This window comes from Ailuropoda melanoleuca, chromosome 15 (genome assembly GCF_002007445.2).
Source record: "Ailuropoda melanoleuca isolate Jingjing chromosome 15, ASM200744v2, whole genome shotgun sequence".
Taxonomy (NCBI): Eukaryota; Metazoa; Chordata; class Mammalia; order Carnivora; family Ursidae; genus Ailuropoda; species Ailuropoda melanoleuca.
Genome location: NC_048232.1, coordinates 23,144,618 through 23,216,706, shown reverse-complemented (window position 1 = coordinate 23,216,706; position 72,089 = coordinate 23,144,618). Strand labels below are relative to the sequence as shown.

The 72,089-nt window shown below is 40.8% G+C and overlaps 1 protein-coding gene across 1 annotated transcript; it reads left to right on the top strand.

The window, feature by feature from the left end:
* Nucleotides 1-35,414: 35,414 nt before the first annotated feature.
* LOC117796470 lies at nucleotides 35,415-61,476 on the top strand. The gene is made up of 6 exons (XM_034644368.1): nucleotides 35,415-35,566; nucleotides 40,697-40,785; nucleotides 42,346-42,456; nucleotides 59,733-59,896; nucleotides 60,917-60,982; nucleotides 61,258-61,476. Exons 1-6 carry the CDS (start codon nucleotides 35,415-35,417, stop codon nucleotides 61,318-61,320), a joined length of 645 nt encoding a protein of 214 aa, XP_034500259.1. The 3' UTR covers nucleotides 61,321-61,476.
* The last annotated feature ends 10,613 nt before the right edge of the window (nucleotides 61,477-72,089 follow it).

The following is a 72,089-nucleotide window of genomic DNA, read 5'->3' as shown; positions in this document are numbered from 1 at the left end:
ACTCGAGCAGGCAGGGGTTCTGAGGCAGTTTACCCCATGACTCCAGCCATCTCCTGGGTAGGAGAAAGATGAGGTCTGTCTCTCCGACAATCTGACTGCCTCTGAAAAGGGCAAGGTATGGTATCTAAACTCGAACCACTGTCATCTTTCCAGGGCTGGCTCAGATGTCCCTTTTGGGTGACCGGTAGCCCACAGCCCTTTCTATGGGAATCTCTCTTAGAGTTCTTCCCCCTCTATAGCTGTGTTGCAACGCCTTATGCACAAGCCATAGTGGGTGAGCTCCCTCAGAGCAGGCTCTGTGGGGTCGTCTGGCTAAGGCCCCCTCCTCCAAGCTACGGCCTTTGTTCTCTCCGAACACAGAGTAGAGGAGACCTATGCCTTCATGTCAGACCAAGTCCTCCCAAACCCTGGCTCTAAGCTGAAACTGGCATCGGTAATACATACCCTAGCTTCTTGACTTCCCTTTGTATATTGTATCAGCAAACGTCACTCAAGCAACAGTAGTGATGACATGTGTCAACCCAGGAAATCAGAATTTCCTGCTAGATTTCTCCCTGCAGAAAGAGAGTTTCCTTTCCTCCTTCCTTCCTCCTATCGTTAAATATTTTAGTGTTTACCGAGTGCTAAGTACACTCTAGTAATGAATAGGACATGAATCTGAATACAATGTGATATGTGAATATGATAAAGTCCTTATCTTCATGAATCTTACATCTTAGTGTAAATCACAAATACATCTTGAAGCTCTCAAAGTGACTTGGCCACCTTCTTCCCCCCTGGGTGATGTCGGCTGAGATCCTGACGAGTGGGGAGCAGAGCTGGCTTTCATCTTCCTTTGGAAAGGCCAGGGCACCAAGGCTCCCTCCAACACTCCTGCCTCCTGTTCAGGCTCGTGTCCCGTGTTCCTCATGACATCAGGGAACTGGGGACAAGCAAACAGCCTCTCACAGAAAGATAGAGGCACCTGGATCGTTTACTTTGTTTTACAAAACAATTTCTTTCGTTTCCTCTTTTCATTTTCCTAGTAACTCTTAGAACAACATGTTCAATTGCCATCTCTATTTGGAGAAGTCCCTGTCAATCTGATGGGTGACCAAAACAGACTTTTTCAGGTCGTAAGGAAACCATAGACTTGATGCCACAAGATACTGGCTGATTTGTCATCTGATTTATCCCTTTACTGCTATCATGAGGAACATTCCCTTTATGAACAGATGCCCAGGAAATTAGTTACATCCAATATAGAAATAAGGGCCTGTAGCACCATGCAGGATGAGTGATATGGAGGGGATTTTAAAAGTGTTTCTTTATATAAATTTCTACTCTATTAGCAGAAATGTAAATTATTGCATATGTAATGGCTTACAAAGGGGCTTTTACTAGGAGTAACATGTTTCTATTTTGGTGAGCTAAAGGAACAACAGATATTTTAAAACTGGCATCATGAAAACCCGTGGAAGAGAAACGTGGCAAAATAAAGGCAGAATGATTACATGTCATTAGAGGAAAAGAAAATGAGTTCCTGCAAAGGCATATTTGATTTTCTGTTTGAGAAATAAATTCTCCCTATTAAGAGGGCATTTTTTGAGATGTTTGGAAATGTACTTCAAGGGCACACATTTCTCCTTCCTGGTGACAGCATGCACTTTATCACGATGTTATACGATAAGGCTCTGGGGAAAGAACTGGTTTTCGGTGCCCCATTTGGACTTAATTGATCAGGCATAGACAAGGAGCCAGTGTTATAAACCAAGGCGCTCACCATGAGGACGTCACTCATCGTATTTTTTTCTTACTGTTTTTGCACGCCGTTTCCCTATCTCCTTTTTGGGGGAAATTATTGAGTTTCAGTGTGTGCATGTTTCTTTTTGTTTCAGGTCTCACAACAGATTTCCTAAGGTCACCAAATCAGAAGGCGTTCCCTCCAAGGAATCAAGTGAAGCCGATTCAAACCTGCCGTGTCTGTGCCGTCCAAACACAGCGCGTGTCCTTCGGTGCCCACCAACTCCGTCTGTCGGATTGGGGGAGCGGCCCGGGCCCCACACATCCCTTCCCTCAGAGCCGGTGTGCTGCCACACGAGGAGAGATGTCAAGCCACATCCTCAATTGTAGACTAAATGAGAGGTTTTATACAGTTGGAGTCAACGTGACAATAATTTGTCTGTACTTTAGGTATGCTCAATAATTGACGTGTGGGTTTTGTCCCCGGTGCCAGGGGAATGAAGTCAGTCATCTCTCGTACTGAAGCATTCCCAAGTGAGAAACGATAGCCCTTGGCAGTCCCGCTCACTCTACATTTCTCAAGGATCCTTTTCTAGTTCTCCTTCTCTTACTCCAGAGGTCCTTTGTGGACCACCGACCTCATCTCTTCCCACTAGATAAGCCCCTGACACCAAGGAGGGCTCTACATGCGTGTTTCTTTGCACAACTCAAAGAACACATTCCTTCGGGGAGCCAGCCCTCCAGCACGTGGTCTTGTCCATTACCGCAACAACTCCCGTGGTCCAGACTGCCTATCATTGGTGCTCATGAGGCAGCAGGACATGGGGAAGGATGTCAGAGCCCACCAGCCCTGGGGCCAGAGCTCAGACTCACCACCCTGTGGCTTTAGGTCTTCGGTCAAATTGTTTAACGTCTGAGCCTTACTTTCCTCAAGTGTAAGAAAAGAAGGTTTAATACCTTCTGGGTAGTTGGGAAAACTGGAGAAATGATCTCTAACTTTCCTATTGTGTGTCATCCTTACATCATGCTACTCTCTTGCTTGCCTCTGAAGCCTCCTTCAGCTTAAACATGTGGCTCCTTTCCCTCAGTCTTTGCACCTGCTGATCCTTCTTCCAGGAACACCATTCCTTTCAGCTGTCAGAGCACTGGCGGCTTCTTATTCTTCAGGCCTCATCTTAAATGTTACCTCCAGGGGGAGCAGGGTGGCTTAGTTGGTTAAGCATCTATCTTCGGCTCAGGTCATGATCCTGGAGTCCCAGATTGAGCCCCACATTAGGCTCCCTGTTTGGCAGGGAGTCTGCTTCTCCCTCTGCCTCTCTCCCCACTCATTCTCTCTCTCTCCCTCAAATAAAAAAATAAAATCTTTTTTTTTTAAATGCCACCTCCACAGTGAGACCTCCCTGGGCACACCTACGTGTGTGGGTCTATGCCCTGCCCTCTCAACAGGCTCCCCCCACCGACCCCACTTAGTTATTCTCTCTCAGTGCATCCTGCTATTTCCTTTGCAGCATTCACCATATATGCAATATCACTGTTAGGTTACTTGCTTATTTTTATTATTACTCTAGACAGCCAGCAATCTGCCACCTCTGGTTTGTTCACTAGTAAATGCTCAGCATGACACAGGGTTTGGCCCGTATAGATGCAGACTCAGTCTTACATATTTACCCTCATTTTAAGAAAAAGAAATAAAAACCAAGGTAAGTGGAAGTGACTCGGCCAATGGTACTGCTATCTGAAAGGAATCTAGGGCTGGAGCCCAGGTCAGCCTGCCTCCAAGCTTCCAGCACTTTCTTTCCTTTCCACCAGCCATTCTTGGTTGGTCAGAGAGACGGGGCCCTAACCATAGAGGGAGCATTACTCTGTGAGGTTTGAGAAAGCATGGTGGGTCCTAACAAAGCACTTTTATATTTACAAAATGGAAAAATATGGTTTTCATGTGCACAGTGCAGAATACAAAGCTCTACATTGTCTTGGCTGGGTGGGAGAGGTGAACAATACAGCTGATAAAAACCACCGCACCACCCTTGAGCATGTCTCAGTCATGCCACCCGTGCTTGGGGAAGAACTGGAAGTCTCCTTTGACTTCTCCTTTTCCTTCATCCCCATCCTCTGTCAATAACCAGGTTCTGTCTGTTTATCTCCATAATATGTCTCCATACCCACTGTAATTATTAGCCTGGTGTAGGCAACCATCATTCTTGCTGTCGCTTTTCCCCCTCAACCCCTCAAGCCCTGCCTGAACTGTGTTTGCCAGACAGGAGCTTGCTTATTTATTTATTTATTTATTTATTTATTTATTTTAAAAAGATTGTATTTATTTATTAAAGAGAAAAAGAGAACACGAGCGCTCGCCGAGCAAGGGGGTGGGCAGAGGGACAAGCAGACTCCCGACTGAGCTCAGAGCCTGATGCCCACAGCTGGATCCCAGGACCCTGAGATCATGACCTGAGCCAAAGGCAGGTGCTTAACTGACTGAGCCACCCAAGTGCCCCAGATAGGAACACGCCACTCTCTCCTTGCACTTCTGCAAACACTCTGTGAATACATATGGCATTGTACACAAGCATAGGAAAGGGCTGGTTTCTTTTTATTTTTTTTAAAGATTTTATTTATTTATGTGACAGAGAGACAGCCAGCGAGAGAGAGAACACAGCAGGAGAGCGGGAGAGGAAGAAGCAGGCTCCCAGCGGAGGAGCCCGATGTGGGACTCGATCCCCGATCGCCGGGATCATGCCCTAAGCCGAAGGCAGACGCTTAACGACTGCGCTACCCAGGCGCCCCAAGGGCTGGTTTCTACATATGCTTGCCCACGTGGGTGTTACTGTTCCATATCAAATTTGATAATTTGATGGGCAAACGGGGACCCTGCCTATGGCCTGTCAGAATTGTGTTTCTCAAAGCATCGGAAAGATCATTAACACCAAAATTCCAATCCATCACAGACGAATGCTTTTATAAGATAGAATAGATCATGAATTAACAGAAAAGGAATTTTAAAAATTGAAAACATATCATTAGAATAACTTTCTTTTTTTTTTTTTGCTATTAGACGAATAGACATAAAGTTGCTTTAGAGTTTCTAAATTCTTATGTTGAATTTCTGATCTTACCTCATAAGGGGCTGTGCACTGAGTGGCACTGACTTAGAAGCAAGGAGGGCAGACCAACACAAATTAACAGGAGGGAGATGTTGGAAGCTTTGTGGGCTCAGCTCTGTTCAACCAGCGATGGGATAGCCTTTGTGGAATCTGCAAGAGTCCCACTGTTCCGGTAGAAGAGGTCAGGAGCCGATAGTTTTACCACTCAGCAGCTGCTTTGTGGATTTATATTAATATTTTAATCTATCTTCTTACCTACAGTTTTTTTTCATTATGTTCAATTAGCCAACATATAGTTTCTTTTAGCACAACGTAAAGGACCTGACATCAAACCACTAGTTTAATCCATTGGAGAGATGCCCTGGGTTTCTGGATAGGAGCTCATACTGCTAAATTGTATCACTCTGGAAATATTATTCAAGCTTTCATGCTACTAGTGTCTCTGGCAGAAAGTGTTCTGAAGAAATAATATATGCATGCATATGCTTAGTTGTATGCTAAAAATAGCAATGGTTCTCTGACCAAAACACATTTTTTTAAAATCGTGTGTTGCCTTAGGTCCTGAACATATGCCCAGGAAAGCTGACATAAGCAACAGTTGCTAAGCTGAGATTTGGCCAATAAAAACAAAGGCTGAAGTGGGGGTGAAATGAGGTGAAGAATATTTGTTAGAAAGAGAGCAGAAAGCACATTTAGGGGTAAACACAAAGGCAGCTGGGATGATGAAGATTTACAGATGGCCAGGAGATGAATGGCCAATAATTTTTCCTGGGATAAGCCTGGATTACTCGAGGCTATGTGCATTATAAAATATGAAGAACCAAATAAATAAATAAATAAATAAATAAAGCCAAAGGGCAACTCACGTGGATCATTAATCATTGATAAAGAAGAAAGACAAGACCTATTTGAAGGCTCAGAATAATGACTTTGAAGATTTTTATCACAAAAGCCTGGGTAGACTGTAAATCCGAGTCAGAATAAGAGCACGGGAGTCACTGGGGTCTATGTGACAAGATTTGAGCACTGTGCCCACAATCCCACTCCCAGGGAACACAGACTGAGGCCCAGGAAGGGAAATCAAGGGAAGTGTAGTTTGTACGTTTGTCAAGTTCAGAAGAAGTTGAATTAATTCAGAACATCAGAGTGCCGAGGGTTCAACAAACCATAATCATGGATGGTTAGGCTTTCTCAGTGACTTTTTCTTCTCGTGGGAATATAGCCTTGAAATTGCATAACCTGTGTTAAAAATGCTAGAACAGCTTGGTGAGCCTGAAAGGGTGCTGGCCTTGGTTTTAGGAGACCCGAGACCTTGACACCTGCCACCTGATCTTGAGCAAGTCACCAAACCTCCTCTTCTCTCAATCTCCACATCTGAAACAGAGGAACACAAGTGGTCTTTCGGTGTCTGACTCATCAAGTTGCTAAGGGTGAGATCAGATCATGCACGAGGGGTGGGAAAGAACAAAATGACCGAGATGTGTAAGATCTGAGAAGTGCAAGGTGCACTCAACTATGGGTTAACTTGGACTCGATCTGTTAGAGATGATAGACTTAATAAATGTAAAGCATGATTTATTTTTTTTTTTTACTTATTCCAGATAGTTGTTAAGGTAACTGTGTGGGTTCTATTCATTAAGTTCAGATTAACTTCTTACGGGATAGAATTTTCTTTCCATGGGGTAAAACTGAAGAACGATGCTCTACAATATAGTGCATTTTCATTATGTTGTGGTGGTTGTTGATGCAATTTTATTATCCTTACCTTTCTCCTCCTCATCAAATATTTCTAATGGAAGTTGACTAGAATCAAATGGCTTTTCTCTGCCATTTATTCTGGGGTGTTCTCAGCTCAGTCCCTTGCTGCTCAGGGCAGAAAAGCAACCCAATGCTAGTGTAGCTCTGTGGCTTCTGTGGACCTGGAGGTCTGGATGGGGGAGAGAGAGAGGGTCGGCATCAGACTGTGGGTCCCAGAACTCCAGTCTTATCCCTTGCTGCTCTCTTCCAACTCAGGCTGACACTTAAAGGAACAGTACGAATAAGCCCAGGCACTTGGATCATGTGTCAGGGTCCCGTTTGCTGGCAAGAAGCCAGTCTAATTTCTCCAGAGCCTGCCTATATGTAAATATCCACGGCCAGCGACACAGGTGCAGCTGCTAACCTCAAATGCTTTAATTGTAGGAGCCCTATTTCCATTAATACACTTGCCTTTGTTCCTATCGCTCCATTAATGGCATACAAATTAACACAATTTATTACACGGGAAATCCTGTAATGGTGTCCAGTGCATTTTAGCGCTAAGGATCGTTCCTGATACATTGTCCACATTCTAGAAAGAAAGAATAGCCTCCGGAGAGCATTTCTCATTTCCCGAAGAAACATTTGACCTGATTTGAAATGGATTTATATTGCTTTTCAGTATTTAAGAGGAAGTGTGTGTGGGGGGGGAATCAAGTTTAAGTGACTGAATTCCAAGCAGTTTCTGGTGAAAAGGCTAAGCTTTAAACTGGATCTCTACATTATCATCGTAGGAGATCAGCGGACTCAAAGATACCAATTGAGCTTAATCTCTGGGCTCTGAAGATAAACTGCCAGGGACCGTGTAGCCTTTTGACATTTCTATTTGAAGCCTGTGAGCTTGATGTGCTGGAGGAAGGGCGTTGAGGGTCCTTAAGATATCCAAAAGAAATGGAAACTAAATGTATTGCGTTGCAAACAAATCGGTTTTTCATTCATTGCAATATGGTCATTAAGAGGTATAGTCACCCACTTAAAACTTTGAATAAGCAGAGATAAGAGCTGCAGAACATAGTTTTGTGGGAGGGTGGTTGTTTTGTTTTGTTTTTGTTCTTTCTTTGTTTCTTCTTCTTTTTTTTTTTTTTAGAGAGAGGAGGCAAGAGCGATGGAGAACAGGGGGCGGGGGTGGGGTAGAGGGAGAGAGAGAATCCTAAGCAGGTCCACACCCAGCTGTTGGCCCGATGCAGGGCTCAATCTCACAACCCTAAGATCATGACCCGAGCCGAAATCAAGAGTTGGATGCTTAACTGACCGAGCCACTCAGGCGTCCTGCACAGTTTTTGTTTTAAGTTTAGTATTTCCATTGTTTAATTTCTTTTACTATTAAAAACAAGACTCAACACAAGACCAATGTTCAATTGGAAAGTATACAGTAACAGTGCCTGTCCTTAGAAAGCCCTCGGCAAAGGCTCAATGTTACTACTACCATTACTACCACATTTACGACCGCTCTTACTAGTTCTCCCTTTACTTGTCTGCATACATTCTTCCAGAAAAAAATTATACGGATATCCCAAACTCCTAAGTCTCCATTCTGAGCAATGCTATGGAGAATCTCTTGAAGACAGAATTTCCACTTCCAGGGCCATGGATTTAGTTATGGACTATTCACAAAAATTGTGGAATTTGGAAAAAGTTGAGGCACTTCTGAAATTCTTTAAAGTATTCCTCCTGTGCGGTCACTTTTAAAGAAGCATTTAAAATTAATGGGTAACAAAATTCTACCCCCACTCCAGGTGAGAGTGAGAGGCAGACACAATGGCCAAAAAGCGGTGGGTAATACCCACATGATTCTTGAATGGACCACACATGTTGCGCCTCTATCTTAGAGGGACTGGCTTCCCTGACCAAATCTTTACCCAGTTTCTTGTTACTACTATTCGGGAGATGCAATTTCTTTAGTTTCCTTCATATTCTTCTTTCCTTATATGCTGAACATAAGAGGCAACACAATTAGAAATGTGATGAGCTCCAATGTCAGAACATGATGTGAGGCCAAGATTTGAGCATCCTTCCTGAGCTAAGTGCACAAGCAGGGCTGATCATTTCATTTGGGTAGTTCATCAGTTTGATTTAGAGTGAGTAGAAGGCTACCTGTGGCCCAATATTTGAAAGTGTATTTTTTTATACTACTTTTATATTTTCTGTTGAGATGCAGGGCCACGAGACAATTTTTTTAAAAAACCAGTATACATTTCATGGAATTGACAAGATGAAAATGGCATCATTATGGATGAATTCATAATTGAATAGGTTTACTTGTCATTCCAGATTATAATTTGCTCAAATTAAGCTCTTTGACTTCAGAACATGGACATACACAAAAGCCCTCAAAATGTTAACTCAGGATCCTGGCAATGGGAAATACACCATACCATTTTTTAAAAATGTCTCTTCGTGGGGCGCCTGGGTGGCACAGCGGTTAAGCGTCTGCCTTCGGCTCAGGGCGTGATCCCGGTGTTGTGGGATCGAGCCCCACATCAGGCTCCTCCGCTATGAGCCTGCTTCTTCCTCTCCCACTCCCTCTGCTTGTGTTCCCTCTCTCGCTGGCTGTCTCTATCTCTGTCAAATAAATAAATAAAATCTTTAAAAAAAAAAATGTCTCTTCTTATACCAGCTGGTGGGGAAGCACTGGACCAAACTTGTCTCCACACTGTGCGGACAGGGTAATGGTCAACAGAGCAGTTTGGCTTTAGTCTCACGCATGAGAGGCTTCACAGTTTGGGTATTCTTCTGTTGCTCGGCGGTGGCCAGGGAAGCAAGAGAAATCTCGTCATGACTTTGGATCTACATGGAAATCCATCAGTCCCTGGCACTAACTCAATCTATGAATGGGGATGAATCCATTCGTGGAGGGTTTTGGAACATCTGATCCTCCTCTTGACACTTTGAAACTCAGGACATGTGTAAAAGGATGAGCGATGTGAACCCAGAAGCTAAAATGATGAATGTGAATAGTAACCTAGTCGCGACTTAGAATAGGTCAGTTGTTCTGATGACTTACCACATTTGTTCAAATCTCAATTTGCAATGGAGAGCTTTTATATTATATGACTTATCAAATTATTTCTCATTTATCAATAAACGTTTATAAGTCCTCATGCCCTTGATTCTAGACAAAGCTCTGTGAAGATAAATTACAACAAGTGTAATCCTTGATTTTTAGTAATTAGTAGTTGGTAAGTGACATTGGCCATCTACAACAAATCAAAGTTTAGTTTTTAATGCAAAGACAAAGCCTGCTTTTTTGATCACATAATTCTATGCATAGTGTATAACAACTCAGTAGGATTTGATCATTTGAACCATTTACTTCTTCATTGATTTGAAATTGCACCTTCAACCATTTCATGACTTCTTACTCAGTTAAAGTAATTTTTTTCCAAGACAAAGCTCAGATTTTTTTTTTTAAATTTCTGGAGATGAAGAAAAGTAGAGACTTTCAACTCCAAATTTGTTGATCAAATATTTAGTGTGGTATGAACCAGTGTAATCAGAGACAATATAAATCAATGTTCGGAATCAAATGGCTCCCTTTCTGGAGGCTCAGTAACTATGATGCCTTCCCCGACTCTTGCTCCCCCTGCTCTGAGATTACCAGGGCTGAGGCATGGTGGAGACACCTTCTTTCTTTTTCTCACCAGCTGGGCTACCGAAGACTTAAGAAACAGTCACTCTTGTCCCCAACCTTTGCTCTATTTAGCCATTTTAAAAAGCTCTCCTTTCCCCCCACAACTTTAGATATTTTCCTTGTGGTAGGAAAACCTAAACTATTTAAGCACCAAAGCACAAACACCATGCCTTCCCCCCAAACTTGATCCCCCTCTGTCCTCATCCTGTTAATGATGTCACCCATCATACGTAATCTGTTTATTATACTTTCCTTCTGCCGCATCTGATGAGTCCCCAAGTCTTTTGAATTCTGCCTATCTCTTGCATCCATTGTCATCTCTTCATTCTTGCTGAGTTAACTCTCATGCAGGCCTTCACTGCATTTATAATTTCCTGGATTGTATGGTCTTTGGAAGCACACATCATATTTTGTGTCTCTTTATATTCCCTAGCGGTAGGACAGTTATCTGCTCAGAGGGACCGTCAAGGTATTTATTAGGGGATTTTTACTTTGCATCATGAAACCACTGTTCAAAAATGGTTCTCTCTCGAATCCATAAAATTGGCAGACCACTGGCAAGACTTATCCAAAAATAAAGAGAAAGGACCGAAATTATTAAAATTATGAGTGAAAAGGGAGAGGTCACGACCAACAACATTGAAATTGGAAGGTATTAGAAATTTTTATCAACAGCTATATGCCAAAAAACTAAGCAATCTGGAAGAGATGGAGGCCTTCCTGGAAACCTATAAACTACCAAGACTGAAACAGGAAGAAATAGATTTCTTAAATAGGCCAATTAACTATGAAGAAATTGAGTCAGTGATAAACAACCTTCCAAATAATAAAACTCCAGGCCCAGACGGTTTTCCTGGGGAATTCTACCAAACATTCAAAGAAGAAATAATACCTATTCTCCTAAAGCTATTTCAAAAAATAGAAACAGAAGGAAAGCTACCAAACTCATTCTATGAGGCTAATATTACCTTGATCCCCAAACCAGGCAAAGACCCCCTCAAAAAGGAGAATTACAGACCGATTTCTCTAATGAATATGGATGCCAAAATCCTCAACAAGATCCTTGCTAATAGAATCCAACAGTACATTAAAAGGATTATCCATCATGACCAAGTGGGATTCATACCTGGGATGCAAGCATGGTTCAACACTCGCAAATCAATCAATGTGATACATCATATCAACAAGAAAAGACTCAAGAACCATATGATCCTCTCAATTGATGCAGAAAAAGCATTTGACAAAATACAGCATCCTTTCCTGATTAAAACCCTTCAGAGTGTAGGAATAGAGGGTACATTTCTCAATCTCATAAAAGCCATCTATGAAAAGCCTACTGCAAGCATTATTCTCAATGGGGAAAAGCTGGAAGCCTTTCCCTTAAGATCAGGAACACGACAAGGATGCCCACTCTCGCCACTATTATTCAACATAGTACTAGAAGTCCTTGCAACAGCAATCAGAAGACAAAAAGGGATCAAAGGTATCCAAATCGGCAAAGAAGAAGTCAAACTGTCTCTCTTTGCAGATGACATGATACTCTATATGGAAAACCCAAAGGAATCCACTCCCAAACTATTAGAAGTTATAGAACAATTCAGTAAGGTGGCAGGATACAAAATCAATGCCCAGAAATCAGTTGCATTTCTATACACGAATAACGAGACTGAAGAAAGAGAAATTAGGGAATCCATCCCATTTACAATAACACCAAAAACCATGCGTTACCTTGGAATTAACTTAACCAGAGACGTAAAGGACCTATATGCTAGAAACTATAGATCACTTTTGAAAGATATTGAGGAAGACATAAAAAGATGGAAAAATATTCCATGCTCATGGATTGGAAGAATTAACATAGTTAAAATGTCCATACTACCCAGAGCAATCTACACTTTCAATGCTATCCCGATCAAAATACCGAGGACATTTTTCAAAGAACTGGAACAAATAGTCCTTAAATTTGTATGGAACCAGAAAAGGCCCCGAATCTCCAAGGAACTGTTGAAAAGGAAAAACAAAGCTGGGGGCATCACAATGCCGGATTTCGAGCTGTACTACAAAGCTGTGATCACAAAGACAGCATGGTACTGGCACAAAAACAGACACATCGACCAATGGAACAGAATAGAGAACCCAGAAATGGACCCTCGGCTCTTTGGGCAACTAATCTTTGATAAAGCAGGAAAAAACATCCGGTGGAAAAAAGACAGTCTCTTCAATAAATGGTGCTGGGAAAATTGGACAGCTACATGCAAAAGAATGAAACTTGACCACTCTCTCACACCATACACAAAAATAAACTCCAAATGGATGAAAGACCTCAATGTGAGACAGGAATCCATCAAAATTCTAGAGGAGAACATAGGCAACAACTTCTATGACATCGGCCAGAGCAACCTTTTTCACGACACATCTCCAAAGGCAAGAGAAATAAAAGATAAAATGAACTTATGGGACTTTATCAGGATAAAGAGCTTCTGCACAGCCAAGGAAACAGTCAAAAAAACTAAGAGACAGCCCACGGAATGGGAGAATATATTTGCAAAGGACACCACAGATAAAGGACTGGTATCCAAGATCTACAAAGAACTTCTCAAACTCAATACACGAGAAACAAATAAACAAATCATAAAATGGGCAGAAGATATGAACAGACACTTTTCCAATGAAGACATACAAATGGCTAACAGACACATGAAAAAATGTTCAAAATCATTAGCCATCAGGGAAATTCAAATCAAAACCACACTGAGATACCACCTTACGCCAGTTAGAATGGCAAAGATAGACAAGGCAAGAAACAACAATTGTTGGAGAGGATGTGGAGAAAGGGGATCCCTCCTACATTGTTGGTGGGAATGCAAGTTGGTACAGCCACTCTGGAAAACAGTGTGGAGGTCCCTTAAAAAGTTAAAAATTGAACTACCCTATGACCCAGCCATTGCACTACTGGGTGTTTACCCCAAAGATACAGACGTAGTAAAGAGAAGGGCCATATGCACCCCAATGTTCATAGCTGCATTGTCCACAATAGCCAAATCATGGAAGGAGCCGAGATGCCCTTCAACAGATGACTGGATTAAGAAGCTGTGGTCCATATATACAATGGAATATTACTCAGCTATCAGAAAGAACGAATTCTCAACATTTGCTGCAACATGGACGGCACTGGAGGAGATAATGCTAAGTGAAATAAGTCAAGCAGAGAAAGACAATTATCATATGATTTCTCTCATCTATGGAACATAAGAACTAGGATGATCGGTAGGGGAAGAAAGGGATAAAGAAAAGGGGGGTAATCAGAAGGGGGAATGAAACATGAGAGACTATGGACTATGAGAAACAAACTGAAGACTTCAGAGGGGGGGGGGTGGGGGAATGGGATAGACTGGTGATGGGTAGTAAGGAGGGCACGTATTGCATGGTGCACTGGGTGTTATACGCAACTAATGAAGCATTCGAACTTTACATCGGAATCCGGGGATGTACTGTATGGTGATTAACATAATATAATAAAAAAAATCATTAAAAAAATGGTCCTCTCTCAAATTCAAATGTCCTTATGTGTCTTTTAAATTATCTGTTTAAAATTCCTGAATTCATTTTTTCAGTTTGCCAGGAAATAGATACACACATATTACAAAGAACTGGTTTATGAGTTATTTGGTTATAAATTTCACATTATTCATGAAATTTGATTTATTTCTCTATTTAGTCATTGCTTTCACAATTTACATCAACCTGCTGTCGAAATATTATTGTTACTTTTCCTGTATCTTTAACTGATATTGAATGCATGTACTAGCTATATTAAGACAGCTGCATTTTAGAAAAAAAGGAGCTGTTATTTTAAGCCAGTGAAACAGAGTGGCACATTTGGGTCTTGGTTAATACTGTCCTTAAATTTATTCCTCAGCTGTTCATAGGCCACACGCTAGCAGCAGTCAAGCATAACAGTGCCAGATGTATGTACTTTTCAATCTGAAATGAGGGCATAAATGCTTTGTGCAAGCCCTTCGGCTAGTGCATGCAGCACGTCTGTAGGGAAGTCAGCATCCCGGATTTGTGCCCGGGCGAACTCCTTTTGTGCATATGTGGGGAAGTCACAGCTGACCAGTTACCACGAAGGACTGCTCTTACTTTGAGGGTATTCTCTTTGGTTCCATAAAGATCCTTGAACATTTCAAACTGCTCCTTGAGACTGTTTTCATATTTTACTCATTTACACCGCTCATGTAAGTCAAACTACAGTCCTCATTGGTATGGACACACTAGATGCTTGCTATAGCCGGAAGAGCTTTGACAGAAATGGGGGAACAGATTTCACATAATAGAAATGGCTAAACTTGAAAATTAGAGGATATAAATAAAATAAAACCAAGTGATCTTTAAGCTCTCTTCTACAAATGTGGATATTAGTTTGCAGACATCAACAAGATTCTTTTCGTATGTGTGTAAAATTTTCATTCTATTATAATAGACCTCACACACATACATGCGTGCGTGCACACACACACACACACACACACACACAGACGCAAAATGCGTGAGCACGCACACTCATATGGTCCATGAGCCTTCAAGGCCAGCTTTTAACGAGATAATCAGTTTCTATTGAAAGGGGTCCAAAGTTAAATAGCCGTATAATGGTTTATGCTGCATGGTGAACAGTATTACTTGGAAAGGAGGGGAGGTTTGGTGCAATGTTCGTAGATACGATAATATCTGAATGTTTCTTCCATATTTGTTTGATTTCTTTTTAAACTCTTTTAGAAGCTCATGAGTTTAAAAATTCTCACACGTGTGTTGTTTTTTTTTTTTTTCAAGTTCTTGGTCCATTGCATTGTGTTTCTCAGATCAGTTCTTTAAATTTATGGAAACTTACTTAGTGGTCTATTCACGAGCAATTTTAGCAGGTAGGCACTCCAAATATTACATGTAAGGTTTTATATAGGTTCATTGGTTCAAGCTTGCTCATTATATGCTCAAATATTCTATATATTTACTAAATTGTAGATTGCTTAATCTATCATTACTGAAAGAGAGGTGTTAATCTCTATTATGTGAATTTTTCTTTTTTACTTTACAGACGTTGAATCTATGTTAATAAGTGTACACATCTTTAGAACTGTTAATTTTCTTGGTGAATGTAAGCATTTGTCATTATTAGTGATTCTCCTTATTGCTACAGTTTTTTTGCCCTAAAGTCTATTATATGTGATTAAAAGGCAACTCCAGATTTTTTGTTAGTGTTTTCGAGTTATCTTTTTTCTCCAACTTTGCCTTTTGTTTTAGAGATATCTCTTATAGTTTATAATTAAATCATTTTTATCCAGTCTGACATTTGCTTTTTAATAGCAGAATTTGATCAATGTGCATTAATTGTATTTATTGATACATTTAGTCCTATTTCTTCCATTTTACTTTGTGTTTTTGATTTCTTCTGATTTTCTGTTTACTTCTTTTTCTTTTGGTCTTGACATCTGCCCCCTCTGCTTTTTTTCTGTTTTTTATTTAATAAATATTTTTGACATTTATCATTATGTAAATTTAAGGCATACAACGTGTTTGATACATCTACATGTTGTAATATGATTGCCACGGTGCCACCTTTATCACATTATATGATTATCCTTTCTTTTTAGTGGTCAGAATAATTAAGTTATACTCCCTTAGCAAGTTTGATGATTAAAGGAGTATATTATTGTCTATATTCATTACACTGTGCATTAGATCTCCAGGACTTATTTATAACATGTTGCAAGCTTGTGCCGGGAATGGCCAGCAATACCTGTACCCACGGATAAATGATTACCCAAAACTTTGCCACGAAAGAGAGAAGAGAGCAAGGGGCTCAACGCTCAGAGGCGAAGACCCTTCTTTACTCCCGCTTTTATTGGTCCTTCAGGATAATCCCAAATCCTTATCACTGTTTCTCAAGCACATGATGTTGACAAGGGGTTTTACTGAAAACTGGGAGGATCTGTTTACAGGAAAGATACAATATGCTAATTTGGGCGTGTTCTACGAGAACATAGCCTAAGGGACAATGCCTACATCTCTTAGATCACAGGGCAGATATTGGGGCTAGGAAAGCTTCGGGGAAGGCAACTCCCCGCTGTGTTCCAACTGCGGAGTGGTGGAGTGGTCAGGCAGGCCTTGGCATTCCAAAGGCCTACGGTCTTCTCCAAAACCTTCCTTGACCTCACCTTCCCTGCCCTCAGCAGCCTCTGTGTTACACTTTAGCAAGCCAGGTATTACGGCTGATTTCATGCTCTACATTAACCCCAGCAAGTTTGTACCCCTAAACTTCTATCTTACCCTCCTCCACATAGTTTATCCCCTGGTAAACACTTACTTTACTCTCTGTTTTATTAACAGTTTGGCTTTTTTAGTTTCCACATTTAAAGGGTATCATAATAGCCCTTGTCTTTTTCTGACTTACCTCTCTTAGCAGAATGTGCCCACTCTGCTTTTTAAAAAATTGATTTCATTGTTATTTTTCTCACTCCAGTTTTTTCCTTTATCAGGTTGGAAATTATGAAACCCCTTTCTCCTTTGCTAATGGTTACCCGGGAAATTTTAACATGTACCCTAACTCTAAAAGTAATCTGTGTCTTTTCCTTAACTTTCTCCAAGCCATACGAAGACTTTATAATGCTCTAACATCTATGAGCCCACTTCCCACTTCTATACTATTGCTTTTAAGTATTTCAGTTTTACCTTACAAAACACATTGCCATCATTATTGTCTTTGAGTCAGTATTTATCCACTTGGGGGGCCGCTGGGGTGGCTCAGTTGGTTAAGCGTCTGCCTTTGGCTCAGGTCATGATCCTGGGGTCCCGGAATCTAGTCCTGCATCGGGCTCCCTGCTCAGCAGGAGTCTGCCACTTCCTCTCCCTCTGACCCTTCCCTCTGCTCGTGGTTTTGCTCTCTTTCTCAAATGAATAAATAAAAAATCATAAAAAATTTTTATCCGCTTGTTCACCATTTTCTTTTTTCTTGTTGTTGCTGACTTTCATCCCAGGATGATTCCTTTTCTTCCTGAAGTACAATCATGAAGTTTCCTGAAGTCACATACTATTACTGCTCAAGCCAGGAGCAAAACAACTTCCTTCCTCCTACCTTCCAATCTTCTCCTAGCACTTTCTTTTGGTGGAACCCAATCATTAACCAAGTGGCAAGAGAATCTGGGAAATGCGGTTTTCAGGATTACAGCTCCAGGCCAGCAAGAAGAGAGCTCAGTAAGGCAGGGATAGAAGTCAGTACTACCAGACATCGACTGGCTTAAGGATTGTGAATATCATGTGAAAACTGAATTATGTGAGACTTCACCTGTTCTCTCTATCAAGTAACTGTAAGACAGGCTAGTTTCCTTCCTGACTTTCTTGAGGAGCATTACCCCCCACCCCTGCACACAATTCATGTTTTCTTATTGATGGTCCTTTAGTACCCTAGATTTATTTTGTAAATTGCATTGTCAGCGGCCTTTACTTTTGTTCCCCTGTGTGTCCATTCAGCTATCAAAAGTGAAGTTGTGGATCACTGGGTCTAGATGTGACACTGCTCACTGTGTTCATCACAGTGTTAGATCAGGTTAGGCTGCAGCAACAGAGGATTCTTAAATTCCGCTGACTTTAAAGTTGAGCTTATTTCTCGCTCACAGTACGCACTAACAGTACCGGCGGGGGACTCTGCTGAGGGATGTTGCGGGTTGGAGACCCCACGCTCCACTGCACCTATGGTCTATTGCAGAGCAAAGGATCGTGGTGAATCAGCCCTGCTCCTTAAAGGCTTTCATCCTGAATCGACACAGATTGCTTTGGCTCAAATTTCCTTAGCCAAAGAAAGTCACAGATCTACACCTAACCTCGCAGGGGAGGAAAAGGACAATCCTACCACATGCTGGGAAGAGGGAAACTAAAATATCATTGAACAGCACGAATGATACCATATTTACATTAACTTTTAAAAAACTTCTAGGTGTCCGTATGACATGTTTGTTTGGCCACCCTGTATGTGAGTTTGGAGCTCACAAGAAATGTCTATGCTTAAGACAAAGATTTAGGAGTTTATAGTAACGGATGAGATCCCACACTGTGCGGTAGAGCAGCCATGAACCCTGTGTGGCTATTGAACACTTGAAATAAGAATAGTCTAAACTGAGATGTGCTCTAAGTGTAAAATATATACCGGAGTTTGAAAGCTTACTATGAAAGAACGAACGTAAAATACCGTGGTAATTTTTAGATTAGCCAAATACTGAAATGATAACACTTTGGATATATTGGTTATAAAAATATGTTATGAAAATTAATTTCACTGAATCTTTCTGCTTCTTTTTAATATGGCTACTGGAAAATTTAAAATCGCATATGCAACTTGCATTGTATTTGGATGAAACAGTACAGTTAAGAATGAAATAGAGATGAGGTCTAAGACTCCTTTAGAAACAAAGGAGCAAGCTTTCTGGAATAACTAAAGAACTGGAAGGAAAGTAAAAGAGTCTTCTCATCCAAGGCAGGGAAGTGAATGCTTCCAAGAAGAGCAATCAGTACGGCGAACTGCTAGTTTATCGGCTTTGGTGTAATTTCCCCCTCAGAGCTGCAGGATCTGTCTTGTTGTGCATCGCCTGAAACTATTCTAGGGTGTCCAGAATATTCTACTGACAACCTATTGACCTATTTTTCTTTCTCTTTTTTTTTTTTTTTTTTTTTTTAAGATTTATCTCTTAGAGAGAGAGAGTGCAAGCACAGTGGGTAGGGAGGGGCAGAGGAAGAAGAAGGGAGAGCATCTCAAGCAAACTCCTCATTGAGCACAGAGCCTGACACAGGTCTCAATTTCAGAACCTTGTGACCACGACCTGAACCAAAACCAACAGTCAGATGCTCGACCAACTGGGCCACTCAGACATCCCCCCATATTGACCGATTTTTCATGCATAGAAAATAGAGAAATGTCATGAATTATTAAAAGATTAAAAAATTGCATTGCTTTGCTTTACGCATCATAGATTGTAATGATTAGAACTCTTTTTAGTTAATGTTTCCTGTGTAGGATCAAGATCCTAGATGTGGAAACCAAATTAAACTTACAAACCAAGAAACATTTTTAGGTAGTATTCATCTTTGTGATTATCCTTAAGGATAATTAGACGTAAAAGAATAACACAGTGTTTTATGGACAGTTGTAATTTGTACCATTTTCTATGAGCTTAAACAACTATGTGGAAAGTAATTTGGCTAACTTTGGACAATTTTTTTCAGTTATCATTAATTAATTAATCAATCCATATATGTATTGCAAGTATTGTGGCTATAAACATTTTAAATGAACTAATTAGCAATATTTTACTACCCCTAATCAAATCATGATAAAGCATTGGGTTTTCTGCAGGCAGGTCACTGTTGGGTGACTAAAGCCGGTTTCTAGGCCCCTGGTCACTCCCCCTGCTGAAGCAATGGTGTGGTGGCAGAAATTGTTCTTAGTGATCTAATAACGCAAGTGCTCTTCCTGGGGATTTGTATTTTTACACTGCAGCTGTGATGTATTTTGTATTTCATATTGTGTGTGCATGTTCTGCCCCAGCATCTCCATGCTTCAAAACAACATAGTCATTAATGGTCCAGGGTAATCCTTCCAATGTCATCAGTTCCTCCCCACAATGGGACAGTGAGAAGATCTTCCTTTGAGGAGTAATTGAGTGAAAGGACCAGAGCTGGAGGAGCCATCGGCACAGTGCACTCTGGTACCGGAATGAAGACAGAATCAGTAAGTCAGGACCATGTGGAGGCACAGTTGCAAGTGGGGAGTCTCCATGAGACAACGTGGGGAGAATTCTCTCCCCTAGGTTTACGTAGATCAGTATGTCAAAGTTAAAAAAAAAAAATCAAAATAATGAGCAGTTCCAACCCTTTTGAATTTTCAAACTTCTCACCAAGGCAGGTCAAATACAGTAGCAACGATTTAGATCTTTCCAGGAATTGGAGGTAGAGACGTTGGCATTCCCCCTGACAGCCTCACGTGAGACCCCGGAAGTCTCTGCTGCTGCTCTACTTGCAACTTCTCAGTCTCAAAGACACAGGAAGAACCAGGATCTTCTTCCAGCTCCTTCTCAGTCTTCCACACACTGCCTTTTGGAAGCAATTGGTTCAGGGACAGAGATGCCCCAGGACTACTGGTGGCAGCAATGGCAGCCATGGCAATAGGAAGACTCACTGGGTAACTTGGGAGTCCTGGTGTCCCATGTCCATAAGCATCTTGACAAGAGTCTCAGATGAAATACAATACCTTTTCTGTCCAGAATTTTCCTCCATTGCTCTTCCCAGCTGGATAAAATGGACAGAAACCACGAACACTTATTTTTGTTCTTTTCCAGGAAGGGAATGAAAGTGAATTCTTTGGGCAGAGGAAGTGTAACTCAGCAGTCTTAATTGGTGCAGTATCTTCAGGTCCAGTCCTTTCATGGTACTCTGAGCCCCTGCATCTACAACCAGCCCTATAAAGCCCATTCCAGAGTACGTTTCTGATTCTGGCAGAACTCATTTGAAGTTGATATCACATCAATTTAGCAGCTATGTGCAGCACCTTCCCCCTGGAAATCTACCCCAGGCCATTTGCAGCCTCTGACTCTTCTTGGCAGACAGGACAGTTCTTATTTTGTGACTCAGAGAGTACAAGAAGGGCATGTCTAGATTTAACTATCTTAGTTCAGGCTGCTGTAATAAAGTATCCTGGACTGAGAGGCTTATATATATCAGAAATTTATTGTTCACTGTTCTGGAGGCTGGAAGTCCAAGATCAGGGTGCTGGTGAGGACCTCTTCCAGGTTGCAGACTGCCCAGCTTCTCAAGTGTCCTCATATGGCAGAAAGAGATGAGAGTGCTCTTTCAGGTCTCTCTTATAAGGGCACTAATCCCATTAATGAGTATTCTACCCTTATGATCTAATTAACGGTAAAGTCTCCACCTCTTAAACTGATTACATTGGGGGTTAGGATTTTAACATATGAATTGTAGGAGAACACAAATATTCACTCCATTGCATCAACTTATCTCTGTATTGCTATAGCCCTTCAATGTCCTCTCATTTCATGGAACCAGGTGGCCACTCAAGTGAGCACAATGGAACATCCACTCACCAGCTCCAGTTACTTTCGGTCCTGAAAGGGGGTCCTCCCGATGGATGTTAACACGTCTTCCTTTAACGCAGCCCTCAAATTCCCATAGTGAGCTTCATAGAGCTGTTCCTCACATAGGCGTCCTTTAATAGGCCAGTGTTTCACTGCTCTTCTGCTAACCATATGGACAGGCCATTGACCATGAGTTGATTAAAAACCCAAACATGGAGAAAACATCATACAAGTCACCCCTCTGAGCTTATTTCTGACTTCATTGATCAGAGTGGCAGCCTTCCAAACAGGATGCTGTCTGATCACCCTGGAACTGCTATCCATAAACCAAGCAGCATTTTTTTTTTTTTTTTTTTTGGTNAAGAGCTGTTTATAGGGCACTGTCTAAGTGGTAATAAAATCCAGCAGCTCCTGAAGTACTACGGGAAAAGATTTTACCTGCCTGTAATGTCAAATAAGCATAAAATAGTATATTAATGCACAAATCACTCCTATTTTACTATAGAACTAGTCTAGGCCCTGCCCTTACCACTAGAACATTCTCTGATATTACCCAAGACATGAGTCTTTCACGTTTCAAGATTATCTTATGTCCTTCAGTCAGGGAAGTAGTTACAACCTAATGTCTGACAGCGAGCACTCATTACTACCTAGCATGATATATATTTTACTTATCCATCTTGCATGTGTTAATCTCTTTCCCACCCCAGGCCAGAACGGAAGCTATGCAAGGGGAGGGATTCTTGTGTGTGTTCCTTACTGCTTTATCCCCACTGCCTACAATGATGCCTCGCACATAACAGGCCTGCAGAGCCATCCGTTAAATGAATGGATTTATAAGGACACAGATCAACATAGCGTAATACTTCACACAGAAAGAAAGCTCGGGTATAAATAATATATGATAAATGTGATGTCATAACTCAATGTATCACGAAATACTGTTGAGACCATTACATTAGTAAGTTATTTAGTCAGGAAGTTAGATTAGATACTTTCTTTTCATCTTATAATTTAAAAAAAGTCTAGGTGTATTCAAGAGAAGAATATAAAATGAAATAATATCAGGCTCAAACTCTATTTTAGCTATTGGTGTATGAAAAAATTTCTAAGCCAAAAGTGATTAGAGAAATCACAAAGGACAAACTTTTTGAAACTAATAATATAAAATGTTAAATCATTTACATCAAAATTCTTAAAAACTAAAGGGTTAATGTCAAATAAGAATAAAATAGTTGCCATAACTATGACAGACTAAGGATTAATATCCTTACTAGGAAGTGTCCTACAGTTAGAACAACAAGTCAAACAGAAAAAAGTAAAGAGTTATGGCCAAATAATTCACAAAGGAAAAAGATGTAAAAATAATGGATAAAATTGCAAAGAGGGGCTCCTGGGTGGCTCAGTCATGAAGCGGTTTACTCTTGATTTCACCTCAGGTCATGATCTCAGGGTCCTGGGATCGAGCCCTGCCTCCCTCCAGCTCCACCCCCCGCCCCAGCATTTAGCAGGAAGTCTGCTAGTCCCTTTGCCCCTCCCCCTGCTTTCTCTCTCTCTCCCAAATAAATACATAAAATCTTTTTTAAAAAATTGCAAACACTATTCACCTATGCCAATAATCCAAGAAATGGACATCTCAACACCAGTTAGATAGATTTTTCAAAAGTCAAGCTGTAAAAATGCTTAAATGATACTACTCACTGCTGGTGAAAATGGGGTGAGGGGATGTTCACAAACTCTTAGTGAGATCGACAATTATAATATCTCTCAAAATGAATAAGGCAAGATTATACAGATGAATGTAAAAAGAGTCTCCAGAATGTTCATTCTTTTGATCCTTTCATACCACTAATTATAGCTTTCATTGAGTGGATTAGAGACGCGACTAGGTAGTTGTGTATTGGGATGCTCACTAGAGCATTTATTTATAATAATAGGAAAAAATGAAAAATTTTAAATGCTGTAAATGAGGAATGATTACATTTTGGTACAATCATGTATTGGAAAATCATGTGGCTGTTGAAAACATACCTTAGAGGATATTTAATGATATGGGTAAATGTTCATAGTATTAAGTAAGTGAGAAAAGGGGATATATAGTCATATATATAGTTTATATACACAGTCATGAATAGAGCCCATTGTGTACATGTGTGTTTTGAATATATGTGTGTGAGTGTATAAGATTGTAAAGGAAACACACCACATGTTAACCTGAGTGATTACAGAGTGGTGTGATTATAGGTAACTTTTAGTGCTCATTTTAAAGCTTTTTTATATTTTCTAAATATTCTATAATAATTAGGTATTGTTCTTCTAAGCAGACCAAAAAGTAAATTTAATGGAAGTAGTCTCAAAGACATTGCAAAACAAAAATCAAAACACCCCAAGCAGAAGTGTGAACAATATTCACCATCTTACATTCCTTTGGGAGAAGTTCCTTGAGTGTGCAGCCTTTTCGAGGTGCATGCATTTGGAAGGAACCCATGCCAGCTGACTTTTATCAGAGAAAAAATTCTTAAATTTGAATTTCACAAGTGAACTTGAACTTCCAGTGCATCCTGTGTGTTTTCATCAAAAGTGCTTGAAAGAGTGCAGGCCTCAAAATGAATGGATTACATGTCCTAGAAAAGAACTCTGCCCACTTTTGAAGGGAATCTCAATTGGAACCGCTGTATGGTTTTAGTGCTCAAAGGAAATCAGGTATCGTGAACAGAAATTCACTTCTGCAAAGCCTGAGGAGTTCTCAGCCTGACCGATGAGCCAAGAAGGAGAACAATCCCGTGTTCCCATAGAAATCAAGGATTCATACCATATTTGCAAACCTAAAAGTAATACTGTTGTAGGTTTATGGTTGTAATGGTAACAACTAGAACGAAAGGCAGCCTTTATTCCTAATAGATTAATATACTTTCCTGAAGTAATAAAATTTTCAATTATCTATATCTTATTTATACTTTAACATAAGAGAAATTAGGGGTACCTGGGTGACTCAGTCGGTTAAGCATCTGCTTTGGGCTCAGGTCATGATCTCAGAGTCCTGGGATCCCGCCCTGCATTGGGCTCTCTGCTCAGTGGGGAGCCTGCTTCTCCTTCTCTCTCACTCTCTGTCTCTATCTCAAATAATAAATACAATCTTTTAAAAAAATAAAAAATAATAAAATAAGAGAAATGAAGGAGAAAATAATATTCACTCTAAATCCATGTTGTCTTTTGAAACTGTAAGTCTGTCGTTTCTGTTATGTCTTTGATGGTGTGTGCCAAGGCTCTGAATTTCTCTTCACATGGGCAAGGAACACAGCCCCATTGTAGAGAGCTATGTCTACCTCAAAATGCGCCTGTTTTCAAATGTGAACTAAATGTGAAAAAATAAATGGACTAAACTCCCACAGATGGAATTAAATACCTCCTTCCAAATTAGAACCGTCGGGAATGATGTGCCCGCAGAACTCCAGCCTTGACTGCTTCTTACAAAATGCAAAATGGAAACTGACTAAGCTTTAGGTTTCTATGTTTTTCACAATTAGAAAAATTTCCTAAATTGTTCATCACGCAAAAGCGAAGTTCCTCCAAATATGAGCCTTGCCTTCCTTCTTCGTAATTCCCCCAGGTCATCCGCTCTGACACTGCGGTCTAGAAGTCTGGAACTACTTCAGGAAGGACCCCTGACCTGTGACTTTCCATGCTGTTCCCACGGTCTGAGGGGAGAGGGAATGGGATGGATTCTCACGAAGATGGCAAAAGTTTGTGTCTTGTCGGTCCTCTCGCCAGCGTCTACTCGACATTTTAAATGTTTTAAATACACCGGCAATCTAATGAGTGTGGCAAACTTACATTCTACCCAGTCCACTCTTGGGACCAGAAAGGGAATTTCGTGCCAGTTTTTGGACACTCACCTTTGTGAATGATCTCCTACACCTCTTTTGTGGTTTTCCTTGTGACAATTCTCTATGTCTCTGCTCTTAATAGATTTCTTTCGCATATTTTATTTGCCTTTGCCACTATGTGGAGTAGTGCATTTTTCTCCAGATAATATTTTTAGTATTTTTCTCCAAATAATACCCAACAAAGTCTAAAAACCTGAAACAGTGATTGACTCTAGGTAAAGCTGCAATCAGCCCTCACTATGGCTTCTCACTGCCCGGATACCCTGTAGAGGCAATAAGAAAATTCCAAGATTTTTTTTTGGGGGGGGGTGATTTCTTCCTCACCTCCTCCTGGATGAGCATTCTAATTTAAAAAAAACATTCTGGGAAGATCATTTGGGAGAACAGCTTTTCTGGAGCCTCTCAGAAGGCTAGCCTGGATTGGAAAGTGACTTCCATTTTCTTTCAGCTTTCCTTTCACGCCCTTCGTTTAGAGGAAGAACATACCCTTCTCTTGTAGCCAAAAAAGTAACTCGTCAGCAGACTCCAGGCTTGGTTCTTTCTCCTCGGGTTCTCTGAAGAGAAAATGATGATACTGTGGCTTGCCATTGATTAACTAAAATCATCCCACTACCGAGAAAGGAGATAGTGGGGCTCAGAAACCATAGCAACCTCCATGAAAATGTATCGCTGTAATGACACGCTTTCAGAAGGTCTGGGTTTCCAGGTGGCAATTGCTCACACTTTGTGCCCGTGTTACTGGCTCATCCACAGTGGCCCGGCCTGGGGTTCACACGTGAGGGCCGCTCTGATTATGGAGGGGGAGTTCCCACGGGCTGCCGAGAGAGAGCAACAGAAAAATGAGCTTTGGGTGTATTGTATTAGCAAGGAGGGATTCTCTATACCCACCTCACTGCTTTGGGAATCTTCATGTATCTTCTGTATCTGTCTGTTCAGGCTGTTATAACAAACACCCGAGACACTGTACTGGGTGGCTTAAAGGTCAGACCTTTATTTCTCACGGTTCCGGAGAGTGGAAAGTCCCAGATCAAGGCACCAGCAGATTCGGCATCAGTGAAAGCCATCTTCTCACTGAGTCCTCACATGGCAGAAGGAGCAAGGGAGCTCTCTGGGGTCTCGTTTATAAGGGCACCAACCCCACTCGTGAGAGCTTCCCCCTCATGACCTCATCACCTCCCAAAGTCCCCATCTCCAAATACTGTCACACAGGGGATTAGGTTTCAACTTAAAGATTTGGGGGGAGACAAACATTCAGCGTATGGCATATCTGCGATCATAAATCGATGTTTTAATTTCACTCCATCAACTAGGAGTTAGTTTCATTTCAGACTCTGAAATTCACTTCTATTTTGCGGGCCACAGACAGTTCTCTCATCAGGCACTACAGTTGTTATCAAAGAGCAAGAATATTGGAATTTACAAGTGGTATCTTTTATTTTTATATTTATGAAGACATCTATTTTATTGCCAATCTTAAATTCGAAAGATGAGAGATTGCAGCTCTGGACATGATAACTTTTTTTTTAAAGATTTTATTTATTTCAGAGAGAGACAAATACAGCAGGAGCAAGGGAGAGGGGCAAAGGGAGAGGCAGGCTTCCCCCTGAGCAGGGAGCTTGATGCGGGGCTCGATCTCAGGACCCTGGAGTCATGACCTGAGCTGAAGGCAGATGCTTAACTGACTGAGCCACCCAGGCGCCCCAAAGACATGATAACTTTAATAGAAGTGATGATACCTGGAAACCAGAGGGAAAGGCCAGAAATAATAGCCTTCCTTTACTTAAATTAGGAGATTTTTTCACCGATTGGAAACACCTTTCTTACTACATTTGCAAAAATTATCTAATCCCCATATTTGTACATACACAAAGCCCAAAGAAGTCAGCAGTCTTTCAACATCATTGCTTTGATAATTTAAGAATTTGTTCATCTATGGTTCAACCCACTATCAGAGGCAAACATTGCAAATAACTTTATAGATTACAGTGTTAAATACAGTTTTTTGCTTATTTACAAGAATCAAAAGACATTTTATCCAAACTTAAACTGTACTAATTAGTTTTATATTTTAACACTGTTACAAAAAAGACACTTTTCATCCACTCACCCTTTTTTAATCAAGCAAGCAGAGAATATCGAAAGTCTAGCATGTGCTAAATACTTTGGTGGGCACTGAACCACCAAGATAGAAATTATCTTCCTTTAAGGGGACTAGAGCCTAGAAATCCTCAAGTTCCTACTGATTAATAAATCAATGGAGAGCAAAAGATTTTAGGGTATTTGCTGAGGGAAGTTTGCTACCAATTAAGATGGCTCCAGATATCTTTCTTGTTTTCTCTTTTTTAGAGATTAATTAATTAATTACTTGGGTTGGGGAAGAGGGAGAGGGAGAGAGAATCTCAAGCTTACTCCCCGCTTGGCAGGGAGCCGGATGGAGGAGGAGAGACTCCATCTCACGACCCTGAGGTCATGACCTGAGCTGAAATCAAGAGTCGGAAGCTCAACCGACTGAGCCACCCAGGAACCCCTTAAGCTCTTTTTTACAGGCTGCTTAGGCTTATGTGTTAATCTTTTATTAAAACTACTCTTTAGGGATAATGGAAGTCTCTCATTTGGTAATGAAAATATTCCTCAATTTAAGTTTCTGTAGGCTGCAGTTAGACCAAAAAGAGCTAGGCTTCAGGCCATGATCAAAAGAAGGGGCAGAGGCAAGCAGATATCTCAGAGACTGTAAGGGCATAGCAGAACTTTTAGAAGCTATGAATTTTGAGTCATTTCCATATAATTTTCTTTTATCTATGGCTGTTTCAATGTGACTAAGTCTTTCATCCTCAGCAAGACTTTACTCCCTGGGTAGACAAACTGTATCTTATATTCCTTTTCTTTAGCCATAGTACATATGGGTGTTTAATGTGTGTTTATTGACTTAACATCACTCTCATAATTTAAATTATGATGTAAATGCCTGAAACAATTGGAAACATATTGAGTGCAATCTATGACTTTGGAAAATTATAGCAGTGTGTTCTTTTAAGAGATTTAATAACAGCTTCAAACTTGACAATGGATTTTAGTCATCCTTTAAATCCACTTTGGGGTTAGGTAAGGCTATTTCATGCAGCTAAATATAATGATGAATACATAAGTTTGCATTTCACATTCTCCTTTTAAAGAACTAATTTAGCTTATCTCTCAGAAACAGGCTTGATTAATTTAAAATATGCCCTTGGATATTGACTTTTCAGAATGAAAATCTGCAATAAGCTCGCTGCACACCCAAGATGTGAACTGATCTGGGAAAATAAAAAACAAATCTGGGAGTCAGCAGAATCCTTACCACTTTCCAAGGGCTTGACCTCTAATGTCATGTGGTTGATGTCTCATTCTTTATTATCTTTAATTATAGCTTTAACGTGATTGGTAAATGTGTAGGATGGTTGTCAGGAGATGCATTTATCAGTTGTTATGTGAAAGGGTTTTCAAATATATCAAATCCATCATAAGACAAGAATTCCCGTAGCAGGTCTTGCAGCTAATCCTTGGCTGGAGGTAAGCAGTATCCGTGGGAGGTGGAGGAGTTTTAGTTAATTTCACTGCTGGAGAGTTATTACAGTTGCAGGCGTGATAGAGATGATTTGGCTTATGTAAGTAAAATTTGTATTATCTGTACTATTGGAGGCAAAAAGGCATTGAAAATGTGAAAATTACTGTCAGCTTATACCAGAATATAACTAGATATATAGAGAAGATTTGGAAAGACATGATGAGTCAGAAATTTTTTAAGACGTCCTTTGGGTGCATCCATTTTCATGACGATGATGAAACCACATCTTTCCCCCCCACCCCTCCCTGTCTGTAATGTGTAAATAGCTGATTTGGGAGTTGTTCTTTCCTGGACCTTGTGGGCGTTATCAGAAGTCTGAAGAGGAATTCCACCTCTTTGGCTGACTATACCTAGCATTTCTGTTTGTATACCTAGACATTTCATCAACCAGACATCGCTCTTCAGGGAGCATTAGAATCTGAATCCAAGTCTTAGGGAGACATCCAAGTATCCTGGTTGAAAACGTTGGTGAGAGTCAACACAATCAGGTTTTTAATCCTGGCTCGGCCGTCTGCTTGCTTTGTGTCATTGTACAAATTACAAAACCTTAAAGTCAAGAATAAGCACTTAGTAAACGGTAGTCATCGCTTGATTTTATTAAAGTGTGGAATGTTTAATTATCAGTATGGCCTGGAGATGTTGAGAGATGAAGTGGTGGAGAGGTCAAAAGGACAAGATTTAATCTGTTGTTTTGCTCCAGGTAAGAGGTATTGTGGTTTATGTGATAGCTCTTACATAGCAGTCCCTGGTTCCATTACATCAGAGAGGCTTGGAGATTGGGTTTTGGTTTTGTTTTGTTTTTGTTTTTGTTTTTTGTAGATTTCTGATTCAATTCCTTATACCTCTCTGCAAAACTGTTTTCTCCCCTCACCAGCTTACAAATGAGCAAGATGATGACTCCAGCTTCTACTTTATGTCATGTTTCAGTTATACTTTTCAATATAATTTGACAACTTGGAATAAGTTGCATCTATGTAACCAGCGCCAAAAAACCAAACAAACATAAATGTAGGATATTAAGAAGGTGACATGAATCTTAAAATCAAGCCTAGATCATGAGACTAGAGCTGTCTGTACTCAGAGACAAATTCTTAGTGTTGAATGTTTTACACTAGAAAAATAATACCAACAAAAATACAAGGAAACCTGAAAAAACTGAGATAAAAGCAGAAATTACTGAAAAGGAAAACATTCAAAAAGAATATAAATAAATCAAAGGATTTTCTTGTTTTTAGTTGGGGTGGAGGGGCAGACATAGCAGTGTCATTAAAGGAAGGGAGAGCACAAATATAGCAAATATGGAACCAAAATAATGTAATTTCGGTGGAATGACAGTTCTGATTATAATAAAATATTATGTAGAAAGTCATTATGTATAATAAATTGAAAATATCAGAGTTGAAAATTTCCTTTAAAAAATATGAAGTACCAACTCAAGAAATAGCTAGCCTTAATCGACCAGTGATAATGGAAGAAAATTTAAATATTGTCAAAAAAATTATCTCCAAAACAGCTCTGGCTCCATATAATTTTACTGGTTCATTGTTAAGATATTTCAAAAACAAATAACTATTTTGCTATACAAAGTGATCGAGAGCATGAAGAGAGAGAAAGAGATCTTTAAAAAATTCATTCATGATTCTCTCACAAAAGTGAATTATAAATCTGAGGTTAGCCAGCATGAATTTAAGTTCAGTGATACATATTATCATAAATGTAAAAATTTTCAAGTTAAAATTAATACATCTCATTCATCAATATAACAAAATAATAGGATGTCATAATCTATTTCTTCTCAGAATGTCCTGATCACTTTTCTTTTTTTAAGATTGTATTTATTTATTTGTCAGAGAGAGGAGAGCACAAGCAGGGGGAGCAGCAGGCAGAGGCAGAAGCAGGCTCCCCACTGAGCAAGAAGCCTGATGCGGGGCTCAATCCCAAGACCCTGGGATCATAACCTGAGCTGAAGGCAAACGCTTAACTGACTGAGCCACCCGGGCATCCCCAGGATCATCTAATGTAAGGAAATATATCACATTTCATAAATAGATTAAAAAGGAGAAAATTATCAAACAATAAAAAGGCATATAGAAACTTAACCTCTGGGGTGCCTGGACGACACAGTCGTTAAGTGTCTGCCTTCGGCTCAAGTCATGATCCCAGGGTCCTGGGATCAAGCCCCATACCAGGCTCCCTGCTCAGCAGGAAGCCTGCTTCACCCTCTCCCACTCCCCCTGCTTGTGTTCCCTCTCTCGCTGTGTGTCTCTCTCTGTCAAATAAATAAATAAAATCTTTAAAAAAAAAAAAAAAGAAACTTAACCTCTGTACTTGTTTTTTGAATTGTCGCATTAAGTTAAATTTTGAAAAATATTTATATTGCATAATTTAATCAAATATATCTCAACACAAACTTAACATCTTTAATGGTGAAACAACACTGACACATAATCATTAAAGTAGGGGGAAGAAAGATATGTCTGGGAGCATTACTATTATTTAACATTGTTCCATACTATTATTTAACATTGTTCCATAAACTAGAATTGGCTAGTCAGGAGCAAGAGTAATACACAAGCTGGAATTCAGACACCAAATTTTCATTTTTACGGATAATATGATTATCTAGAAAGCTCAAGAACATAAAATAAAGGGGGAAAACAAGCTAGAATTAAGAAAAGAGAGAATCACTTATTTTTAAAATACGAATATATAGCACTGACAGACAATTTCCCTATACGTGGACAATAACTACTTAGAACACACAACAAGGAGAAAATGCCAATTCAACTGTAATGACAAAACAATACATCAATTTAACAACAAAGGTAGGGGTGCCTGGGTGGCACAGCTGTTAAGCGTCTGCCTTCAGCTCAGGGCGTGATCCCGGAGTTATGGGATCGAGCCCCACATCAGGCTCCTCCGCTATGAGCCTGCTTCTTCCTCTCCCACTCCCCCTGCTTGTGCTCCCTCTCTCACTGGCTGTCTCTATCTCTGTCAAATAAATAAATAAAATCTTTAAAAAAAAAAAAAAAACAAAGGTAGAAGATTCATTATAAAAAAATTTAATACATACTTAGATAATTAAAAGAAAACTTCAAGCAGCTGGAAAATACATCATTTTCCTGGAATATAATAGTTATCAAATATTATTAAAATGATTTTTAAGGTTAAAGAAATTCTAACACTACCCAAGAGGTTTTTGCTATGATTTTATTGGAAGTGTTTGCATTGATATTCATATGTGAAAATGATTTGTTGTTTTCCTTTCTGTACCATTAGAAAAATAATAAGGGCAGCGCCCCTGGGTGGCTCAGTTGAGCATCCCACTCTTGGTTGTGGCTCAGGTTATGATCTCAGAGTCACGGGATAGAGCCCTGAGTCAGGCTCGACGATCAGCGGGGAGTCTGCTTGGGATTCTTTCTCTCCATCTACCTTTCCCCCACTTGCATGCATGTGCTTTCTCTCTCTGAAGTGAATAAATAAAATATTTTAAAAAAACAAAGAAAAATAATAAAGGCAAGTGACTAAAATAATTTAGAATAAACAAGGTAGTAGCTAGGGAACAATTATACAAATTATGAAAAGCCATTTAAAAAATATGAACAGCATGCTACTGATTGAAGAATAGACTTTCAAATTAACATGACAGAATAGAAAGTTCAGGAATAGACCCTGATATTTAGGACATGGCAAAGCCCATTATTTCAAATAAGTCAGAGAATAAACTCTTATTTCATATATTTTGCTGAAACAAGCGGTCATTTTATTTTGGAAAACCAGTTTGACACCTGCCTCCTACCTTGTATTCCTGTAAGAACAGGAGCAAACATAGAAGTTAACTTGCTATGTACCAGGCCCTATTCTAATCACTTTATGTATAGAAACTAATTAGATCCCCACAACAGCTCACCACGTAGATAATTATCCGCATCCTGCAGATAAGCAAATGGAGGCACAGAAAGTTTTGTAAGTTGCCCAACATCCTCTGGCTACAAAATGGCAGAGCCAGCCTTCATTCACATGGCTGATCTGGCTCCCGAGTCGGGGCTCAGTCTCCACGCGGAATTCCATTTGTCTTATTCTTCTCTTAGTTTATGGATAAATTCTACTTAGTATTATTTTATTTAAACTCTTCCCATTGGTGCATATTCAGAAGTGAGAATTATTTTTAGTCCTTTTTTTTTTTTTTTTTTTTTTTTCTTNTTGTACTACCTTTGTCTGATTTGGGCATTATTGTGATCCTGGCTTCATAGGGAAAGAGAGGAAAAAATGAAACAAGAAGAAACCAGAGAGGGAGACAAACCATAAGAGGCTCTTAATCTCAGGAAACAAACTGAGGGTTGCTGGAGGGAAGGGGGGTGGGAGGGATGGGGTAATGGGGTGATGGTAGGGTATGTGTTATTGTGCGCGCTGGGTGTTGTGTAAGACTGATGAACTACAGACCTGTACCCCTGAAACAAATAATACATTATATGTTAATAATAATAATAATGAAAGAATTTGGAAGCTTTCCATCATTCTGCTCTAGAGCATTTTAGATGGCGGCAAAAGTATTTTGTTAATGTCGTTGTTGAATGTATGAAAAGACTCACATGGTCTTCTTTCCTCATCCTACTATCTTAAAAGATGTTCCTGTGAACGCAGTTAGTTCTTCAAGGGGAAACTTCCAGGGTCCAGGTCTCTGGAACAGTCATGCCGGATGCACCCTTTCTAGTTGCTGTGCTGTTAGAACACGACATGGAACACGCCATCGGACAAGAGGGCAGAGGGCTGGAAATCAAAAAATAGCGTTCCCTGCGCTGTCTCCTGACTCTGGGATACAGCCTGTCATCCAGCTCACAGCTGCCTGGCACACAGCTCCTGCCGCACTCCCTTGTCTGAAGTCAACCGGAGGGGGTCCCATCAGGCACAGGCACGACCCGTCCTGTATTTAGCAGGTGACTCAACTGCTGACTCAACTCCTGCTCGTGACTCCCGGGTGCTTATCAGAGGTCTATTGTGAGGCGCGCTGGCTGAGCCAGCGTTTAGGCAGCTCTGGTTTATGTACAAAATGATGTTTGTTCTGGGAGGGCTCTTCCTGAGAAATGATCCCTGGATTGTGCAGAAAAGTTCTCAAATGTGCTATAGTGCTGCACAAAAAAAAAAAACAAAAACAAAAAACTGGTTCCTGGACACAGCTCTTTCTTGTATAATGGTGAAACGCGTTGAAGGGTACAGCCAGCCACATAGTTTCAGGTCCAGAGAATTTACTACAAATCCATCCATTTCACAGATGAGGAAACTGAGGTCTGGAAAGTTGAAATGTTTTTCTTAAGGTTTCTCAGTTTTTATAAGATAAAAACAGAGAGGGAGGAAAACCATAAGAGACTCTAAACGATAGAGAACAAACTGAGGGTTGATGGAGGGGAGGTGGGGGGCGCAGGGGAACTGGGTGACGGGTATTAAGGAGGGCACTTGTTGTGATGAGCACTGGGTGTTGTATATAAGTGATGAATCACTAAATTCTACTCCTGAAGCCAATACTATACTACATGTTAACTAACTTGAATTTAAATTTAAAAATAAATAAATAAATAATAAGATTAAAAAAAATAAAAAATAAAAAAAAGAATAAAAAGAGAAAGAAAAGGTTTCTCAGTTTTTAGTAACTAAATGAAGTTTCAGAACCAGATTTCCTGGTTTTGAGCCTTTTCTCTCCATTTTTCTGTCTCCTAGTCCACCAGTAAGTAGAATTTAATATTCTACATAAGGACCTTTGTATTTAGCTGCACAGGTTGTGCACTGCACAACTCCAGGCGGTGGCATCATATAGACTAAGAAACAGGAGAGTGGATAGTGCCACTGCCCACACTGGACTTGTCCCATGCCGCTGACCACAGGAGACAGCTGTTTCCTGACGTTTGCATTTAAGTAGATTCTTCTGAGAATGACAATTTCCTCCCTAGAACTCAGCTGTTATTAAATAGGGATTGAGTTAGAAGTGGTTCACTGACTGACAGAAGAATCACCCCTTTCCTTAGAACATAACACATTCTTACTAGTCCTATTATGGGGCTTACTTTGCTCCTCCTTCAGGTGACTTATTTTGCAAAGTCCCTGGTTCTTGGTGTTAAGAAATCTTTGGCTGGCTCATGCTATCAGGCCTTCAGACATGGTCGGGTATGTCTCTCAAGGGGAGAGCACCCCCACTCATGAACGATAAAGTTGGTTCTCTGAAAAGATTAGTACACGCTAGACAAGGGTTCTCTCGAAGCAGTGGGAAGAAAGCAGAGCGAGGGGCCCAGGGAATCTGCATTCTTACCTGAGTCCAGGAGCCACCACGTGGATGGCTGGGAAAACGATCTCAACTCCCTCTTCCTCATCTCTTCATACTTCATCTTATTCTCAACTTGGATTCAATAACATCGTCTCACCATTCCTGCTGTCAATATTACATGATGTAAGCGCTTTGTTTTCTGTCGTATCTCATTCTCCAGCCAGAGGGGAGATCAGCCGGGCCCCTGATGTTCCTATCCCTTTGAATTAACAACTTCAGCCATGTTTGGATCTGTTATTGGGTCCACGGGATGGGATCAGATACTGAGGTCGCAGATGGAAGCAGAAGTCACCGGCAGAGCTTTGAAGAACGGCAGGAAACCTTCTAGACTCATGTGCAGACCTGTTAACGGCTCCCGTTGCCGAATGGAAAGGTGACAGTTTACCTGCAGTGACTCAAGAGGCACTCGTATAAAAACCTCTTTACCTATGACACCCCTCTGCCCTGTAGTGATACCTGGAGAGTCTGGGCCTTGGAAACCAGTTCAGTCTTTAAGAATGCCCCGGGGAGCGCTGGGGTGAGGGAGGCCCATGGGACTCAGGACCTCTTGGTTTAAGTAGGGTCCAGTTCCAACACAATAGGGTCTCACCCTGACATAAGTAGGGCAGCTACTGAAGGGACTGGGGGCTCCTGAAAGGGGAAACAAGAAAGCTCCAAAGCCCAGCCTCCCCCACATTTTGTAATTCCCCCAGAACTGGAAAGACTTTCAGATGCCACTGGCTGAAGAGGAAGGCCTGGTCCTGTTCTTCCTCCCATAGAAAAAGCTTCCCTACCATCTGCACATATTAATTTACTAATTTCAGGTTCGCTTGGCAATCTAAATTGTCGGTTCCCTCCTCCCCTCACGCGCTGAGGTAACAACCGAAGACCCTCCTTGCTCACTTGTATGCGAGAGTTTGAGAGACACACACACGGGGTGACCTCTGGTTCCATATTATTCCTGCCTGCTCTGCTATGCTGAACCCGTCAGGAGCCAGAACCTTCCAGGGGCTCTCGTACAGATAATGCTAGCTCGTCTTCATTTTTCAGTTTCAATTTTCATTGCTTTAATAGTAAGAGTGTTTTCTTCCTCTTCAGCCTTCCCCACCATGCCCCACTTGGCCACTTCCAACAAATTAGGTGAAGGATGAAAGATGTAAGAGCTGTGGGCAAATACAGCCAAATGAAAGGGAAAAAAAAATCCATCGACTAAAAGTCAATAGCTACACAAAATTTTCTTCTCTCACCAGCCATCCACAAAGAAGGAAGAGAGGGCAACATGAAAGCTTCGTAATTTCACTAAAAGGTTATTTCATAATGTGTCAAACCTGGGGGACTGAAAAGAATGTGTACTCTGAGCCATTTACCTTTGACTGCAATTTTCCCCTCATAGTGCTGAAGATGAGTTTCTGTGACAACCTTTTCCTCCTAAAACCACAATACTGAAATTGGAAAACCCCAGTAAGTTCCAATTAGAGTTTCCGACATTGCTGAATTCTCTAAAGATGAGCCCTCATGCTTGTCTTTATGATGATGGAAAAAGGAAAAAATAAAAAAAACAAAACTCTCAACTCAGACTTTGTTTTTGTCTCCCCGTGGGAGTGGATTTTGCTGCTTTGAGCCCAGGATTTCTGTAAATTCTTGAGATGAATGTGAGTCAGAAGCAGCAGGTGAGACAAAAGCTATTAATTCAAAGTGAGAGGAAATTAGGATTAAGGCTTAGATTGATTGATCCCTGTAACATTTTTCATTAGTATTAAAATCAAGCTAAGTAATACATCTTTTGGTGGGAATTTTGCCTGTGAATAATATTGAATTGAGAGCTTTAAATGGTAAGTAGTGGCAATGTCCAGTCATTAGTTCTGCTCCTTCTTCTAACAGTTAAAATATTTTCAAAGAACAAAATCCAAGATATAAAACAGATTAGAATCAAGCTCCTAGGATATGGTGGCATATCTTCCCAACTTGTACAATTGATAGCTCCCTTCTACTGGGGGTGAATGGATTTAGTTTTATCTCCCCATTAGCAATGGAATCTGAGAAACAATTAGAGGGCTATGAGGTAGGATTTGTTCCTCCTCCTTCCCTGTGAGGGCTGGAAGGTGGACACCTGGAAGCCTGAAATTTAATGACAGGTCTGGTGGGATGTGGAGTGCTTTATATAGTGAATAAAACGTTCATCCATCAGCTGACAGAGGAACATTCTAGGCAATTACTGTGCAGGTCAACAGTCTCAGCAGTGTTGCTGTCTGCCCAGAATGTTTGCATAATTATTTGTTTTATTTTATTGCATTTTGATTTCTTGTTAAGAAATCAAATCTTGTTAAGTTCTGGACCTAACACAGTTGAGACAAAGTTGGAAATCATATCTGTCATTCTCAACCCTGGTAGTGAATTATGAATGCCCTGGAGAGCTCTTATAGGCTCCTGTACCCAGAGATTCTGATTTCAGTATAACCTAGGAAAGAGCCTAGGAACCTGTGTTTTCAAAAAACACACAAAAACCAGAACAAAGTAACAAACTTTCCAGGTGATTCTAATGTGCCTACAGGATTGAGCGATTCTACATGAGATGTTTCGAAGACGAGGATCTTTAGCTCATTGCACTGAAACCAGCAGACCATGTGTTTATTTAGGATTAAAAAGGAACCACATTTCAAGAGTATGTATGAAATCTTCAAAAGATATCATCAGATATTATGCCTAAAAGGAATGATGCAATTAGACATTTTATAATATGTTAATGAAAAGCTCTCTATGCAAATGAAAACTTCACTTAACAACATGGAAGGCTTTGGGGGCACCTGGGTGGTTCAGCCATTAAGCATCTGCCTTCTGCTCAGGTCATGATCCCACAGTCCTTGGATTGAGCCTCGCATTGGGCTCCCTGCTCAGTGGGAAGCCTGCTTCTCCCTCTCACACTCCCCTTGCTTGTGTTCCCTCTCTCGCTGTCTCTGTCAAATAAATAAATAAAATCTTTAAAAATAAAACAAAACAAAACAAAACAAAAACATGGCAGGCTTTGGAACTCCCTGCATTTTATTTTACTTATAGTTTCTAAGAGTAGTTTTTAAGTGTAGGGATTTGAGATCTCTGAAAGTGTACTTTTCTTTGATGTGAAAGCTATGGACTGAATTGTGTGTCCCTCCCCCACCCCCAATTCATAGGTGGAAGCCATGACCCCCAATGTGATAGTGTTTGGAGGTAGATGAGGTCAGAAGTGTGGGTCCTAATCCGATAGGACTGGTGGTCCTACAAGAAGAGAGAGAAAGAGAGATCTGTGTCCATGCCCCAAGGAAGGGCCATGGGAGCACCTAGTGAGAAGAAGGTGGTCATCTGCAAGCCAGGAAGAGAGCTCTCACAAGAAATCGAATTAGCTAGAACCTTGATCTGGGACTTCCAGTCTCCAGAATTGTGAGAAAAGGAATTTCTGTTGTTCAAGCCACCCAGTGTATGGTATTTTGTTATGATAGGTGTAGCAGACTTAATACGATGCCAGCCCACCTATGTGATGGACTGGCCCGGCTTAAATACATGGTTGGCCGCTAGCCCCCTGTCCTTGGCAGAAGGCTGCACTGTCCCGGCCTCTGGACAGAGGCAGCATTCACCTTAGCTAGCATTTCAATTAATTCGCTGCATTAAAATAAAACAAAACACCCATGGGCAAGTAACAAGTATGCATGCAGCCTGTACAAGGACAAAGTAAAAAGCAAAATAGTTGATAAAGAAAATGAAGGCTAATAATTGGAATTTCTCCGTAGCCCCTTGTCTTCCTGTCTATGGGCAAGTAAGTAAGGGGTCACCTACCTGTTATCCCCAAAGACATTGCCTCATAGTGAGTAAAATCAACCTGTTATTCCAAGGTGGTTTGGGCATTTGTTTTCTTTTTGGATTTATTTATTTGAGAGAGAGAGAGAGAACAAGCTGGGGGGAGGGGCAGAGGGAGCAAGAGTCTTAAGTAGACTGCGCTGAGCTCAGAGCCCATTGCAGGCCTCAATCTCACAACCCTGAGATCAGGACCTGAGCATAACCGACTGCGTCACCCAGGCACCCCTTGGCATTTTTAAAACATCACAGTCTTTTTTCTTATCATCATAGCTATATATTCATTATCAAATGTCATCCTCATAGCAGTCCTAAAAATGAGATGTTATTCTCACCCCTTTTTCTATACAAGGAAACCAAACTTTAGAAAATCCTAGAAGCGCTCCTACTCACAGGACTAGTGCATTGCAGTACTTGGCTTTGAGTCCCAGCCTCGGCCCCCTGCCCTGACCTCCCGCATCCTATTGCAACTAAAGGCCAATCCCACAGCCCAGGCAGCCAATGCTTAATACACGGAATAGATGCCCTGGCCGTTTTTGCTCAGTCTTTTCTTAAGATAAAACATTCTCAGAATTTACACGTCTGGTATTTGCTTTGCAAATGGGTGTTGTCGCCCTGTTTTCCTCTTGGCACACAATTACATAGATGACCCTGAAATTGTGCTGTGACGTCAGAGACAGAATGAAATACTTCGCAAACAGCAGTGGGTAAATTTCATCTTCTCCCTAGCAACCTAGGGAAAAAATTCCCTACCTACCCTTTTTGAACTGATCTGATCATTGCCCTCAAAATACAGCAGCCAAAATCCTCCTAATACTCGGGTGAGGAAAAGTCCATTCTCGAAAAGCCTGATTACCCAGATGGAACAGAGAAATCTGGTACCGGCCTCCAAATATCAACAGTGCATAATTAGCAGCTGCTAAAATAATAGAAGTCAATTGAACAAAAATATGGCATGCTCTGGCTTCATTTATTAAATACCTTATGTTTCCAAACACTGCTTTCCACAGTGGCTGAAGAGCCTTGGAGGGGCATTTCAGCAAGTATCCCCAGGCCCCAAACACAAAGAATCACTTTGGACTTTTTGGACAAACTTTAAAAATGAGCTGTTACTACAGCCCACAAATGGGCACGGACATGACTATTTTACATGGGCCTGACCAAAACATGTATCCCTCAGAGGCAAGCTTTAAGTGGGCTGCCTTCATCAAAGACATCAGCAGCCTGTCTCCCTGGGAGACAGCAAAACCCCACATTTATCTAAATTATCTCGGTAATATGACAGAGTGATTGCTCACTAATGGTCAATAACAGTTTTCTTTGTCATTTTCCTAGTCATTACCTCCTCAGAATGAACTCCAGAATACAGCGCCCTGCGGTCCCTGACTGGAATGTTAATTTCCTCCTTCCATTTGTGGCTCGTTCCCTTGGACGTGTGTACTTGGCTATCACATTTCTGACATTTTTCGTTTTGTGAAAATGAATACCTGCCTGAGAAAGCCTGATGAATGCAGTGATACTTTCCAGGCAAACAAAAAATGCTGTTGGTTTCCCTCCCCATCGCCCCCCACCCGGTTGTGAATTCTTTCATCTGATAACGCACCCCGGCTGCGTGCTCAGCACGGGCTGGCGGGGGTGTCTGTTGGCTTGTGGGCTCCCTTTCTGTGGCTTTATCAAGCTCTGTCTCAGATTTTCATAGTTCAGACAATCCTCCTCCGAAGGTATGGAGGACACAGGAAAGCCGAACGCACGTGAGCGCCGATTCCACGAGGACGTTGTTGCAACAGCGTAAGTACAGCAGTCCCGGTCCTTTCGTAGGAGCGGGGTGACCAACTGTTTGTGTTATGTGTTTTTCTATCCAATAAAAGCTAGATCAGGCCTCAAAAAATGCAAAGCCCAAGCCAAAGGGAGAATGCTAAGAAGGCAGAACTTTCTTTTCTTCCAAATAAATAGAGCTGAGGATTTCTTTTTTTTTTTAATGAAGATTTAAAACTGCAGAACTGTCTGTATCGGGAAAGTAGGTCATTGTGGTTCGCCGGCCGCTACGCTGGGCAGCCCAGGAACAGGAGCCGAAACAATTAGCCAGGACCTCAGAACAGTATCTGCAGGAGCCGCTCCGGGCAAGCTGTGTCTGCAAGGCTCCCCATCCCCGCCCCCACCCCCACCCCCACCCCCATGCACAGGAAGTGAATGAAAGCACTGTAGAAATAAATACCCAGGAATATTACCACCATCCATTTATGTGCAAAGGGAGTGGTGAGTAATTCAGCAGGCTCCTTTGCGACCCAGGGCAATCTCCCCCGCAGGGCACCTCTGGTTGTTTTGACTATTTTTCTTGACTTAAAGCAACCATATGACCATTCTTTTCTGGGGCAGTCTCAACTTGAAGTGATTTGTCCATTCTACTTAAAAATACATATATGTTTTTCAGAATAAGCATCCTAATGTACCCTTGGGGACTTTCGGTCACTAAACTTAGAGGAAGCTCAGTGCAGCATTCAGATATAGGCTCCCTCCTGTCACTCATTGTCATCTCTCCCTGTCCTGCCTGGTGCATGTGGCAGGTCCCTTCACCTCACTCCAGAGAGCATGCGTATTTTCACCTGCCAATTAAAACCACATGCCCCATGGGCATCTCAAGGTATTTTATCCATAACAATGAACTTGATATTTTCCTTCTCAGACTAGTGTTATAGTCCATTTAATGTCACAAATCAGAAAACTAGCACAGTTGACCCTTGAATGACAATGGGTTTGAACTGCAAGGGATTACTCCTATGCAGATTTTTTACAGGACGGTACCGTAAATATATTTTCTCTTCCTTAGGATTTTCCTTTTTTTCCTTCCTTATGATTTTCTTTTTTTAAGATTTTATTTATTTATTTATTTATTTATTTGAGGGAGATAACATACGCTGGGGGAGGGGCAGAGGGAAAGGAAGAAAATTCTCAAGCAGACACCATGCTGAGGGGCGCCTGGGTGGCTCAGTCATTAAGCGTCTGCCTTCCGCTCAGGGCATGATCCCGGAGTCCTGGGATCCAGCCCCATGTCAGGCTCCCTGCTCAGTGGGGGACTGCTTCTCCCTCTCCCTCTGCCCCTGCCCATGTGCACTCTTTCTCTAATAAATAAATAAAATCTTTAAAATTAATAAATCTTTTAAAAAATAAAATAATTACAGAGTGTGGCTTTCGATTTTGCCTTATTATAAATATGTCCTCTATTTACTTCTTTGCCTTCCTCCCAGAATAGATGGTACGTTATTTGAAGCAGAACTGTGTCTAATATATCTTGTGTCCTGTGCAGCACATAAAGGAAATGACTAACACTATTTATGTGCTCAACATTAGCGGTGACGAGGGCCTATAAGCGTGGAACCCTAACCTGGTCATCACATGCAGATCCTAAGTTTAAGACCAAGAAGGTTTACCTCAATCTGCAGCACCCAATGCCACAAATGGGTGAGTCCTTAATGCTTCGTGAAATGCACAAGGAGGAACTGAATTGTGGTTAAAACATGGCTCGATGCGGAAGAATCCGAGTTTGTATTTAATAGAATAGTCACAATTTTGGGCTTTTTTGGTGCCAAACTAAATTTTATTCTAAACCTCTAGATATCTTGAAATAGTATCAACTAGAGAAAGTTTTCCTTCTCTCAAAAGAGTGTCCAGCAAAAATTGATTGATACGGTGTAGGCATAAGACCAAGCTATCAAGCAGCGTTTAGTTCACTAGAAGAAAGTAAATCCAAATGCTATGTTATTTGAAGAACTATCTTGCAAAAGAAAGAGTAAGAAAAATGTTTCTCTTTGCTATTTAAGTTAAAAGTAGAGTCAATAAGTGAATTGCATTACAGAGGCAAAGAAATGCATAAATGTATGTGTGAGAGAGAGAGACAGAGACAGAAACAGAGACAGAGGCAGAGAGAAAGAAAGAGACTGAGGAGACAGGAAAATAAAAAGAGAACTAGAAGAGAGATTGAGGTAGACGGTCTTATTTTCAAACTCCCTGTGCGGGAAGTAATAAATTCTGCCAATTAGTGGGAGATCACACTGGATGATAATTAAAGTCCTTCCAACTCCAGCTTCCATGCCTTCCATGTCTGGATGCTGACCTTACTCAGAAGGGAGGGGATGATTGGCAGAAATAATGACTCAGCTCCAAATAGAATCTTAATAGCAATTTTTGGTTGTCATAGCAATTCAACCTCCAGCTTTGGAAAAAATCCAATGGAAGCATGCAGACAATAAGTCTCCTTGAGTGCCCTTCAATCCAACAGGAGCAGTATTCTACACTACACCACAGACCCAAGGCTGACAAGTCATTGTAGAGTGTGTTGGTCGACTGGCACACACCCACACGGACTCGATTAAATACAAATGACATGAGCTGGGTCTTGCCAACAGCCCAGATTCACATTACCTTCTGTGTTACATGCCTGTGCTTTGAGATTCCACCGCACTTATGAAAAAATAAGTAAGATGTACCTAACGCAGTCTGTGAAGGTAAATTTATAGTCCTCCATGGCATTTGCTTTAAAACAATAGAAGAAAATTTGGAAATATGTTAGCTATACAATCAACTCATAACTAGGGTAAGGGCATAGTAAACCTGATAAATTTTAAAGAAGAGCACAACAAAGAAAAAAGCAGAAATCCAGTAGGGAAAACAAGAGCAGAGAGAAGTTACAAAACCAACCTTATCTCCGACGTGGTTTTTTTGGTTTTATTTGTTTTATTTTGTTTTGTTTTTTTACAATTTATTTTAGAGAGAGAGAACATGAGCAGGAGGGGCAGAGGAAGATGGAGAGAGAATCTCAAGCAGACTCTGCTGAGCTTGGAGCTTGATCTCGGGACCCTGAGATCAGGACCTGAGCCGAGACCAAGCATCAGACACTTAACAGACTGTACCACCCAGGGGCCCTTCCAATGACTTGTTCTAAAGCAAGCAGAAGATTCCTTGCGAGGAGACTTTATTTCTCTAATTCATCTGGCAAGTGCATTTTAATAGTCAGTGACACGTGTTGTGTGTGGGGGTGGAAATCAACTACTCGTGAACAGAAGACTGATTTGTGAAAAGTGCTTTTAAACAGCAAATGAACTTTTCAGTTATGAGAATATGCTTGTTAATCTCTTTAACAGAAAGATAACACGTGGCCCAGACACTGGCCTCTGCAAGTCCCTCTTTGTCTGCCTTTCATGGGTCAGACCCCTTCTCTAAGGGAGCACAACTGTTACTTATGGGAACACAGCATTGCCGTTCCTGGGAGCCCCTTGTGTTGTCGCTGCTGGCTTCGAGGTGGCCCAGGTGTCTTAGCAACCTTTATTTTCCAGAACTGACAAAGAGGAGTAGGTGATTCTCCTGCTGGCAGGTTGGGGTCAGCGGGACCTGTTGGCTAGAAGCTCACTGGTGACTGCACAGCTCATTCCTTCTCCTGCAAAGTTATAGCTTTAAGCAACAATTCAGGCAACTGGAACCCCCTTCTCAGTTGGCAGATGTTTTGGCAAATTATTTTTCTGCTGTATAGCTTAAGAGAAGTGGCAATGGCAGTTGGTTTCTACCTGGCATGTGGAGTTTCCTGTAGGGGAGAAACAAATCAAATGCAATTAGAAATTTTTTTTAAAGAGTATAGATTACAGTTCCAGGGCATAGCATTGCATAACCATTTCCATCCCTCACACAGTCTGTAGATCACACAGGACACTAATAAATGGCAAGAATACAATGCGTATTCTCTTGATAAATATTATGACCACTTTTTTGGTTTCAAATATGCTTTTTGCTGTGATGTGTATTCCATTATAAATCTTTATCTGTAGATGTAACCTTTTTAAAAAAATTTATTTGAGAGAGAGACGAAGAAAGTGAGTAAGAGAGAATGTGAGCGGGGAGAGGCAGAGGAAGAAGGAGACTCCCCACTGAGCAGGGAGCCTGATGCAGGGCTCGATCCCAGGACTCCAGGATCATGACCTGAGCCAAAGGCAGACCCTTCACTGACTGAGCCACCCAGGCGCCCCTAGAGGTAACCTTTTATCATAAAGAATACTTTGGATTTTGAAAAGCTGAATTTAGGATATTTTCTGAATTAATTGTTAAGACTAAATCTAGGATATGGCGCCTGCGTAGCTCAGTCAGTTAAGTGGCTGTCTTTGGCTCAGGCTGTGATCCCAGAGTCCTGGGATCGAGCCCTGCATTGGGCTTCCCTGCTCAGTGGGGAGTCTGCTTCTCCCTCTGCCTCTGGCCCTCCCTCCTCTGCGTGCTCTCTCTCTCTCAAATGAATAAATAAAACATCTTTAAAAAATAGACTAACTCTAGGATATTATTAGATATACTATGTGATTAAAGTTTGAGATAACCAAATCCCTTAATCAAGTATAGTTGTGTATTAAATAAGAATTTTGCATTGAAAAGACCAAAAACAAGCTAATTAATAAGTAATAGGCTTTGGTATTGACAGTATATACTTACAGTTTCAAACTATGAATTATAAATAGTAGACAACACAATTAACATATTTTGGTATTATCCGTTCTCTCAGGAGAAATCAACAGTAATAATAACCAACAGAGATTCTTTTCCAACATTCTTTTCTACAGAGGTCTAGAAATCTAATATCCAAAAGGAGGGTTCAGGTTGACAGAGTTCAGGACACACTACCCCGAAATACGGCACCTTGGCATAGCTAATATTTCAAGCTGAAGAAATTTGAGAAATGGCATGTGTTGGAAGGGCTTTCTGATTTTTCTCCGAAGCAGGTCGTAAACTGCTCAAGTGAGAAGTGCTCTCTCTTAAAGAAGCATCCTTGTCTTTGAAGACAGAGAGGAATCAGAACAACAGGACTTGCTAAGTTTCCCATAGTGAACCTCATACCTTTGTATAAAGATATTTTTCCTCCCCAACAATATTTTCTAACTGCTTGTTGTTCTCAGGGAAAATCTATTTATTTCCCCCATTTTGCTATTGCATTTGAGTTTCTTCTGTCACACAGCTAAGTGGATTTCCTTGTATCACCTGGGACTCCTTCATGTCACTGTCTGCTTTCTCCAGATGTATCATCACAGTAAGACAAGGAGCTTAGAGCAAGGTAGTTTATCACCCTCTTATTCCAGAAACCTATTTGCCTTTCCCAGAAAGTTTTTTTCTCTGTCCTTCCAGAAATGTTATAAGTGCATCCAATTAGTATATGTTTATAAATATTCCTAATCTTTTTTCATATAAAACAAGAAAATAACAACGAAGATCATACTGCTCTGAACCTTACTTTTCTTATTTAATGATAGGTCTTAGAGAGCTTTCCACACCAGTGCTTATAGAGTTGTTTCATTCTTTCTAAGAATAAATAACCAACTTTGTAAATTATGGGCAAGTTTTACACATTATTTTATGGTGATTATACTGATACGGTTTTCTGTCCTCTATATGGTAAATATTAATAATTTATAGTTTTTTGAGGAATGTCCATACTGTTTTCCATAATGGCTGCACCAATTTACATTCCCACCAAGATGGTATAAGCGTTACTTTTCTCCACATGTTCTCCAACACTTGTCATCTCTTGTTTTTCTGATAATAGCCATTCTAATAGACGTGAGGTGATATCTTTCTTTGCATGTAAGTATTTAATACTACATTTTTTCCAAGTATTTAGGATAATGTATTTCCCTCTGATAGATAGATTCATATTTATTTTTCTAGAAATACTGCAACTTCAATGTTCATTTCTGCAGTGTCCCAAGAGTGAAGAGCCGTTTTATTCCAGGGGAGAGTGGATTTGATGTGGTGGTTGTTTTTACCACTTTCTTTGCTATTTTTACTGCATTGTATTGCACTGAATGTTGTCTATATTATTTCTATGTTCTATAATTTATTTATAATACGTGGACCACATGTGGTCATTTTGACCTCATTCCGTGGATAAATAATAGGAAGATATATTTTGTCTTTTCAGAGTGTAGCGTTGGAGGTATACTAATTAGATATACCTCAGTGCATCTGACTTCTATATTATTGTATCAATTAAATTATCTCCATCCATTTTCAGGTTGTTTTACAAATGTAATTCAGTCTGATTTTTTCCAGGTGATCACTTCAAGAGAAGTGAAGTTTCATACTACTATTGTTTTTCTATCTTTCTCTAGATTTCTTGTATTTTGGCTTTATGAATATTGATGCCATGATATTTGGTGCTTAATCACAAATATGAAGTGTTGCTGCTGATGGAACCATTTGTCATTATATAGAGCACTTTGATTCACTCAGTGCCTGTTTACCCTGATTCATGCCCGTTCCTTTAGATTGCAACTTTGGCTTTCTTTTTATTTGAATTTTTCTGGTACATCTTTGACAAACTTAATTTTCAAACATTCTGAATCTGTTTTTAAAAAGTTATGTTTTTTCTATGCAAAATATCGTTAAATGTTGCTTTGTGATTCAAATTTACAATCCTTTTATTTTCTTTTATTGGGGAGTTCAGCTATTTGTGTTTCTTGATATAGTAAGAGTCTGTTTTTTGATGTGTTTCTTCATTTTTTCTTTGTTCATTTGTTTTGTTTCTTAAATTCTACATGAGTGAGATCATATGGTGTTTGTCTTTTGCTGACTGTCTTATTTCACTTAGCATTAGACTCTCTAGATCCATCGGTGTTGTTGCAAGTGGCAAGATTTCATTCTTATATATATATATATGTAATATGTATTTCTCATCTCTTCTTTGTCCATTCATCTATTGAAGGACACTTGGGCTGCTTCCATAATTTGGCTATTGTCAATAATGCTGCAGTAAACAGAGGGATGCATATATCCTTTCAGATTAGTGCCTTTGTATTCTCTGGGTAAATACCTCATAGTGGGATTACTGGATCATATGGTAATTCTATTTTTAACTTTTTGAGGGAAAAAGCATACTGTTTTTCCACAGTGGCTGCACCAGTTTGCATTCCCACCAATGGTGCTCAAGCGTTCCTTTTTGCCTCATTTCTCGTGTTTTGATTTTAGCATTCTGTTTTGACTTGTATCTTGTGGTTTTGGTTTTACCATTCTGACAGCTGTGGGATGGTATCTCATTTCTTTTTCATTGTTTGAATCAATAATTAAATCGTCATGAAATATATAATTTATAAAGACCTGTTTGAGAGTTTTATATGGGTTATGCTTAAAAGAAGTTTTCTCACTTTCCCTGTTTAGGGTTTTCAAAAATTTGAACAGAATTTCTTTCTGCAAATTTTCTATTTTCCCTTCTTTCAGCTTTCTTTAATGACCTGTACTGTTGTGTTTTCTAATTCTTTTTTTTTTTTTAAAGATTTTATTTATTTATTTCACAGAGAGAAAGACAGCCAGCGAGAGAGGGAATACAAGCAGGGGGAGTGGGAGAGGAAGAAGCAGGCTCATAGAGGAGGAGCCTGACGTGGGGCTTGATCCCATAACACCGGGATCACGCCCTGAGCCGAAGGCAGACGCTTAACCGCTGTGCCACCCAGGTGCCCCTGTTGTGTTTTCTAATTCTATCAAGGTAACTATTTGTACCCTTTCTAAAATATTAAAAAATAAAATGCAATTGTTTTCAAAGCATATACAGTTCCAATATATTTTTGTCAAAAATTGAAATAATTGCTGGAAATTGAAAAAGTATCTTGCTATCCTTCTTTTAGAAAACACATAATCCAGGGGCACCTGGGTGGCATAGTCAGTTAAGCTTCCGACTCTTGGTTTCTGCTCAGGTCATGATCTTGGGGTCCTGGAATGGAGACTCTAGTCAGGCTCTGTGCTCAGCAGGGAGTCTGCAATTCTCTCTCACTCTCCTTCTGCCCCTTACACTCGTGCTGTCTCTCTCTCAATCTCTCTAAAATAAATAAATAAATCTTTAAAAAACAGAAAGAAAACACATGATCTGTTTTCCACTTTTTCACGGCATTGGATATTGCTAAGAAAAAACATAAGCCCAACGTGTGTGTGTGTGTGCGTGCACATGTGTATGTATCCTATCTGAATTATGAGGATTCATCCCCCAAATTTTTCTGGGATCTCATTGTTTATCGTTTTGGATTAGTTTCTCATGGAATGCAACATGTCCTTTATTATAGACTCAAATCTAATTTGACTTATCCGAAGTTTTCTTAAGCTATATTTTAAAGTGCTTTGTAGTAGTCCTTAGGGATCCGCGAATATTGCAGTTCCCATTCATAGTACCTACATGGCTCCATAGGAGCATTGAACTTCCCTTCCCATTTGAAATTAACTGTGGCTCTCTGACTTGCAAGGGGCCAAGAGAATGTTCATGCAAGTGGCATGTGGTATTTCTACTGGAAATTTTAAGAGCCATTGTGATATGTCTTCCTTCCTTCTGGTTATGGAGACTTAGGACATTCCAGATAACAGTAGTTCCTTCAGCTTGGCTTCCTAACTAGGGATGTCATGGAGCAGGCTCAGTCAACCTAAAAAAGATACATAACCTTTTATAGATTGTGAAATAGAGAAACCAAGGCATGGTGATTTGCCCCCAAGGTCACACAGCTGGTAAGTGGCGAGCCAGAATTCAAACCCAGACAAGCAGGCTCTAGGGTCCCCTTTCTTCATTAATATAGCACATTCTCCCTCTTGGATTTGGTGGTGACAAAGACTCTCTCCTTGACTAAACTTTAGACGGGCTTCTCTGAGCCTGTTCCTCAACTAGGCCTTAACCTTAGCCTGTAAAGACTTGAACAGAGACTAGTTTGTAGTTTCTAACAGCTAAAGGCTGTATCCCTAGGATGACTCTAGCCCTGCTTAAGGTGCCTGCCTGAGAAAACTCAGGGCTGCCAAATGAACTGACTGTTGCAGCCAACACGTAAGGATAGGGCCCTGCCTCCCAGGTTCTGCTGGAAGGTGGGAGCTTGACTTTGATAAGCACCAGTGAGCAAATCCAGGTAGGTTCCCATAGACCAAACCCTCTCTTCCCACTTGTAATTTGTCACTTCTCTGACTCTACTGAGACCCTGCTTTCCCCTTCCCTTCACCCTCATTTTCCCTGAAAAATGCCCAGTCACTGTACAAATCAAAGTTGAGTTCAGTTCATGCTAGGCTCTTGTCCTTGCTACAATAGTTATTACTGATTAAAATCAGCTCTTGCTATTTTAACTAGTGCCCGCCTTTGTTTATCTTTGACAGCCATCCATATGATTCTTCATTCAATTTCAATTCCCTTGCTTCTCCTGGGTGTCAAACCCAATCCAGACAAGTGTCCAGCACTAACATCTGTTCCCATTGTTTCAGACAGTGGATGAAGTTCTTGTCTCAAGAGATGTGCCAACATGTTGGAGCTCCTGCACCCTTTGCCGGAGAGACACAGCTGTAGGCATTTTTGCCCTGCATTTCCTCAAACCCAAATATGACTTTGCCTCATAAAGACCATCTTTCTACTTTATTGTTTGGGACTATAGCTGTCTCCTAGATGAAATTTATATTTTTACATTCAATTCTCTGTGATTTTTAGAGTGATTTATAAAAGGAAAGGAGGCAACACCGTTTTCAGTCTGCCATTTTAAAAGTGAAATTTTGGATTTATTTTTAAGATTAAATTCACTAATGAAACAGATCCAATCTAAAGACTTAATAACCTTAGATTTATTGAAATCACAATGTTGGCGTAATACTGAAGCTTTTACGCATTAATAGAGCTAAATCATCTCCACCATAGGCGGATCAGGTGGAGATCACCAAACACAATAGCCTGAAAGGTTCAAATTTGTCGCATGGAAAATATCATTATGGTCTGCAGTGAGAGAATTTTTTTCAGCTAGCCCTACTTGCAGGCCATTACTCTTCCCACTGTAAGGAGTTTAAAATGACCCATAGCAGAAAATGCTCGGAGCTGGAGAAAAAGCAGCTAGTAGCTCCCTACAACTTTTCCTGGTGTTAACCTTTAAAGGGGAGGAAGTTACAGATGTTTTCAGAACATCCTGGAGGGAAGTTAGACTCCCTTACCAATTAAGTCTCCGGGATTGGTCAAGGGGTAAGATCGGTGGTCTCAAGCGAATATAGTTCACTAGAAAGGCTGTATGGAGCACACAAACAAGGCTTGATAACAAGAAAAACCAAGTAGAGTCAAAATTTCAATGTTCCAAGGAGGCACCAGGAAAAACAACTCTTATCTAATTTAGTCACGGCGGGTTTGGTTGCTGCTTTCAATATGCCAGATTTCCCCATGTAACATTTTTCTGCTTATAATCTTACCAGTTCATTTCTTCACCCATTCACTTATTTATTCATCAAATAGTAGGTAGATTACTACCGATAAATAGAGCAGAGGAGAATTTTCATCCAAATCAATTTCTCCCAATGAATATGGACTTCCAGACTTGGAAACAACTTAATTCTCCAAACCAGCCTCTAAGGAACAATACAATATACCTATGTTTTAATATAACATTTTATAAAATCGATAACCATTCTGCTTTTTATTTTTTTTTAAAGATTTTATTACTTATTTGAGAGAGAGAGAGAGAAAGAGCACGAGCAGGGGGAGGGGCAGAGGGAAAAGGAGAAGCAGACTTCCTGCTGAGCAGGGAGTCCACTGTGGGGCTCAATCCCAGAACCCCCAAATCACAACCTGAGCCAAAGGCAGACGCTTAACCTACTGAGCCACCCAGGCTCCCCCATTTCATCTTTTAAATATACCATTAAGAGTAGGGATGATGACCTGTGTTCCTTTTCCCTAACCAACACCTAGTGTTACGTATACAGCAGACCCTCCATTAAAATTTGTTAAAAGAAAAAAAAAACACGTTATATATATTTTATAGGTAAACAAGAGTTTATCATGGCACATATCAACCATATTAATTGAATAAGGAATTACTGTGTTGGAGGTGTTGCTATGATAAATCATAGTTGCACTAGCAAGAAAGCAAATAGTATATCTAAATAGCTAAGAGAGGTAATCATTTATCCACATAGGTGTCAGGGTGACATTATCCATTTATTAGCAAATTAGTTATTTGTCACATTCAAGGAAACCAAATATTTTCTTATATTCCCAAAGATCGGACAATAAACTTCCTTCCATGAATGCTTTGAATCTGTAAAAGTACTCATTAGTTTGAAGTGTCAGAATTCTCTGGAAACCAATTCAAATAGCCTTGCCTGTCAGCAAGGTGACAGAACACATTTACTTGCTCAAATGCCCTAGATACCAATGTCAGCTAGCAACACATTGCTAAAGCCCCTGGCACAAAATTCCTAAGTAAAATAGTCCACCGAAAACAAAATTGATGAATATATTACTTTTCATATTCAGCTTTATCAAAAATTTTGGTTTTAACTTGAAAATATGCTATTCTAATGAAAGTTCTTGGTTGCAGAAAACCCCAGAAATGGTGGGATGAAATATACTAAGAGGAGGAAGAGTTACTGAAATGATATTAGGAAGTATGTAAGGAAGTCTCAAGGAAAGGAAATAAAGTTGAGTGTCATGAAAACTATACTTCAAATCTGGCAAGTCAGGAACCATGTCCCGCCCTTCGCTCCTCCTGGGCTCTCTCTTCTTCTCTGTGGGTGGGATTCTCCGGCCACATGGTCTCTCTTCTTCCTGTTCGGTCTCCGTACCTCACCTACAATTTCATCGTTGCACGTTGACTGCCCCCGCTTCCTCTTGCTTCGATTCCCTTTTACCGTAAGTGGTTGTGGCTAGCCTTGGTGACCTTTAATTTCTGACTACAACTTCTGGTCTCTTAGTCAAATTGTTGATAATCAGAGAGTTAGACGGTCTGGCTATCCAAACTACTTGGCTTTTTTGAGGTCAGTCACTCATTCCAGGTCCACCTGGTTAAAACTACATAAAATATGAGCCCTCTTGCCTGAGCTGGGGCTGGGGGGTGATGAGGCAGCTTGAGGCGAGGGGCACTTTCAGCTCCGCCTACCACACGCACCAACGGTTCCAGGTTTTATTTATTTATTTATTTAAAAAAGATTTTCTTTATTTATTCATGAGAGACAGAGAGAGAGAAGCAGAGGGAGAAGCAGGCTCCCAGCGGAGCAGGGAGCCCTAGGCAGGACTTGATCTCAGGACCCTGGGATCATGACCTGACTGAAGGCAGATTGAATTCAGGCTTCCCATTATCTTTGTCCTGTCATCTAGTCACTCATTTTCACTAAGTACTTACTGAAGATCTGCTATGAGGCAGACACTGTGCTGTGGGGGGAAAACGATTTTCTTTTTTTTATCTTCTTCATTGCTCAGGAGAAGATAATGTTTAGATTCTGACACATTAAGTCATAATTTAACAAATGGAAGACACCAAGGAAGTGATGATATTGTAAAAATGCCTTTCCTCAACCTAAGTATGCTTATTTGTCATGAGACGTGATCTAAGTTGTGGAAGAAAGATGCTTGGAATCCAAGGAAAGCAGGCCTTGACCCCAGACTGACCCTCGCCAACGAAACATGTAAATTCTGGCAAATCAGTTCAACACACTTCCTCAGTTTTCTCATCTCAAATCGGGCCACATAACATCTGTGGTACATCTCTCACAGAGGGTAAAAACTTAGATTTTTTGGATGTGCAATGATAAGACTTACTATTACTTGTCTAAAGGTTTCCAAAGAAAGACATTTTGGATTTGAGGGAAAAATCTGACTGTGCCCTGCCCCCTTCCCCTCCCCCATCATGTTGTTTGCATTTATTTATTTATCTATTTATTATTTCTAGTATTTTTTTTATTGAAGTCTAGCTGACCCACAATGTTACGTTAGTTTCAGGTAAACGGCATAGTGATCCAACAACTCTACTTATCTCTGCTCGCCGCAAGTGTAGCTACCATCTGTCACCATAGAACGTGATCACAATACCACTGACTATACTCCCTATGCTGTGCCTTTCTTCCCTGTGACTTATTCATTTCATAACCAGAAGTCTGACCCTCCCTTTCTCCCATTTTGCCCGTACTACCACCTCCCACCCCTCTGGCAGCCATTGGTTTGTTCTCTGTATGAATGGGTCTGTTTCTGCTTTTAGTTAATTTATTTGTGTTTACTCATTGGTTTTGTGTTTTAGATTCCACATGTAAGTGAAATCTTATGGTATTTGTCTTTCTCCATCTGACTTATTTCACTTAGCATTATATCTTCTTGGTCCATCCATGTTGTCGTAAATGGCAAGATCTCATTCTTTTTTTATGGCTGAATAATATTCAATTGTATATATATACCACATCTTTATCCATTCATCTATGGACGGACACTTGGGTTGATTTCATATTTTGCCTATTGTAAATAATACAGCAATAAACACAGGGGTACATATATCTTTTCAAATGAGTGTTTTCCATTATATTGCTTTTAAAACATGGTTGGAGGGCGCCTGCATGTCTCAGCTGGTTAAGCGTCTGCCTTAGGCTCAGGTCATGATTTCAGGGTCCTGGGATTGAGTCCTGCATCAGGCTTCCCACTCAGTGGAGACCCTCCCCTGGCTCGTGGTCTCTTTCTCTCTCACACACTCTCTCTCAAATAAATAAATAAAATCTTAAAAAAAAAAAACATGGTTAGAGATCAGGGTGTGGGTGTGTTTTTAGTTGTCTCATTTTAAGGCTTCTGATGTTCAACATGGTGAAATCTTTGTATACACTAGTTGATTTTTTTGAAAATCCCTAAGAAGAAAAAAAGTGCAGCGATTTCTTAAATAGTAATAAAATTAGCCCAGTTTTTCAGTTTTTCGAAAAGCATGCAGATGGATATAGGCAGAATTGCCTGGGAAAAAACCTTACAAAAATCTGCAGTATCTGTCCAGCACTTCTGTGTCGTTGCACTCGGACTCTTTCAAAATCACAGAACCACCCAGAGTCTGAGAAAACTCCATTATTTTCCAGGCCAGACAAAAGAAAATGAATTCCAACTGAGGCCAAATACATTTAAGCAAAGCCTACGACAGACTCTCTGAAAGTACTTATTTATATCGAATGCTAGAATTCCTTAGAAATCTCACCCTGAGGAGCAGAAGCCACTCCATGAATTAGTCTAACTCTTGCTTTCAATAAGACCCATCAGTTTGTTCTATCTCCTAGTTCCGGTTCTCTGTGTTCTAGAACATTCTCCCTCAAACTCCCTGCCTCTCTCACTCTTGGCCTTCACTGTCTTGGGACAAATGCCTCATCTCTCAGGGTCAGGGTCAGCCCCCCCCCAGCCCCCTGCTCTCTGATAGCATCATTTTCAAAACTGTAATCATTCTTTGTTAACTGACAGTTGCCCTAGGGCTCTGGCCCCTGGGAGAAACCTTCCTCCCCTGCTGTTGCGTCCTAGAGCTTAATGCAAAGCCTGGACACACCTGGAGCTGGGCCTTGTATGGAAACTGCTCCTGAAGCCCTGACTTCAGCTTAGAGGACAGAGGAGAAGGACGCGCCTCCAGGGGTATTGTGCATGGAACGTGTTTTGTGATTCTCTTTCCTTTGGAAAAGGGAAATTAAACGCACACCCTCTGTGTTTCAGCTTAGATGTTGTGATTGGTTTAAAGTACACGATGAATCAGACAACTGGTCTGAAAAAAAAATGTTTTAATCTGTTGGGAGGAGAGCCTGGTGATGAAGGCGGACTCTCGAGACAACTTCCAGAGCCCGAGTCTTGCTAATTCACTCACCAGCTTTGCTAACGTGGGCACGTTGCTTAACCTCTGTGTCTCAGCGTTTTCACCCATAAAACGGGGAAATAACTGCATTCATCTTCCACTCTGACCAAGGGCTCTTTCTAAATCACAGATTTGATCCTGTCTCTTCCTTTAAAACAAAAAGAATCAGTTCCTCCACAAGGCAAAATGGCCCTTCTTGAGCTTCCCTTGGCTCCCTTCCAGCCCCGTTTCCTGCCCCCGCGTGTGGATTCCCAAGTACTCGTCCATTCAGTGAGTACGCATGGGCCTTGTACTGCCGGGGATTTCTCAGCGGAGCGCGTGGCACGCGGCTATGCTGTGTCGTGGGCCCAGTTTGCATTATATTGACTCTAAGAGTCCTGATCAGTGTCGGAGAAATACAGAAGTCAAAAAACTGAAAGATACAGTATGTCACACAGGCAGCGTTCTAGGACAAGAAAGTGGGTAAAGAAAGAGAGGCTGGCAAGGTAGGAAGACATTTATTCTTTTACACTGGATGGTCAGTCCCACCTGCCCCTGTGGTTAAATAGGAGCAGAGACCTGCAGCAGACACGTGGAGAGGTGGGGAGTCCTGCAGAGCCTTCAGCACAGAGGCAAGAGCAGAGCCAGGCAGGGGAAGTCAGTGCCTGCCGGTTTGAGGATGAGAAAGACGTGTGGGGGCTGAGCCTTTGGGCAGCCAAGGGAGGAACCCAGGCAATGAGGTCAGTGATGCAAGAAAGGGCCAGATAATTCAGGGCTTCCTAAACCACCGTGAGGACTTTGGATTTCGTACTCACAAAACCACAGGCAGGTGTTGAGTGAGGAGTATCATTATCTGATCGGGTTTTAGCAGGTGCATGTTGCTGCTGTTCTGAAAAGAGCCTTCGCAGAAGCAGAAAACCCAGAGGTGAGCACCATTGTCTAGACCAGAGATGTTCTTTCATGGCTGCTGGGCTCCAAGCTTCTCAGGGGCAGGCTCTGTGTCTCATTTTCCTGTATTTTTCTCCAGCTCCTTGCACACAGCCCTGCGGAGACTTGGCCTCCAAGAAACATTCGTTAAATAAATGCTTCCATTCTGTTGCAGATGTGTTCCTCCCATCCAGCATGCTCTTTCCGCCCCAGTGGGCAGCTCAGCCTTCAAAACGGCTCAGACATGGTTCTCTTCAGCAACCTAGTAAGACCTTCCCGTCGGATTCTCTGGGGAGACCTGGGGAATTAGTCGGTTTGAAGAGCGTGGCAGGTGATCCTAGTGCGTAGCCAGGGTTACACAAGGAATCACGAGGAGGGAACAGGGAAAACAGTTTTCAGAATGTGTCTGTGTCGGAGCACAGAGAGGCGCAGTGTAGACGCCGCTCACTGTAAGCTCAGATTCCTTTCCCTGGAGAGGGGTCAGGGTAACACCTTGACCTCTTGTTTCAGTCAGCTGTGCACATAGCTGCGTCCTGTTTGCCAGAATGACAGGGTTGGTTGATGTCAGGTGAGTGGTAAGAAGACCGAGTCCATTGCCTCAAATCTTACTGGGATCAGGTAATACTTAATTAGGAGTAAAACTGAGAGCTGGAAAAAAATGGTTTTGTGAAATAAGTGAGTCTATTTCTCCCTTATTTCGATGATCTTAAATCTATGAGGCCTCCGCCTTGGTCTAATTTAAGTAGACGTTTTTCTCTTAAAGGGTAAAGAATGTTTCTGGGATGCCACACATAGAACTTGAAGCTTGATCAGTGTTTCTCAAAGCAAGGCTTGGGGACTTCCTGCATCCGGGCCTCCGGGTAGTTGATATAATGTGGTTCGGGCCTCACCCGGGATAAATGAATAATCCTCGTGGTGGTGTTTGAGAATCTGCATTTTAATTAGATGTTCCTTATTTATATGGCCTCAGGGTGTTTTTCAAAGAGCCATCCCCTCTTGAGAAATTGCCCTTGGTTTTTTGGTTTTTACAATGCCAGAGGCATCAGGAGATGCTTTGTCTTCCTTACATCCCGAGAAAAGTGCGTGCAAAGAGCAAGCCCGTTTCTGAGGACTGTGGCCGTGCTGGACACGCAGCAGCCCCGAGAGCGGACTTGCGGCTGTCAATATGTGAAAGGAGACTATTCCCATGCCTTAATTTGTCATTTGAATACTCAACAGGCATTCGTTCCGTTTCACAAAGGAGAGAGAATCTATGCTGCTTGACTTAGTAGCACTCTGGACAGGATGGACTTGTTTGAGCAAGACCTGAGGGTGTTCTCTGGAAAAACTTCAGAAATCGACACGGTCCCAAGACAGGAGTAGGTAAAACCAGCATGGTAGACAGGGTGTAGACAATGGCCCCCCAGAAGCAACTCAAGGCCGCAAAGCTAGTCCTCTCCTAAGTAGGCAGAAAGCAGAAATCGCACTGCAGAGATTCTCCTTTCGCTGAGATAAACCCTGACTGTCCACGGACTGGCTCTGCTCTCGAGGAGCAACGAGAGGCCGCAGCAGCGGCGGCAGCAGCAATGGGAGGTTGGGTTGTTATGTAACAAAAATGCAACCAAGTACATTTTAAAGATCTCACTGGCTTTATTCATCGATTCCTGAATCGAGCAGCATCCCTTCTAGAAAACAGAGGGGAGCTCCAAAGGGCTACAGAAGAGGAAAGATTTTTAAAGATAGAAAGTGGAAAAAAGGAAATGATTAGCAAAGAATCTATTGTTTTAGGCCAGGTTGCCCTCCTGAAGAGAATGGAAGGGGGCTACCAGTAAACTCCCTGGTGCTGAGCGGGAAATTGCTACCGCTGACTGGTTACAGATTGCATGTCTGGGGCGTTGAAACTGCAGCTGGGTTAGGTGTTAAGGCTTGGTTTACTGACTTGGGGCTGTAACCGAAGTGACACCATTGCCATTCTGGGCCTGTGGTTTTCTTTTTGACAGGGTGCACTGCCTACCCCTCGCTAGCAGAAACCCCTGGAGGAAAGCAAGCAGCCTTGTCTTTTAAAAAATGAAAAGGGGCATTTCTCTTTTTTTTTTAATTTTTAAAAATTTTTTGTTGATTTATTTGAGAGAGCACGAAAGAGCACAAGCAGGGGGAAAGGGAGAAGCAGACTCCCCCGATGAGCGGGGAGCCCGATGCGGGGCTCAATCCCAGCACCCTGGGATCATGACCTGAGCCGAAGGCAGACACTTAAACTGCTGAGCCACCAGGAGCCCTGAAAAGAGGCATGTCTTGTCACACAAGCCCTACGTGAATTCACATGGTTCGGGTTTACAAGACTTTAGAATCAAATCCACAGATTGCAGATGAATGCTTGTGAACAATGGCTTCCTTGTCACGAGTTGAGGACTGGGAGAAAGAACAACCTATGATTGGCCACTGGCTACCTGAGGCCACTTCCAGAGACTGGAGTGACAGGCAGCTCCACTGTTCCTGAGCTGCATGGTGCAGAGTCCTAGGCCAGTCGCATGGGCGAGTACCACATTTTCAATGCTTCAGATTCCATGCATTGAGTAGGCACTCCCTGAATACCCGCTACCGGGACTGGGGTAGCAGTTGGCAGGGAGACAGAGCTCCCTTCCCAGTCAGCCAGCTGCTGTCTGTTTTTCACGGACTGTTTGTCAGGATCTGTTCTGGGATAGACACAGCCTCACAATTTGTGGTGCCAAGACTTGATCTGAAACCAACTGGAAAGGAACCAAACAGGTGGTAAATATCCAGGTGTTTCTGGAGTTACATTGCTATCACTGGCGTTACCACCAGAGAGAAGGAAACTTGAGGTTAAACCGTAAGTTGTTCATAAAAAGGTCAGATGCTGGAGCAGAAAGCCTGATGAGTGGCTTGTTCAAATTAACCCAATCTGGGTCATTTAAACAGACCTTAAAGATCACACACAGAAGTTCTACAGAACACGTGGGGATATACTAGTGTAACTTTTATTGGTAGTTTAAGTTGTTTAATTAGTATAAATTTTCCTTTAAGATGAAATGCATCAAAGGATAAACAGATTGCTGTCAAGTGAGTACATTCAATAAATTGGCGTACTTCTTAACGTGAGCCACGCACGCAGAACATCTGCTCGCTTAATTAATCCGATGGTTTTTATCCATGAGGTCGTAAATGGCATGAGAACTGATTCAGAGTTGATTCTGAAAACACCCAGTTCTGTTACAGCATTGATTTTTATTGTCCACTCTCTTACAGGAGAATGTCATCACCCTTTATTATCCAGATATTGTGTCCAGACCTGCAAAATCCTCAAAGGCTTCATTCAAAATATAACATCAGGAATGCATCTGTCGGGGAGAAAGACTTTCCTGTCCCTTTTAGGTCCTAGGTGGACTAAGAATCAAATTGACAGGAGACAGGTAAACGGGAGAAAATCAAATTTAATTGTGTATGTACGTACCAGGAATCCACAGAGACATGGAAATTCCTAGGATAGTCAGGCAGAATGAAGTATGTATGTCATCCTGAAATAAGGAGAAGGGGGTAGAGGTCTGGGACTTCAAAAGGGAAGGAATGCAATTCACAGGAAGATGGGAAAGAATGAATGTTTGGGAACCAAGCGTTTGCTGGGCCCTCAGAAACAATGGGACATGAAGGACTTCATTCAATCCCACAGGTGTTGCTGGGTTCTTTCCTGTTTACCACACCTCCTTCAGAATATAATGTGGTTCTCTCTGGGGCTAGGTCCCTGTCCTCTATCTAAATTCATCTAGGCAGTCCAGGGGGAGGTAAAGATCTTTTCCTGATTCTGCTGGGTTTTGACTGCTTTTTCACTCAAAATCATCTTCATGCCAAAGCAACCTGTCTTGGGGTGGCCTGCCCTGGGCCCCAACACAGACACAGAAGTTCAAAGTAAAAATATAAAAAACAATGCCACCGTGAGTCAAAGCATCTATACTAACAGTTACGTGAAATGAAATTGAAAAATCTTGGTAAGACCTGACCCGTTGGGTGCCTCTTTCATGAATCCTGCCACCTGACCTCTGGTTCTTTTCTTCTCTTGCCCGGGGGTTGCCAGTCAGAGCAGCAGGACTTGGGGTGATCAGAGAGAAGGAAGTGTACTTCGAGAGCAAAGTGAGTAAGGTGACCTGGATAGAGAACAGGGATCCCCTGCCTTGGGAAGGCGGGGACCTCTAACCTTGTTACCTTTTCCTAATCTACTACCTCCGACCAAATTCTGTTTCTGATTGCTTAATTGAAACTCCCAAACACCTGTTTTCCTTTATCCTGTAAATTCCTAGTAAATTTATTGGCTCTTTGTCTAAAATGTATAAAAATTACCTGCCTTGGCCATTTCTCTAGGTCTCAATCTCATTATTGGGCCTCCATGAGCATGTTATAAAACTTTGTGGTTTTTTTCTCCTGTTAATCTGTCTTAGGAATTTCTCTCTCACAGTTTGAAGGCTGGCAGTCCACGATCAAGGCGCTGGCAGATTCAGTGTCTGGTGAGGGCCCCTCTCCTGTTTCATAAACAGCGGTCTTTTTGCTATAACCTCACATGATGGAAGGGGCAAGGGAGCTCTCTGGAGTCTCTTTTGTAAAGGCACGAATCCTATCCATGAAGGCTCTACCCTCATGACCTCGTCACGTCCCAAAGGCCCCACCTCCAGGCATTACCACATTGGGGATTAGGTTTCAACATAGGTATTTTGGGAGGACACAGACAGTCCAATGTCAACTGCCCATCTGATATTTTGTCTTACTGTCTGACCTTTTCCAGGACAGTGATACAAGAAGTTTGCTGTGGGAGTTTCTCACAATTGGAACTTCTTCATGGAGCTAGAAGCTACCATTCACATAGTGGTTACAACATGTGGCAACTCATAGGTGCTTCGAGACTCTTTTAGCAGAGTATTTCATCGAAAATACAAAAGGACCCACATAGGTTATTCATGTACCAAGAAAAAAAAGACCCGTATACACATGATAAAAATTACTATGTTAGGGGGCGCCTGGGTAGCGCAGTCGTTAAGCGTCTGCCTTCGGCTCAGGGCGTGATCCCGGCGTTCTGGCGTCGAGTCCCACATCGGGCTCCTCCGCTGAGAGCCTCCTTTTCCTCTCCCACTCGCCTGCTGTGTTCCCTCTCTCGCTGGCTGTCTCTCTGTCACATAAATAGATAAAATCTTTAACAAAAAAAAAATTATTATGTTAGTAATCGTAGAAGTGCAAATTTTCATTTTTCTTTTATCAAGTTGACAGATGTTTTTTCAATGATAATTTGGAGTGTTGGTGAGCATGCAATAAAATAGGTCCTCCCAGTGACTGCTGGAGGGAAAAAAGAAATATCCCTTACCTGGTGATTCCACTGATATTAAATTGTTCTAAGGAAATAATCATAGATGTGTGCTATAATTTATATATAATGATGTATACCATAGTTTTATTTATGAGTGAGAAACAGAAGTAGCCTAATTATTTAACAATGGAAGGTTAATTAAACAAATTATGATAAATTTATATAATGCAACACTATGCCACCATTTCAAAAAATGCCTTTACTAATACCTAAGGATGTTGGAAAATACTATCTGTATAATTTTAGATGAAAAGATCAGGTCACAAAACTGTATATGGCGTGAATCTTATGCATCAGGTATTATTTTTATAATCAGAGACAATAAATGCTATTTAAAATATTTTTCTAATCCAAAAGACAGTAAACATTATTTCCTAATGGAACTGAATATCCCCTCATAATGTGTAAGTATGTGATCCCTTAGGGGATAACAGAGAAATGTCACAGGGGCTCTTCCCCCAGGGACTCACAGAATGTTGTTACCTACTTTGGACAGGGCAATGATGCAAGCAAGAAGAGCCAATTCTTTGCAGCTTGCATTGAATTGGTTGAGAAGTATGCTCTTTGGGTCCTTGAAATGATCAAAGGTCAATGCCATTAAGAGATGCAAATAAATAATGAGTGAATGTTTATCTCAGAAGGAGAATGCTCTATCACATCTGAAAAACTGAAGCCTGGGGCACCAGGAAACAACAGAGCCCTCTCTTTCGTAGGGTCTACGGGGTGCAGAACCAGGAGGTGGGCTTTGAAATAATCAATTTGAATTAGGTAATGAAAAAAATATTCACTCATCATATACTTATTTGTTCTAATTTATCTGATCTTGAATTCCTGAAAACTGCCCATGGAAGGCCTTTGCTTCCATCAAATGAGTGAGTTCGAGAAAGGAGAGAGATAGAAATAAACCTTGAGCACATCATCAGCTAATCAAAGATCAGGTTGTCCTGCCTTCCCAGTTTCATTAAATCCAGATAATCCTAAGGCTGACAATACTGAATAGAAACAAATTATAGCAACATAGAACTGGAAAGACTTCACAAACTGTCTCTCCCAATCATCATCTTTTATAGACGAAAGAACAGACCTTACAGAGGTGAAGAGCCTTGTATAAGATCACACAACAATTTAATAGCAATCAACTCGAGAATTCTGACCTTCTCACTTCCAGGCCACTCTCATTCCACGACAAAACACTGGTTTGCAGCGAGAAATGTCTCATCTGATCTGTTTCATTTATATGTGTAGTCATGGGATGGCCCCACCACCACAGCAAATGAACCTGGGTGACAGGTATAGTAAAGAACACGTTTTCTAAAAATGTCGTCTTTCTGTGCTATGTATTTTTATCCACTTTGATAGGTCATTTTCACTTTAGGCATTATAAAACACCTTTTAAAGTTAATTCTAAAGAACTTAAAGATCATCATTCTCCAGCATGACCTGTGCCATCAAAGTTTTGATGTATTTTATAGAAGGGTAGTGACTTTTTCCAGCTAAAACCCTCAAGGCTTTTCGTAGATATCAAATGTTGCTTAAATGGGATTTTTACAGCCTCATGTGAGAGATCATAAATATACACAAAAGCTCAGACACATCCAGGTAGTAAATAAAGCACATCTCAAAAAAAAAAAAAGAAAAGAAAAATCTAGAAATATTTTTAAGGTGGGAGGGCAGATATGAGAATAAAATCTGTGTAAAAATAGCTAGCATTTCCTGAGCATATTCACTGTGCTAGCACTTCGTACACATCATGGCATTAAATCTGCACAATAGCCCAATGAGGTGGGTATAATTATTTTCCACACTTTACAGATAAGGAAACTGAGGCATAGAGAGTTTAAGTTAGGTAAACCAAGGCAGATCCAGGATTTTAACCAAGAGAGTTTGGCTCTGTAGTCCATGTTCTTCTTCTTCTTATTTTTTTTTTTTTTTAAGATTTTATTTATTTACCTGAGAGTAAGAGAGGGAAGAAGGAGGAGGAGGGAGGACAGGGGGGAGGGAAAGGGACAAGCAGACTCTGCACTGAGCACAGAGCCCAGCAGAGGGATCAATCCCAGGACCCTGAGATCACAGCCTGAGGCTCTGAAACCAAGAGCCAAATGCTCAACCACTGAGCCACCCAGGCATCTCAGTCCGTGCTCTTAATAACAATGGGGAGAAATAAGACTTACGAAATGAGAGAGAAAAGGAGTAGCTGAGAATTTTAAGAGTAAAGCTCTGAATAGAAGCCCTGATCTCTCTTTTTATCTATAAGCCTGGAAGTACAAACATCACAGTTAAACGCACTTACAACAAACAGATTCCAAAATGTAGGTTTTGTTAGCTATTTCCTGGACACTGTGAGGCCATGTGCCTTAATAAGATTGTTAGCATAGTCAAGTCACTATAGGAAGGTATATTTAATTTGAGGGCTTCTTGAGGAAACCACGTGGGAAAGACGTGGGGGAACACACAGAAGAATCTTCACAGTTTTTTTTCTCCGAGGCCTCATGATCCCATAGAGGAGAGGCGCACATATGCCTTTGGTGATAACAAGGGCAAAGGGCAACAATAATTGCCGTTATAATCAATAGGATGCTATGCCGGAAGTCCAGGGCCTGTCCTGGGCGCTTTATGTCATTGTTCCTAATCCTATGCATTAGGAAGATTGAGCGAAAATGCTAATGTCTCCAACAAAGGTATGAGCTAAATTCTTTGGAATGGTGCTGGCCAGGCCTATGGAATTTAAGAGTAGTAAATCTAAACATCATCATTTATGGTGGCTATGACAAAACCCTCATAAATCCAGCACATTAGTTTCTTCCCGAAGATCATGAATAATAGCTGTGTTTTTCTCATCTCCTCCCATCCATCTAGACAAGAGGTCTGAGGCTGGACCCTTGGTTCCTGCACCTGTTTTGAAAGCATAAAGCAGAACTGCAGTTAAATTAGTTGCATTGTTAAATTAGCTCCACGTTCTGTTTTGTTCCCTGGTTCATTATGTTTCATGCACCTCTTAACCTCATGCTCAGTCAATCATTAACTTTGCCTTTTTCACCCCTACTCCTGTTTACCCACTGATTGTAGAAACCTAATGGGGACCGGAGGATAGCATTTGTCTTGAAATGATCTGATGTCCCTGATTGTACCAGGTCCCAAATGGCACCTCATTTTCTGGAAGAATGCATACCTCCTGATTGTTTCAAGCCCCCCACCCCAAGATTTCAAGAAATCCTTTACTCTCCTCTCATGTATTCGCTTTCTTCTCCAAACACAGAAAGCTGTCCCTGGGCTCACCAGGGCAAGGCAGGTTTGGGAATGATCCCCTGCCTTCTACTGGGCTGCCCTTTTGACAATACAGCTTCCTTTGCTTCAAAATTGGTGTCTCGGACACAAGCTTGCTGCACCCATGAGTTCAGTAACAGATCCATCACACCAGTGAGTGTTTCGGCAACAGTTATGTGAGTGTGCTTGTAATTATGTGGTTATGACTCCTGGAATTCCTTCACAGCTTTCCCCAGGTCCAGACTGTTAGCACTGGGCAGATAGGGATTGTGATCTCCTAACCAAAGACAAGATCACAAGAGAAATATGGCCTTCTAGAAAGTTCAGCTTGGAAGGAATCTCATTCATTCAACAGAAATGCCAAATGTCTACCAAGTGCCAGCACGGGGATATACTGTTTAACAATATGGACAGTTCCCATCAGTGATGTGCTGCAGCTGATCTGTTACATTTTGAGGAACTTCGCAAGCTGGTTGCCAACATGGTGGTAGCTTGTGAGTATTTATGGGCAAACTCGGAGGGCTGGTTAACGTTTACCAGTGCGTTCGTGATTCCTGTACTTTGTAAGACTTATACTCTAGTGAGAAAGGAATTTACAGTATAACCATAATATAATAATATAACATAATATAACATAATTATAACATAATTAGAAGTGTGATGAGCAGCAGAAAAGTTGAAGTACTAGGTACCTACAGTAAGAGCAATGGCAAGGGTGATCTGGCTTAGCTCAGGGTTGCTTAGAAGGAAAATTCAGCTACATTCCTTCTTAAAATATGTTTTTCTGAATATGTTCTGAATATGTTCTCAGCACTGATCTGTATCCCACTTCTAAACCCATCTTGTATCTCTCTTGTGAAATAATATACTACCTGGGGTTACAGGCAGGGTGTGGTCTACAAAGACGTTTGAACTCAAAGTGCAGTTCCCACACTTGTCAGGTGGTTTGTCTCTGCAGAAGGCACTGAATCTTACTGAACTCAGTGTTTTTCATTTGTCAACACAGGATACTGATTGCTAATATCAGAAATGAGAGAGGGGACATCACTACAGATTCTATGGATATTGAAGGAATACTGTGAATAATTCTAAACTCTATTTTGTTTAATAACCTAGATGACATGGACCAATTTCTTGAAAGATGTAATTTGCCAAGACTCACACAAGAAGAATTAGACATCTAAATAGAGCCATATCTATTGAAGAAACTAAGTCAGTAACTAATAACCTTCCAGAACAGAAAGTATAAGGTCCAGATGGGTTCACTGGTGAATTCTACCAAACATTTAAGGGAATAATTATACTAGCTGTCTACAACCTCTCTCAGAGGATAGACACAGAGGGAATATTTTCCAATTCATTAGTGAGGCCAGCATTATTCTGATACCAAAATGGACAAAGACATTACAAGAAAAAAGAAATGTATAGACAAATCTCTCATTAACATAGATGGCAAAAATCCTCAACAAAATATTAGAAAATCAAATCCAGCAACGTATAAAAATAAATATACACTATGACTGAGTAGGATTTATCCCTGGTATACAAGGCTGGTTCAACATTTGAAAATCAATTAAGGTAACCTATCCTATCAACAGGCTGAAAAAGAAATATCACATGATCATAATGACAGATACAAAAAAAGCAATTGACAAAATCTAAAAGCCATTCATGCTAAAAACTAGGAATAGAGGAGAACTTTCCCAATGTGACAAGGAATATCTACAAAAAAGCTGCAGCTAACTTTATACTTAATGGTGAGAAATGAGACGCTTTCCCACTAAGGTCAGGAACAAGGCAAGGATGTCCCCTCTTACCACTCCTTTTCAACATCCTACTAGAAGTCCTAGCTAATGCAATAGGACAAGAAGAGGAAATACAAGATTGGGAAGGAAGAAATAAAACTGTTTTTGTTCACAGATGACATGATGGTCCAGGTAGAAAATCCAAAACAACAACAACAAAAAAATAGACAAAAAAATCTCCTGGAATAGGTGATTATAGCAAAGTTGCATGATATAAGGTTAATATACAAAAGTCAACTGCTTTCCTATATATTAGCAATTAACAAGTGGATCTGAAATAAAAAACACACTAGCATTTACATTAGCTCCCCCCAATAAAATATTTAGGTATAAATTTAACAAAATATGTACAAGATCTCTATAAGGAAAACTATACAATTCTATTGAATAAAATAAAAAGAAGAACTAAATAAAGGCACATATATTCCATGCTTCTGGATAGGAAAACTCAATAATGTCAAAATGTCAGCTCTTCCCAACTTGATAATTCAATCCCAATAAAAATGCCAGCAAGTTATTTTGTGGGTATTTGAAACAAAATCAAAAGTTTCTATGGAAAGCAACAGACCTAGCATAGCCGACACAATATGGAAGGAAAAGAACAAAGCTGGAGGCCTGATACTACCCAACTTCTAGAATTACTATAAAGCTACAGAACTCAAGACCATGCGGTATTGATGAAGAATAAATAAGTAGATCAATGGAACAGAATAGAGAGCCCAGAAATCGAGCCACATAAATAAAGTCAACTGATCTTTGACAAAGGAAGAAAGACAATACAGTGGAACAAAGATAGTCTCTTCAGTAAATGGTGCAGGAACAACTGGATATCCACATGTGAAAAAATGAATCTAGACACAGGTCTTATCCCCTTCACAAAAATGAACTCAAAACAGATCACAGACCTAAATATAAATTGCAAAACTATACAATTCATAGACGCTAATGTGGGAAAAAACCTAAATGACCCTGGGTAAGTTGAGGACTGTTTAGATATAACTCAAAAGGCACAATGCATTAAAGAAAAAACTGATAAGCTGGAGTTCATTAAAATTAAAAAACTTCTGCTCTGCCAAAGACAATGTTGAGAAAATAAGAAGACAAGCCACAGACTGGGAAAAAATATTTGCAAAAGATGCATCTGATAAAGGACTGATATTCAAAATATACATGGAATGCTTAAAACTAAATGATAAGAAAACAATCTGATTAAAAAATGGGCCAAAGAGTTTCATGGACACCTCACCAAAGAATATATACAGGGACACCTGGATGGCTCAGTCTGCTAGTGTCTGCCTTCAGGTCAGGTCATGATCCCAGGGTCCTGGGATCCTGTATCATCCCTGAGCAGGGAGCCTACTTTCCCTCTGCCTGCTGCTCCCCCTGCTTGTGCTCTCTCTCTTTTTCTCTCTCTGACAAATAAATGAAATCTTTAAAAAAAAAAAAAAAGCCTATATACAGAATGCAAGGAAGCATATGAAAAGATTCTCCACAACATGTCATCAGGGAAATGCAAATTAAAACAACAAGATACTAGTACACACCTTTCAGAACGGCCCAAATCCAGAATGCTGACAACATCCAATGCTGGTGAGGATGTGGGGCACTAGGAAATCTCACTCATTGCTGGTAGGAATGCAAAATTGTACAGCTACTTTGTTTCTTATACTTTTCCTATATGATTCAGCAAACACTGTCCTTGGTTTTTACCCCCGAGGACTGAAAACTTATGTCTATACCAAAACCTGCACGTGAATATTTATAGCAGCCTTATTCATCATTGCCAAAACTTGGAAGCAGCCGAGATGTTCCTAGTTGGTAAATGGGTTAATACATTATGACCAATGGAATCCAGAAAACGAAATAGTGCTCAGTGCTAAGAAGAAATGAGCTATCAAGCCACAAAAAGACATGGAGGAAACGTAACTACATATTATTAAATAGGTACTCTGAAAAGTTTCCGTACTGTATGATTCCAAATATATGCCACTCTAGGAAAAGCAAAACTATAGAGATATTAAAAAAGACCAGTGGTGGCAGGGATGGAGTAGGGGATGGGATGAGTAGGTGAAGTGCAGAATAGTTAGGGCGATAAAACTGGTCTATACGGTGCTCTAACGATGGATACATGTGGTTATAGATTTGTCCAAACCTATAGAATGTACAACACCAAGAGTGAACCCTTATGTAAAACGTGGACTTCGGTGATGATGGTGTGTCTGGGTAGCTTGATCGATCGATTGTAACAAACGTAGCTCTCTGATAGGGGGTGCTGGTAAGGGAGGCTTTGTGTGGGGGGGGGCAAGGGGCATATGGGAAATCTCTGTACCTTCTCTTTGTTTTGCTGTGAATCTAAAATTGCTCTAAAAACTGAAGTCTTAAAAAAAACACAGGATAATGATGATATTTTGCAGCGTTGTTCTGAGGACTAGATGCAGTGGACATACATCAAGTGACTAATACACATCATAAGTGCTTCGTAAGTGGTTATTAGTATTATTTCTACCATTTTTATTCGTGCACTCATTTTTATGCAAACTTCCAGATTTCAGATTCCTTGAGGAAAGGCACTGTATTTTGTTTCCAGCATACACTACAAGTTGACACGTGATAAATGAAAAAAGTCTGTCGAATTAATTTGTTGTTAATTGAATTTCATTTCCCCTAAAAGTTTATTTGCAGAGAAAAAAAAATTATTTCGACTCAACATGTAGACTATACACTGCTTTGATATACCAGGATCAAAGATAAAGTTTGTTTTAAAACTAAAATAAGGCAAAATGTCGACAGGTTAAAAACTGTATTTAATTTTTCAATTAAGAAAACGCCGACTACTACACCATAATTACTGAAGGATACTTCCTCACTGTGACTCTGGTAATAATGATATGTTGTTTCATAAGAGAGATTTTTGAAGAAGAATGCTGTGCTCGGCAATGTAACATACACTCCTCCTAGGGTTGTTTCTTCCCCCCATATTCCTTATTTCCCGTCCCCATATTTTGTCTAAGCCCTTTTGAAATACTGGAGGAAATTGATTTTAGAGAGTCCTACAATTTCAGAGCTGCAAGGGATCTTTGCAATCAAGCTTCATTTGGCAGGTAACGGAAATCAAAAAAGATAAAGAACCCAAAAGGCCACACAGTGAAGATTTTTGGAATGGCATCAAGACTACTTTTTCTATTAAAAAAAAACTCTTTAAGGGAAGCTAGAAAATACGAGTTATAAAAACAGGCCCATGAAACCCTTGTGCAAAACAAAAGAAAACTGAAAACATCTCCTTTCTGGAACTGATATCTTAGAAGCAGTAAAATATGAAAAATTGAAAAACATGGCAAATGAGAAATAAGGAGAATGAAGAAACCAGCAAGTTAAATATGAAATTCACTAGCAAAATATAAAAATAGAAAATGAAAAATTGGGGGGGGTGTTTTCTTCAGAATGCATGTGGATGACCCAATTTGAAGCAATGGGCATTATGCTTTCTTTAAAGTTGCCTTTTTTTTCCTTCTTTGCAACATTTCAGTTCTAACCCTGCTGTTCTCTGGTGCTTGAAAATCAAATCAAGTGCTGAACGCGTCACACACTTAGATATGCCGGACGTCGATAAGGTTCCCTAGCAGAGCATGGTTTTTCCTCTTTCCTTTGCTGAACTTTTTTTTTTTTCTTAATCCTTTCCGATCTGAGTCTACCGATTTTATATTTCTAAGCAATTAATTTCTTGGCTGGGGCGCGCAATCTACAGGTGCGGATGACTGACAGCGCGCTGATAGGCTCCATCTGTTGGCGGCTGATAATGGCCTCCTGGGGGCTCCCGGGTGCTGTCTACGCGCTCAGAAAAGCACGCAGCCTAATCTATTTGCAGGCAGGCGGAAAAGGCCCTGCAGCTCGCATTGTTATTCAACGGGAACAACTGGTTGCAGACCGCACTTTTAGAGGCACAGTGGGGAGGTCTGCGGAGGGGACGGTGTTCCCACAGTGACTGACTTTCCTCCCAGGCGCACAGGGTCTTTCCTCTTTGGGAAAAAAAAAGAAGAAGAAGATGAGACCGGAGGGATGGAATTTTGTTCTATTCTAGGGGGAGAATGTGTAATCCCTGACTATCCTTAGCTTCACCCTTTATAAAAGAAAGATGAGGGAAGGGGTTGTTGATAATAGTTATGATTGAGTTGTGGTGTAAATGAATGAATAGGGAAATGCTGGGGCGGGTTGCAGAGCCTCAGGAATGTAAATAGCCTGAGTGTTGTATTAAGGCACCAAAGGGCAGGTGACACTCCACTTAAACAGAAAGCCACTTAGGCATGCATTTAGGGTGGGTGGAGTGGGGATACAATTTTACGTGCTTGAACCCTAAAACAGATATCCTGTAGGTTACAAGCAGGACAAAGTTTTTCAAACCAGAAATATTTTTAACGTCTTAAATTATTTGTAAGCAGCAAATAGTTCAGATTTAGGCATGTGGTTGACGTGGCCAATTTGGGGGGAAATATCTGAAGTTTTGAAAAACAAGGGTTTTGTGCCTTTCTTGTCTCATGACTTTGTTCCCCCGGACACTACTCGGGGATGATCTAGCTTCATCTGGGTGTATCGTCCCACCTTTGCCAAAAGAAGCGAGGATATTGAAGCAGTCAGTTCCTCTACTTTGATGGATCACATTGGATTTTTTTAAAAAGCCGCCATTGATGTAGCAAATGGAATGTTTCCCCTTTAATTTCATCCTCACCCCCACCCTCCCACCTCCTGTGTCCTCTCCCTTCTCTTTGGAACTCAGGAAATACAAGACCTCTTAAAGGAGACATGCACATCCAGAACCTTCCTGAAACCATGCTTTGGTTAACAAAGCCATGCTTTGGTTCCAGTGGACACTTCAGACTCCCGAGTATCACTTAGGCTTACCAACTTGCATCCGACTTCCTTCCTGGGTGCTCTTATAGACTTCAGAAGACAATCTGTATGGAGATTTGAGAATTCCTAATGGGTAAGGAATTTAAATGCATATTTGCTAATAATAATAATAATAATAATATAAAATGCCTTGTTAACCTCTCTCACAGCTATAGATGACTATATTTCAGTAAGTGTTTCTTTTCTACTTTAAGACTCAGGACAAATACCCATTACTGGAAAGAATCAGAGGTGATACTAACAGAACAATTAAGTCTGAGTCTGAACAGCACCAACACCTCT

Excerpts from the sequence above, each read along its gene's own strand:
- LOC117796470 (XM_034644368.1), top strand. The coding sequence starts at position 35,415 with ATGTTTGGATCTGTTATTGGGTCCACGGGATGGGATCAGATACTGAGG. Across the intron at positions 40,786-42,345 it reads GAGGACGTTGTTGCAACAGC|CGGTGACGAGGGCCTATAAG; the intron begins GTAAGTACAGCA and ends GCTCAACATTAG. Across the intron at positions 59,897-60,916 it reads ATCAAATTGACAGGAGACAG|GAATTTCTCTCTCACAGTTT; the intron begins GTAAACGGGAGA and ends AATCTGTCTTAG.